At 43.1% G+C, this 55,451-nt stretch overlaps 1 protein-coding gene across 16 annotated transcripts; it reads left to right on the forward strand.

Annotated features, from left to right (window-relative positions):
• The first annotated feature begins 10,224 nt into the window (after positions 1-10,224).
• LOC115131975 (target of Nesh-SH3-like) lies at positions 10,225-31,555 on the forward strand. 16 transcript variants are annotated; one of them, XM_065023689.1, is made up of 23 exons: positions 10,225-10,477; positions 12,349-12,417; positions 12,515-12,650; positions 13,642-13,832; positions 14,689-14,741; positions 16,291-16,330; positions 16,706-16,783; positions 16,967-17,041; positions 18,103-18,309; positions 18,673-18,750; positions 19,837-20,040; positions 20,709-20,774; positions 21,572-21,658; positions 24,590-24,652; positions 24,950-25,072; positions 25,209-25,298; positions 25,416-25,625; positions 26,882-26,987; positions 27,816-27,895; positions 28,756-28,785; positions 29,214-29,372; positions 29,483-29,605; positions 29,764-31,555. In XM_065023689.1, exons 1-23 carry the CDS (start codon positions 10,225-10,227, stop codon positions 29,877-29,879), a joined length of 2,637 nt encoding a protein of 878 aa, XP_064879761.1. In that variant the 3' UTR covers positions 29,880-31,555. The 16 variants fall into 16 exon arrangements, with proteins under 16 accessions (XP_064879761.1, XP_064879763.1, XP_064879764.1 ...); XM_065023691.1 differs by lacking the exon at positions 21,572-21,658; XM_065023693.1 differs by lacking the exon at positions 18,673-18,750 and having other exon boundaries at positions 10,302-10,477.
• The last annotated feature ends 23,896 nt before the right edge of the window (positions 31,556-55,451 follow it).

The following is a 55,451-nucleotide window of genomic DNA, read 5'->3' on the forward strand; positions in this document are numbered from 1 at the left end:
TTGGACAGGTTCCCATGATTAAAATAAAGTGAATCTGTGTGAACGCCACTCTGTTTGTTGACTAGAAATCTTATCCTAATGATAATTTTGCTGCTGTCCAGTGGACTTCCCAGAGGATGTATGTTTGTGTTTGCGGTGTCTATCAATGATACTCTAACACAGCTGGGAGGGGTTTGGTTTGGTTAGGTTTGGGTTTGGGATTGGGCCAACATCTCCCCTCTGCACACTCCACAATGTCAGGCAGAGAAGCTTCTTGTTAAACAATACATGTTGTAGAAGATTCAAGTGTCCGCTTTGCTTTCCGTGCGGCGGTGTCTCCTTTCTGCACATGGTTGAGGTGTTACGTGTATATGCGGCGGTGTCTCCTTTCTGCACATGGTTGAGGTGTTACGTGTATATGCGGCGGTGTCTCCTTTCTGCACATGGTTGAGGTGTTACGTGTATATGCGGCGGTGTCTCCTTTCTGCACATGGTTGAGGTGTTACGTGTATATGCGGCGGTGTCTACTTTCTGCACATGGTTGAGGTGTTACGTGTATATGCGGCGGTGTCTCCTTTCTGCACATGGTTGAGGTGTTACGTGTATATGCGGCGGTGTCTCCTTTCTGCACATGGTTGAGGTGTTACGTGTATATGCGGCGGTGTCTACTTTCTGCACATGGTTGAAGTGTTACGTGTATATGCGGGGGTGTCTCCTTTCTGCACATGGTTGAGGTGTTACGTGTATATGCGGGGGTGTCTCCTTTCTGCACATGGTTGAAGTGTTACGTGTATATGCGGGGGTGTCTCCTTTCTGCACATGGTTGAAGTGTTACGTGTATATGCGGGGGTGTCTCCTTTCTGCACATGGTTGAGGTGTTACGTGTATATGCGGGGGTGTCTCCTTTCTGCACATGGTTGAAGTGTTACGTGTATATGCGGGGGTGTCTCCTTTCTGCACATGGTTGAGGTGTTACGTGTATATGCGGGGGTGTCTCCTTTCTGCACATGGTTGAGGTGTTACGTGTATATGCGGGGGTGTCTCCTTTCTGCACATGGTTGAAGTGTTACGTGTATATGCGGGGGTGTCTCCTTTCTGCACATGGTTGAGGTGTTACGTGTATATGCGGCGGTGTCTCCTTTCTGCACATGGTTGAGGTGTTACGTGTATATGCGGGGGTGTCTCCTTTCTGCACATGGTTGAGGTGTTACGTGTATATGCATTTACATACATTTACATTTAAGTCATTTAGCAGACGCTCTTATCCAGAGCGACTTACAAATTGGTGCGTTCACCTTATGACCTCCAGTGGAACAGCCACTTTATATGCGACGGTGTCTCCTTTCTGCACATGGTTGAGGTGTTACGTGTATATGCGGGGGTGGTGGGGGTACATTGTAAACGGGTAACATGTGTGTACCTGAGTATCTGAGCTCGGAGTATGTTGAAGCTGTGGTTGTGCAGGCAGCTGGAGACGTGGTTGTGCCCCCAGCTCTTCACGCATGGTCAAACTTCATTAGAGGAGATGAAAGAGTGACGACTCAGTCTCACACCAAGCCACTCATCAGTTGTGCTATAGTGCTCGGTGCAAATATACCCTGCCTTCACGCTGTTTAACTACCATCTCTTTGGTGAGGATGGGAGCGGAGAGGCGGGGGCTGTTGTGCCCCACTACTGTGGCATGATGAGGTGGGATGGGAAGCTCTACGAATGAAAGGGTGAAGTTGGACTCATGCCAGATAGACACAGTCAAAGAGAATACAGTAGGAGTGCACGTGTGTTTTTTTCAACATGTGTCCATGCATGTGCTTATACAGTATGTGCTGCCAGTGAACGCCCCTGCAGTTATGGAGTGAATCAACAGCTGTAGAGCGTTGAGATCAAGTCCATCTAAATGTGACTGGACAATATATGCTATATGAACCCAGAGAAGCTATGAGGGACGATTTATGTTCCATATAGCCATGAGGTAAAATGCTCCTGGAGAGTCAATTTAGAAAAGTAGTGTCTGGAGATTTAAGGGACTTTTGTTACAGATGTGTCATTTTAATTAAGAAGGTACAGGTATGCTCAATTTGGGAGAAATGGAAGGACCATGTTCCACAACAGAATGTACTGTAAGTGTTTCAAGGTTTGGTTTGAGTGAAGTTTGTTAGTTCCTTATTCAATATACAAAACAAACAAACACAACGATTTGGGATATTGCTGGAAGAGAAGTTGTTTCTGACTAACATATCTCAAAGTCTGCCAAAGGATTAGACGCTAGCTAGACTTTTTCCCTCAGCGCAATACCCTGAAGGCTGGCTGTTATTCACTTTAAGGGTCATGTAACCAAACCAACTGTTTTCACTTGTGATCAGCCTCACACCGAGTTCTGCTCTTGGGTCAATCAGCTGCATTTGGAATGCCTTCAACTATGAAACACCACATCCGTGCCAAGAAACCACCATGCATGATTACACATGTCTTAAGTGTCAAACTTCCATGCTTTCCCACCATTTGAGAAGGCAACAGGATGCCAATGCCAATCTGTAGAACAAACAACCCAAAGATAGCTTAAGAGACTGAAGACGGACACTGATGATCACACACAATCTGTCTCCTGAGGATTCACAGCCAAATCAAACATGCCTGTTGCTAATGCTTAAAAATCTATTTTTTTTCTATACAACTTTGTTACTGGGAATTCTTAATATCAACGATGCCTCTCTATCATACGAACTCAATGCATTTTATGCACACTTTGACAACAACAACATCGTGCCGGGCGTGAGGGCCATCACCGTCTCAGAGGATTGGGTGATCTCGCTCTCTGAGGCCGATGTAAGAAAGGTCTTTAATCAGATCAATACCCGAAAGGCCGCGGGGACGGTATTCCAGGGCGCGTTCTCAGAGCATGCGCAGAACAGCTGGCATATTCACTGTAATTTTCAACATCTCCTTGTCCCAGTCTGTAATCCCCACATTTTTTAAGATGACTAATCAAATCAAAGAATACAACAGGTGTGAAATGCTTACTTACAGGCTCTAACCAATGGTGCGAAAGAAAAATATATGTGTGTGTGTGTGTGTGTGTGTGTGTGTGTGTGTGTGTGTGTGTGTGTGTGTGTGTGTGTGTGTAGGTAAGTAAAGAAATAAAACAACAGTAAAAAGACATTTGAAAAAAGAGTAGCAAGGCTATATACAGACACCTGTTAGTCAGGCTTATTGAGGTAGTATGTACATGTTGGTATCGTTAAAGTGACTGTGCATATATGATGAACAGAGAGTAGCAGTAGCATAAAAAGAGGGGTTGGTGGGTGGTGGGACACAATGCAGATAGCCCGGTTAGACATGTGCGGGAGCACTGGTTGGTCGGGCCAATTTAGGTAGTATGTACATGAATGTATAGTTAAAGTGACTATGCATATAAAATAAACAGAGAGTAGCAGCAGCATAAAGAGGGGTTGGGGGGAGGCACACAATGCAAATAGTCCGGGTAACCATTTGGAGTCTTATGGCTTGGGTGTAAAAACTGTTGAGAAGCCTTTTTGTCCTAGACTTGGCACTCCGGTACCGCTTGCCATGCGGTAGTAGAGAGAACAGTCTATGACTGGGGTGGCTGGGGTCTTTGACAATTCTTAGGGCCTTCCTCTGACACCGCCTGGTGTAGAGGTCCTGGATGGCAGGCAGCTTTGCCCCAGTGATGTACTGGGCCGTACACACTACTGTCTGAAGTGCCTTGCGGTCGGAGGCCGAGCAATTGCCGTACCAGGCAGTGATGCAACCGGTCAGGATGCTCTCAATGTTGCATTCCTGTTCTCAAGAACGCTAAGGCTTCATGCCACAATGACTACCACCCTGTAGAACTCCCTTCTGTAATCTTGAAGTGCTTTGAGAGGCTGGTTATGACACACATTAACTCCACCATCCCAGACACCCTAGACATACTCCAATTTGCATACCACCCCAACAGATCCATAGATGACGCAATCTCAATTGCTCTCCACACTGCCCTCACCCACCTAGACAAGAGGAATACCTGTGTGTGAATGCTGTTCATTGACTACAGCTCAGTGTTCAACACCATTGTCCCCTCTAAGCTCGTCTCCATACTTAGGACTCTGGGTCTGAACTTCTCCCTCTGCAACTGGATGCTGGACTTCCTGACGGGACAACCCCAGGTGGTGAGGGTAGGCAACATCACCTCCGTCATGCTGACCCTCAACACGAGGGCCCCACATGGGTGTGTGCTTAGTCCCCTCCTTTACTCCCGGTTCACCCACGACTGAGTGGCCACACACAACTCCAACACCATCATCAAGTTTGCTGATGAGACATCTGTGGTAGACCTGATCACCGGCGACAATGAGTCCGCCTACAGGTAGGAGGTCAGTGACCTGGCAGTGTGGTGCCAGAGCAACAACCCCTCCCTCAAGACCAAGGAGCTGATAGTGGACTACAGGAAATGGAGGGGGCGAGTACACCACCATCCACTTCGATGGGGCTGCAGTGGAGCAGGTCGAGAGCTTCAAGTTCCTCTGTGTCCAAATCATTAAAGACTTCAAATGGGCCAAAGACATGCGCACAGCCGTGAAGAAGGCGCGACAGCACCTCATCCCCCTCAGGAGTTTGAAAACGTTTGGCATGGGCACTCAAATCATCTGTACCGTTGAGAGCATCTTGACTGGCTGCATCACTGCCTGGTATGGCAGTAGCACCGCCCTCAATCGCATAGCGCTACAGAGGGTGGTGCGGGCAGCCCAGTACCTCACTGGGACCAAGCTCTCTGCCATACAGGACATCTATATCAGGCGGTGTGAAAGGAAGGTCCGGAAAATCATTAAAGACTCCAACCACCCAAGCCATTGACCATCCTCTCTGCTTCTGCAAGGCAAGCGGTAGCGGTGCATTAAGTCTGACACCAACAGGATCTTGAACAGCTTCTATCCCCTAACCAAATAGCTACAATGACTGTCTGAGTTAACCTTGTATCTTTACTGACCTTTTGTCTCTATGCATACTCACACACCCATTCACTCCATAATCTGCTCACTCACGTATAATATGCACTCTACACGCACAAGCTGTTGCTACTCTGTTTATTATATATCCTAATGCTTAGTCACCATACCCCTGTACATATCTACCTCCATCACACCAGTATCCCTGCACATTGTAAATACAGTACGGTACTGGAACTGACCCTGTATGTAAGTATGCTTACTTACTTATTGTGTTCTTCATATTTATTGTGTGCTTTTTCTAGTATTACATTGTTATTGATTATTGCATATTTGTTTGCAAGCAAGGCATTTCACTGTTCTTGTGCATGTGACATTAAAAACGTAAAACTTGAAACATTACTCAAGAGCAGGATAACTTTATTGACAACCGAACACAACATAGCTAACAAGCTTTCCAGCATGAAGGGGCTATTTTTTATGCAGGTTGGGATTTATTGGTATGACTCATGTAATGGAGGCAGCTCTGCAGTGTGGTCACTACACTCACACTCTTAGAAAAAAGGAGAACCCTTTTTGGTTCCAGATATATCCCTTTTGGGAATGTAGAACCCTCTGTAGAAAGGGTTCTACATAGAACCCAAAAGGGTTCTAACTGGAAGCAAACAGGGTTATTCAAAGGGTTCTCCTGTGGGTACAGCCGAAGAACCCTTAAAGGTTCTAGATAGAAAAAAGGTGCTAAGAGTGTAGCCGAGCTGCTAAGAGTGTATGATTTGAAACCTTACCCTAACATGAACCCTAACCTTAACCACACTTCTACAGTGGTTGCTCAAGTAAAAGTTTTGAGATTATGCTGCGGGACATATAGGTAATTTGTGGTTTAGTACGGTACCCTTACGCCTAACCCTAACCTTAAACTAAGACCCCCAAAAATAATCACATTTCCCCCATTAATTATTTACAATATAGCCAAATTATGACTTTGCAGCTGCACTCTTAGGAACAAAATCTAGAACCCAAAAGGGTTCTTCGACTGTCACCATAGGAGAACCCTTGGAAGAACCATTTTTTGTTCCATGTAGAACCCTTTTGGTTCCAGGTAGAACCTTTCGGAGTTCCATGTAGAACCATTTCCGCAGAGAGATCTACATGGAACCCAAAAGAGCTACATAGAACCAAAAAGGGCTCTCCTATGGGGACAGCCAAATCATCCTTTTGGAACCCTTTTTTCTAAGGGTGTGGCGGAAATCTCTCAGTTCTGCCTCCAGGGAAAGATGGATGACAATACACGTCAACCTGCGTTTTTGATGAGTAAGCCTTTCCACAAGCTTTAGTATACATTTATTGGTATTATGTAACATAATAATGTCTTCCACATTCTCCCCCTGTAGCTAGAATCATTCTTCATCTGTATGTCTCCACAAGGGGTGAAGTGGTCATCTGGTCCTCTGTAAACACAGGAAAACACATTACAGTCCTTGTAAGTCTAGGGTCTCTTTAATAAAACCTTATGGATTTGCAGCTATAAAGCCAGAGACTGAAAACATCCTTCTTGTTAAATTAAAGGGAGTCAGCAATAACATGACAGGAGTCTTGAGGTAAGCAGAGGTTATGTCATGTTGCCGGGGGAGATACCTTTATTAATGACAGTTAGAATCAAAGGCGCCACTAGAAATATGATCTTCGAAAGCAGAAACATGACAAGCAAAACATCCTTTCCCCCCTCCAATTATATTCCAAACAATTCAAGATTACTCTTTGGGGTTAAGCGGAGAAGAGAAATTAATTCAAGATTACTCTTTGGAGTTAAGCGGAGAAGAGAAATTAATTCAAGATTACTCTTTGGGGTTAAGCGGAGAAGAGAAATTAATTCAAGATTACTCTTTGGAGTTAAGCGGAGAAGAGAAATTAATTCAAGATTACTCTTTGGAGTTAAGCGGAGAAGATAAATAAATTCAAGATTACTCTTTGGGGTTAAGTGGAGAAGAGAAATTAATTCAAGATTACTCTTTGGGGTTAAGCGGAGAAGAGAAATTAATTCAAGATTACTCTTTGGGGTTAAGCGGAGAAGAGAAATGGACACTAGTATCCATGTAAACAGTTAATTCACCCACACTGTAAAAAAAGTTGCAGAATGTTGTTCTGATTCAGCAAACCCAGTGGGCTTTTAAATTCTTCCAAACCAAAAGTTCCTGGCAACTTCTGCAAAACCACCACACAAATATGGTTGTTTGTTTGTTTTACACTTCCTCATGTGGTTCTACAGCTGCACCATCAAGAGCATCCTGACCGGTTGCATCACCGCCTGGTTTGGCAACTGCTCGGCATCTGACGGCAAGGCGCTACAGAGGGTAGTGCGACCGGCCCAGTACATCACTGGGGCCAAGCTTCCTGCCATCCAGGACCTATATAATAGGTGGTGTCAGAGGAAAGCCCATAAAATTGTCAGAGACTCCAATCACCCAAGTTATAGACTGTTTTCTCTGCTACTGCACAGCAAGCTGTCCCGGAGTGCCAAGTCTAGGACCAAAAGGCTCCTCAACAGCTTCTACCCCCAAGCCATAAGACTGCTGAACAATTCATAAAATCACCACCGGACAATTTACATTGATCCCCCCCTTTTTGTACACTGCTGCTACTCGCTGTTTGTTTGTTACCAGTGCATATTCACTTCGCCCCCACCTACATGTGCAGATTACCTCAACTACCATGCACACTGACTTGGTACCAGTGCCACCTGTATATGGCCTCGTTATTGTTATTCTTATTGTGTTACTTTTTATTATTACTTTTTATTTTAGTCTATCCCTGTAAATATGTTCTTCTTCTTGAACTGCACTGTTGGTTAAAACTTCTTAGGGCTGAGATCCTGCTAACGGGATCGATATGACAACAGCCAGTGAAAGTGCAGGGCGCAAAATTCAAAACAACAGAAATCTCATAATTAAAATTCCTCAAACATACAAGTATTTCACACCATTTTAAAGATACACTTCTTGTTAATCTCACCACAGTGTCTGATTTCAAATAGGCTTTATGGTCGAAAGCACCACAAACGATTATGTTAGGTCAGAGCCAAGTCACAGAAAAACAGCTATTTTTCCAGCCAAAGAGAGGAGTAAAAAAAAATCAGAAATAGAGATAGAATTAATCACTAACCTTGATGATCTTCATCAGATGACACTCATAGGACTTCATCTTACACAATACATGTATGTTTTGTTCGATAAAGTTCATATTAAAAAAATCTCAGTATACATTGGCGCGTTATGTTCAGTAGTTCCAAAAACATCCGGTGATTTTGCAGAGAGCCACATCAATTTACAGAAATACTCATCATAAATGTTGATGAAAATACAAGTGTTATACATGCAATGTTAGATGCACTTCTCCTTAAAACAACCGCTGTGTCAGGTTTCAAAAAAGCTTTACGGAAAAAGCAAACCATGCAATAATCTGAGTACGGCACTCAGAGACCAAACAAGCCAAAAAGATATCCGCCATATTGTGCAGTCAACAGAAGTCAGAAATAACATTATAAATATTCACCTACCTTTGATCTTCATCAGAATGCACTCCCAGGAATCCCAGTTCCACAATAAATGTTTGTTTTTGATAATGTCCATCATTTATGTCCAAATTCCTCCTTGTTGTTAGCGCGTTCAGCCCAGTAATCCAAATTCATGACGCACGAGCAGACAAAATGTCAAAACGTTCCATTACAGTCCGTAGAAACATGTCAAACGATATATAGAATCAATCTTTAGGATGTTTTTAACATAAATCTTCAATGATGTTCCAACCGGAGAATTCCTTTGTCTGTAGAATTGCGATGGAACAGAGATCGCTCTCACATGAATGAGCGTCACGAGCTCAAGGAATTCTGGCAGATCTCTGACTCATTCCCCTCTCATTCGCCCCCACTTTACAGTAGAAGCATCAAACAAGGTTCTAAAGACTGTTGACATCTAGTGGAAGCCTTAGGAAGTGCAACATGACCAATATCCTACTGTATCTTCAATAGGGAATGAGTTGAAAGATGACCAACCTCAGATTTCCCACTTCCTGGTTGGATTTTTTCTCAGGTTTTTGCCTGCCATATGAGTTGTGTTATACTCACAGACATCATTCAAACAGTTGTAGAAACTTCAGAGTGTTTTCTATCAAAATATACTAATATGCATATATTGGCAACTGGGACTGAGTAGCAGGCAGTTTACTCTGGGCACCTTATTCATCCAAGCTACTCAATAATGCCCCAGCCATAAGAAGTTAAGTAAGCATTTTACGGTAAAGTCTACACTTGTTCTATTCGGCGCATGTGACAAATAAAGTTTGATTTGATTGAAGAGGTTCGTGGGTCATCGATAATGAAGGCACCAATATTATATCCAAGGTTCATCCCAAGTTTGCTCTGTGAATGGGAGTGATTAGGCTATCGTTAAAACCTAATTAATTCTCTGAGTGATGATTGGGGTTAGCTGGAGTGCCAGAACGCTCGCCTTGCCTCTTGCCTGTGTGGGCATTAAAAGGGCGGGCTGTTGACTGATGTGTGTGACGACAAAAAACTGCCACAACATCCTTTTCCGAACACCATCTTGATCCCCTTTATGTGGCATTTTAAGCCTGCTTTTCATTAGCATTTAACAGCCTCTTTAACCCAGCAGCTGAATCAGTCCAGTTCCTGCATGGTGGGAAATGGGAACCTGGTGGACAAGGGAAACGCTTTTCCGAAGCTAAAGAGCCTTATTACCAGGTTCAAATTAGCTAAATTACTCATGTTTAGGACATTTCCCAGACAGCTATTTAGCCTCTGTTCTTTAATAATGACTTTTCTGAACTCTTTGGAGCTCAACCTTCAAGAGTTACATCCTCCATTGCATTTCACCTTCTAATTTGACCTCTCCTGTGCTGACGCACTCCCTCAAGCCTGACAATATCAGTGGGTTTCAAGTCCTTTGGGTTTATCCTAATAGTCCAATTTTATGACTGATGAAAGGAATCAAGTATCCCATCTCCTGTATGCGTTCAGGGTAATATTGGCTGCAGTTGAAGAGTACTGCAGTCTGTTTCCTGAAAACCACAAACACAATCCTGTTTGATTAATCCCTTGGGTACCTAGGGAGAGGCAGCTGTTTATCTTGCAATTACCCCTAAATTAATCTGTGTCCAGAAGTTTTTCTAAATGCAGCACTTATAGATGCAATTCACAAATGCTCTGCACAGAATTTGCAATCTGCTCATGTTCATGTGAGGTGCTGAAGGTTAGCTGTGATGGAATGCACTAGCATCTTTAGGTACAATGCACCACAGTTCAACTAATCATATCCACAATGCAATTCAACTGTATTATTCTACTTGTTGCCCTTTAACAGTGAGAAGACAGAACATGAAGGTTCGCATCAACGCTACGGGCGACACCATCGTGATGAAGTTTGTCCGTCCCAACCCTGACACCAAGCTGGAGGGCTACATCCTGGGCTACGGCAGCAGCATGTTCTCTAAACAGTTCATTCAGCTGCCTGAGAATGGAGAGCCCTACGAGACTGAGATAGGTAAGACCAGTCTATGGTAAGACCACGCACACACACGCACACACTAACCTATTGACTCTCAGGGATTCATCAGATAGTCATAACATAACAGTGTGTATTGTGACTCCAACATACGTCAGTATGGGTGAGAAACCGTTCCTCTGACAAACCTAGCAACTTGTCTTTGTAGAGCACAGAGATTCTCCAAACAGGGTGAAAAGGGCAGGAGTTACACTAAGCATTCCACAGTGTTGACTTTCCTCTTTAAAACCCTTTCCTGCAGCTCAATGGGTTCCATTCATCATCAACCACAGCCTCTCATGAGATACATCCCAGCATCCCAGCCCACTACGGCACCTTAGCAGGGCAGCACAGGGCCAGTGGAAGATTACTTTATAGCTTGTGTAGATCATCTATTGAGTGTGAAACCACATAGAATTCGAATGATACGCTGTTGCTTATTTTTCTTGATACTCCCACTCACTAAAATCACTTGAGTTAAAGTGAACATCGGAGTGTTTTCATAATTAAATCAAACAAATACGGTTCCTTTATTGCTGTTTTGTGTTGATCTGTTCGGATTTATGATAGGCACGAAATGAGAGCAGGTCAGGAACAGGTTTCCTCTTGTTGTATGAAAAGGTCTCAATGGCCACTGGCTATGAAGTGTTAGAGTAGAAAGGAACCAGAGACTAAAGAGAATGGAACAACTCCCTTGGCTGGCTCCCCAATCAGTGAAAGGAGCACTGTTTGTTCAATGCGGAATTGATTTTTAGTCACTTTTCCTTGAGCCCTTTCACCTGTGTGAGAGAACAGAAGTGATCAAACATCATTTCTCACTGGTACAAACTGTGACCTTCCATGTACAAAAACAATGACGACAAAGAGCTGAGTTAAATTGGTCTCAGGTGCCCCTTCAGAACACCTGAGAGAGCCCAGAGGGATCCAAAGAGAGGGTAGACAGAACCTTCTCAGCAACAATGACACACGTAGTAGTCCAATAGGATATGGTTGTGTTACTGTGACTCTCTGGGATCCTCTTCTGTGCTGACTTTTAACTTATTTAAAGTGTTTCCCCACACCCAACAGTTTGCTTTATTTTAAGCAACCAAGTGACTATCATTTGTCCAATGCCCCACCCATAACATTGTGCCAGCTTCGATCCATGCCAGCCTGCTCCTGCTCCTGGCATGCCAGCTCAAGTGCTCTGGCTGTATGTTAATCCATTGAACACCAGGACCTAGTCAGGCCCTTAGTGCTCCACCCTTCACATCCTGTCTATTTTGTTCTGTATAGTTATTCATTAATGAGCTCACCATTCTCATGCAATAGAAACACAATATTTTTGGATCACTGTTTTTATAGCACATTGAATCCAAGCGGCCAGATGTGTCTTAACTGTGTTCCAGATCCATACCCATATTTCACCCCTCCTAGCTAGCCTCAGACACTGTTTGCATTTGGGCAAGTATTATAACAATAGACAACTGTTAGATTGTGGGAGGATAATATAAACCCCTTAGAGAATTTACTGTACGTATTAAAGTCTCTGCAGGTTGGACAACGTTCCATTGTTCCGAGGAGTTCAAGCAACTCAACTGCATTTCAATTTACCATCCGAACGACTGTTTGTTTTCATCTGTTGTGCTTAAAGTCAAGCTCTTTCATCTGTGTATCTGCTCTGTTTCTGTTTACAGCGGATTTGAATAGTTTCAGCCCATCTCCTTAACACCAGAGACCTGGCTGGGTAGTGACTCACCAGGCGTCAGCAGGACTCTTTCTTCCCAAACCCTTCTTTCACTGCCCAGGACAATATTTCCCCCCTTCTGGTATTTTCCTTTTTCCATGACAGAGAAATCAATGTGACAACGTTTTATTTTTTAACCTGTCAGACGCTGAACCCAAGTATCTTGTTGCTGTCCAGCCAATCCCGAGCAACGACGTAAAGAAACAATGCACAGGTACCTGCGGCAGTTTGTCTACGCATCTAAAAGGTTCAATCAGGTCATCAAATCTGTTGCAAATATAATGTATGACCCTTGACCTTTGTCCTCACAGGAAAGGTCAACCTGGAGAAGCCACTCCACCTGGTTATTGGCTCCGTCACCCCAACCTCTGTGCTGCTGTCCTGGGGAACCTTCCTGAAGACGCCCTACGAAGCAGGCAACATCATGAACGACTGTTTGGAAGACGGGTGAGTTATAACCTACCGCACCGCCAGCCAGGCATCTGGTTCCAGTTCCATGTTGCATTTTTCAGGCCAAAGCTTCCACAGAAACAGCCTCACTCAGCTCAAAATGGATGACAGGTGAATGCAGTTACACACTGTTAAGGCATTCAGACTATCTGCTTTTCACAAAAGAGAAGGATCTAGTTGAAATCAGGTGCACACACTGAGATCTGAATACCAGGCTGTTATTGCTAGCTATATATAAAGATGACATACTGTATGGATGCTTTACTAGATTTAAACTCATACCCTGCATTCAATGTACTGTGCCGTCGAACCTTGGAGGATTTATGACGCATAACAGTTCTGTAGAGAAACGTTGAGAAAGTGTGCCATTTATTTTCTATGGAAAATGGAGCATGGGAATGGACCGAGGTCTTTTCCAATGCAGGTGTGTGCAGGAGTTGACTGAGAATACATGGACTGTACTGCTGGGACACAAACACACTTTTCCATCACTCGATTTATGCTCCACCTTAAATACATTCTAGAATTTCCCCCATTCCGTAAGTTGGAGGAGTCGTTGGAAATCTCGACCTAAGTTACAGCTGAGAGTTCCCCCTTCTATCTGGTGGCTTATTAAAAGCTAATATCAGTTCCTTCTGTTTACTGCTTGGCTACTGCCGGCAGCGCTACCCAGAAAGACAATCCCCGAGGGCATGAAAAGGGATCGGTTGACACTGACGAGATGACCTGAGATATCGGAGCCAGAATTAACAATAGCTACCGGAGGAAGCTTGTTTAACATATTAGTCACGATGGTTCATCAGACCACAGCCGTAGAGCTGGAATAGCCACCCATACTGTATGATGTGGAGCACGCCTGCTGTGCTTTCCTGGTCGATGAGAAAAGAGGCAGAATTTTCCAAAGGTTAGAGTTTGCCATAAAGATGCACAGCTACTGTACATGAATCAGCATGTTGTTTACTGTGCCTTGTTTGTCCCTCCCATGCAGACACTACACTGTCCGCTACAGGGAGAGGAACAGGATGTGGATCTACCAGACCTGCCCCACCAGCGACACTGTGGTTGACAACCTGAAGCCCGACACCCCATATGAGTTTGGGGTCCGCTCCAACAAAGACGAACGCAGCGGAATCTGGAGCAAGCCTGTCATTCACAAAACCAACATGGGCTCAGGGTTGGGTAGGTTACTTTCTACATGTAATAGTTACTAGTTACCTGTCCAAAATTGTAATCAGTAATGTAACTTTTGAATTACCCAAACTCAGTAACGTAATCTGATTACTTTCAGTTACTTTTGGATTACTTCCCCTTAAGAGGCATTAGAAGTTTTGGCCTTTCTAGGGAGTTTTTCCTAGCCACCGTGCTTCTACACCTGCATTGCTTGCTGTTTGGGGTTTTAGGCTGGGTTTCTGTACAGCACTTTGAGATATCAGCTGATGTACGAAGGGCTATATAAATAAAAAAATATTTTTTTTAATTTTATTTTTATTTTTTTATTAGAAGAAGACAAAAAGGATCCATCAAACACATTTGTTGTGTCATCAAAGTGGTCTCTGACTTGTGGTCAGACTTGCTCAAGTGGAACAAACGTAAACTTACCAGCTTCTTTTCAATGCTGAATTGAATGCCGTTGAGAAAACAGAAAGGTGTCATAATGTATTTATTTTTTGAGCAAACATCCTTTCCGAATTTAAAAATGATCCAAGAAGTAGTCATCTACTTTTTAAAACGTATCTGTAATCTGATTACAATATTTCAGCTGGAAATGTATCTGATTACATTGACAGTTACTTCCCAACCCTGCATGGGCCGTATGTACATCATACTTAGGAAAATGAAAATCAGAGAGTTCAGGCAGTACCTCCTCGTTTTATTTTTGAAGAAGTCGGTAAGAAATCTTTGTGTCTCAAGAACAAAAAATAAAACATCCATATCATGTGAGCCATTTTGTGCTTTGTTCCTACTTGCCAGACTTTCAAAAGATGACCTACCGACACATAGCAATTGTTTACATCTTCTTCTCCATGTTTTGCAGATAAAAGCGTCCAGAAACCCTACAAGCACCGGACCCCTATTGTGAAGCCAATGGTATGTGCTATGTTTGTTGGCCATGCAGCATAAGAACCTATGACCTACGGGACTCTCAGTCTCTGTATTACATTCCACAGGCATACGTATTCTCACACTACAACTTTACCCTACCACTCATTATTATTTCTTCAAGAAAATATTTTTTAATTTCCTGCTGTCACTGTGGAGGGAGAATATACAAAGGTGGTGAGAGAGGGTGAGAAGCAGAGCATAGCTGAGCTGTATAAGACCAGAGTAGAGTCGATCAACTGCTGTCTGCTTCCCCTGTCTGACCCCAGCACCCGGCCTGAGAGACTCTTTAACGTGGGTTTAAGAGGGTCACCCTCACAGCCCTGCTGTGACAGGCAGAACATCGCAAATCAACACATGACGCGCTCGCGCTGACATAGTCTTTCTGCCTACTCACAATCAATCAATCAATCAGATGTATTTATTTCTAAAGCCCTTTTTACATCAGCAGATGTCACAAAGAGCTATACAGAAACCCAGCCTAATCCTTTTTCCAATCTCTTTCGTGGTGGCTATTTTGATTTTGTAGCTTATATGCAAGTGTGACTGACATATGACCCTTGATCTCTCGTGTGTGTGTGAGTGAGTGAGTGAGTGAGTGTGTGAGTGAGTGAGTGAGTGAGTGAGTGAGTGAGTGAGTGAGTGAGTGAGTGAGTGAGTGAGTGAGTGAGTGAGTGAGTGAGTGAGTGAGTGAGTGAGTGAGTGTGTGAGTGAGTGAGTGAGTCTAAGTCAGGTACCAGTAGGTGAAGTGTAGACAGCAGACCATAAATGTTTTCTGGTGAAAGGGCTTTTCCAGGCAGAAGTCAGGAGTGATGTATGTGCCGTTAAGGGATGTTGAAGGGCACGTTAGGTACGCTAGATGTCTCAAGGGAGACTCTCAGTAATGTATGTGTCGTTAAGGGAGGCTGAAGGGCACGTTAGGTACGCTAGATGTCTCAAGGGAGACTCTCAGTGATGTATGTGCCGTTAAGGGATGTTGAAGGGCACGTTAGATGTCTCAAGGGAGACTCTCAGTGATCTATGTGCCGTTAAGGGATGTTGAAGGGCACGTTAGGTACGCTAGATGTCTCAAGGGAGACTCTCAGTGATGTATGTGCCGTTAAGGGAGGCTGAAGGGCACGTTAGGTACGCTAGATGTCTCAAGGGGGACTCTCAGTGATGTATGTGCTGTTAAGGGATGTTGAAGGGCACGTTAGGTACGCTAGATGTCTCAAGGGAGACTCTCAGTGATGTATGTGCCGTTAAGGGATGTTGAAGGGCATGTTAGGTACGCTAGATGTCTCAAGGGAGACTCTCAGTGATGTATGTGCCGTTAAGGGAGGCTGAAGGGCACGTTAGGTACGCTAGATGTCTCAAGGGAGACTCTCAGTGATGTAGCACTCAAGGGAAGACAGCACAAAGCACAACGCTATCCTCACCATAAAACGAAAACATGACTTTAGCACGGGTAGCGTATTAGCGTTGACATATGAACTGTGGCTGTGGATCTGGTGGCAATAAAACCGTCCACCAACTGTAGATTGTTTTTGTTTCTCAGAAACCACCCATGTCCCGTGCACTTTTCCCACCTCGTCCAGGTAAGCCATTTCCGTGTAATCACTTGAAACCAGAACTTTTATATTGCATCCAAATGAAACAGCGAGTAATGCTACATGTCCATATGCATGTCCAGGCAACACCGTTACCTAAGCTTTATTCCAATGTACAGGAATGTAGATGTCATGATATTGTTCCAGGTGTATAAGTCCAGACAGCTAAATGCTACTTACCCTTGTTACACCTGCTTTCTGAGGATATAGATGCATATTACACTGTTTTACACTGTTTTAATATGGTATAATGCCTATGTAATGTAAAGTGTTGGTTTACAGCATCACTACTTTAGACATAGGGAGTATGTTGCAGCTACTTGAAATCCTACCTATCTCCTCTTGATTCCCTTTCTCTCCCAGCTATTCACAATAAGACTCAGCCTAGACTCCCTCTGACCAAAAACCAAGGTTTCCCAGGAGCTCCCAAGACATCTTTTGGTGATTACTCTCTCTCTCATTCTAACTTTTCACATTGTTTTTTTTTATTGTTGCCAAAACACTACTATTTTCACTGTCTTTAAAGACCTTCTGTGGTCAAACACATTTCCTGCCCAACACCTTCGCTACCTTTGCACTTTGTTCCTATTCATACTTTATGAAACGTGATATTATTTTCTACAGCACCACCAGAGAGACACCTGGAAGCTGGACCTGACCCCCGCTCCAATGAGCCTCAATGGCCACAGTTCCCACTGGGTAAACAGCGACTGACATTTTGAATCATATCAAGCTTTATTCGCAGTCAGTCATCGCTTGGCTATGTCCACTACGCTGCTGCGAGGGGAGGGGTGGGCTGGGGTGGGGGGTGAGAACCGCAGCTGTTCGTTGTGATTGGCTGCATGCTGGCATGCCTTGAGTCCACTGAGAGGTAGAAAGTCCCTGGATCGTGGAGATGGTGGTGGCACAGGACGGTGCCTCCACAGAGTTGGAAGTCTGCGCATACGTTTCTGCCAGAGCAAATGCGAAGGGCACGCATGACGGTGATTTTGTTTTGCTTAGACCTCAGGCGCTGTGAGAGGATTGGCTGCTTGTTTTGCTCAGTTTCCCTCCATACTGTATCAGTCCAACTCTGCACTTTACCTTTACCCCTCTCTCTCTTCCACTCTTTCTTTCTTTCACCCATAGCTCATCCATTGATCTATTCATCCATCCTTTTTCAATTGTTCTGCTGTTTGTTCTTCCCATGTTTATACCCACAACCTCTGTGACTCTCTCTCTCTACAGCAGTGTCCATCAAAATCCATCATTTCATATGTTTGTGTCCACACACCATGACGTCTTTCTTGACATCAGCCATCTCAATCATCTCTCTCCATGTTTCATCCCTGTCATCTCATTGGTTTACAGAGTTGTTGCACTTAAAGCCAGTGGCAATGCTGGGTTTAAACAGTCTGCATGACAACACTGCATGCAAAAAACGTGCTTCAAATACTTTCTGTCCCTCTAAATACTTCTGTCCCTTCTGTCCCTCTAAATATAAAGACTTTGTGTGTATTTCAATGAGGTACAACTACATTATGTGACAAAGTTAAATCAACCTGAATCCACTATTTAAAAAAGATAAATAACTACAATCTTATACAGTCAATGAAAGGCATCTCAGAGCCAAAGAGATGGATTTGAATGCCTGTCTATGAACTGTTGATATTGATCTCAACAATTGGGCATCAAAATGTTCCATAAGGTATGTCCTTATGTGACTCCACAGATTCCAGTCCCCATAATCAAAGTTGACCTCCCTCTTCCCTCTCACCCAGACGGAGGAAACAGTATTAGAAATGCTTCCTCTCCTCTCGTGGACCTCCCTCCTGCCCCCCCCCAACTCCTTCCCACCAAAACCCCCAGTACCTCCTCTGCCACCCCTGTCCTTAACAACCCCTCTCCACCCGGTGAAAAGCAACAGGGAAAGACCCAACCCAGGGGACCTACTAGCGCCACAGTGAAGCCACATAACCCTTCCTCTGGTAATTTCCACCTTTCAACTCTCTTTTACCTTCTTCTTCTTTTAAATAGTCTGTAATGTCATGTTAAGGGCATCAGAGTATACTCTGGTACCCCTCAAAAAAGTTATCTAAAATGCCTAACTCTCTTTGTAGAAAACGCCTAGATGTTTACTGAAACAGAAAGACGTACTGGTATCTAAAGCTATTAGGGACATTTGAACTTTTTATGAAGTGAGGCAGGAATCCTTTGCTTTCCTTTACCTCAATGGGTAGTCTTTGAGAGTGCTGCCCGAGTAACAGATAGAGCTTCCTTGCCTATCTTGAATTTCTCTACAGACCACTGTAACCCAACCCTCCAGATAAAACCATTTTTTCCCCACACAGCTCTCAGCGAATCACAGAAAGGAGCAGCACTGCTAACCCCCGCCCTGGGCAGTGAGAAAGCCAATAATAACAACTTGGGTAACGATGACCTCATCGTATGAATGCCCTCACTGTGTTTTGCCTCAGCTGGTCTACGTACACTCCGCTGTCTGTCTGCTGTCCACGGTGTCAACGTCATCTCAGACCACAGCTTCAGTGTTGTTGTCCAGCTTTAATGCACACTCATTGGTCCACAGCTTCAGTGTTGTTGTCCAGCTTTAATGTACACTCATTGGTCCACAGCTTCAGTGTTGTTGTCCAGCTTTAATGTACACTCATTGGTCCACAGCTTCAGTGTTGTTGTCCAGCTTTAATGTACACTCATTGGTCCACAGCTTCAGTGTTGTTGTCCAGCTTTAATGTACACTCATTGGTCCACAGCTTCAGTGTTGTTGTCCAGCTTTAATGTACACTCATTGGTCCACAGCTTCAGTGTTGTTGTCCAGCTTTAATGCACACTCATTGGTCCACAGCTTCAGTGTTGTTGTCCAGCTTTAATGCACACTCATTGGTCCACAGCTTCAGTGTTGTTGTCCAGCTTTAATGCACACTCATTGGTCCACAGCTTCAGTGTTGTTGTCCAGCTTTAATGCACACTCACTGGTCCACAGGTCATGATCAGGAGTTGGACTGAATGCCCGTTATTGCACCATCCACCACATTATCAACCACATTACTGCATTATCCATATCTGCATGGCATACACAATCTGACAGTCATGGTTACGCTGCACTGCTTAGCCCCAACAGCATCTATGACTCTATTCCTCAAGATTGTGGAAGCTTTAGGATGAAAAATGCTTGAAAGATCCTACAGTAAATATTGTTTTCGTCACAAAATTAATTAAAAGTACACAAAAAAAAACATGCAACACTTATAACAACAAGGCTAACATGAGTTAAGAGCTCATGTTAGGGAACTACAGTAGATGCCTTCAATCAAACTACACTATTGAATGCTGCAGATCTATTTGAGAGATCATTGATTGAATCATCCTCACTAACCCCACTATTCCACTCCTAAGGGCCGTGGCTCCCAGCATACCTGAATGGCACAACAGCATTGTCTTTAACATTGAGACTACACATTGTAACAGGTTCTACAATTGTTTTTGTGGTTTTCTAGGTCAAGGCAGCCAGAGAAATTTGAAACCCCATGGCCCGGCCATCACACTGATAGGCAGGACCATGAAGTCTCCTGCTGCCACAAACCCTCTCTTTCCCTTCACTGATGGCTCAAGACAAGATACCCCATCCTCCTCCTCTTCCTCTTCCTCATCCCTTCTTCGTAGGGCTAATAACTCATCACAGACCTCCAGGACACCAGGGGGTAATGGAATCTCTCTCTCCCCTTTTCTTATCCTCCACTTCCTCTTCCTCCTCCTCCTCATCTTCCTCCTACTATGTCATCTCCTTGTGGTTTTCTTGAAATCCCCTCTACCCCCACAAACCCTGTGTAACAAGTGTGCAAGACTTCCTCCAAACCAACCACAAATGTTGTCATATCTGGGAAGAGATTGAGGTCAGGCAAAGATTACAGAGTTGGTTCGGCATCAAGTGCCTAATTTCACCCTGCACAACATGTGGAGAGCGTGACTGATCAGTCACGCTTCGACGTAGCTTGTCATCTTCGCGGTCAAGATTTGTCCTGGCTGTCCAATCTATCCATCTCTCGACTCTCGCACCATCTGAAGAAGTCACTGCTACTTTTAGAAAGATCTGTCAGATACGGTCAGCATGTCGTAGATTCTGGTTGCAGCACGGGTCAGCCATGTTAAGACAGAGCTTTCCACTGTCTTTGGGGAAACACGTTGTTCACTTGAGGCTGAAGCTCTGACAGGCATCTCCGCTGGTCCATCACCTCCTTTTCCTATTTATTTTCCTCCTCACAAGGCCTGTTGGGAGATTCATCTTTAATCTCTTTTTTTCCTGAAGAATTAAGTCTGAGCTAACAATACTAGCTGCTTTTTCCATAACAGTCACTCTTCTTCTCCACAGCCAATGGTAAGCATCACAAAGGAACCGGCCTCCCCAAACCAGTCGTTTGGAACAGACTGAGAATGGGTAAAAAGAGCTGATATTTCTCCTCTGTGTCTCTCATCCATTAACCCATACAGTTTGTTGGCGTTGTGGGGGCATCATCAACCAATATCGGTGTCGTTCACCCATTCATTTTGTTTGTCAATAATGTGTCTGTCTAACCATCCATCCATCCATTCATCAGCCCGTCAGTCTGTCTATCCATACGTTGTCCAAGGGTCTTGGTGTTCTTGGTTTTAATGCAAGCTTCTGCAGATTCAATGCTGTTGCAGGCTTCAAAAGCTCATGACAACGAGTAATCAAAGGGGTATTAAGTAATCACTGCTCTTTTTAGGGAGGTAAGTCTGTGTTAGTACCCATTTGTGGTGGTGGGGAAACTCAGTTCATGAAACTGAAGCAGTTTCAGAGGTCTTCAAAGATCAGGGTCTTTGTATGCCGAGCTACATAACCGATGCTGTTTCTCTGTCACAAACTGGCAAACTGGAAGTCAAATCAATGTTGAGCTGCTTATGGTTGGGGTTCACCCTGTGCATGATTGTATGCATGTCAGTCCTGTACTGTCCTCATTGAGCATGAGATGTGGTTGGGTTGTCTATCATCATCATTCACTCTATGTTTGTGCTCTGTTTCATGTTATGGTCAATCGGTTGTGTCTTTACTGATAATGCAAAACAGTGGAATACTCAAGGAGGATTCTTTGAAAGATCTTAATTGATATGTTCAGATACCATCGATGTCTTCAAGTGTCTGGACACGCCACATTTCCCTCAAAGACACAATAGGTTTGGGAATAGGTTTTAATCTTAGTACTTTTCCTGCAGCAAACACAAACAACTCGCTGTTGGAGGACATAAACCCTGATGTTTTGGGCCGTTCAGGCTTTTCTTCCATTGAGGACCAGTTCTATGGTAAAATGGCATGAATCCAGTCTTATCTGCACCCTGCGCAAAGCTAGCCCTGCCCACACTGACACACGCTAGCTTCCACCGCCATCATTTCCGCCCAGACTGCATGAGTCGGCCATGTTGGATGTAAAATACGTCTTGTTTTGATCAAAACACTGGACGACCATCACTAAAAATTCGACCAAAGGCTTCAGTTCAGACGAGCCTTTGGAAAATACTTTCCTTTTTTGGAAAGTATGACGTCTGAGGGTCATTAGCTTATTTTTAAGAACCTTATTTTGGCGTGTTTCTCACCAAGCTTTGCACTTTCTCTTACCACATGTTAAGAAATAAAGTGTTCTATAATAGCCCTGCCGCCGTGTAATGAACTTGACATTTTGTTTGGAGGGTGGCTCAAATGTTATTTTCATCTATTTTCCTGGGTAGGTTCCACATGCTTCTGGCCTGATTGCTATTTTCATCTATTTTCCTGGGTAGGTTCCACATGCTTCTGGCCTGATTGTTATTTTCATCTATTTTCCTGGGTAGGTTCCACATGCTTCTGGCCTGATTGTTATTTTCATCTATTTTCCTGGGTAGGTTCCACATGCTTCTGGCCTGATTGTTATTTTCATCTATTTTCCTGGGTAGGTTCCACATGCTTCTGGCCTGATTGTTATTTTCATCTATTTTCCTGGGTAGGTTCCACATGCTTCTGGCCTGATTGTTATTTTCATCTATTTTCCTGGGTAGGTTCCACATGCTTCTGGCCTGATTGTTATTTTCATCTATTTTCCTGGGTAGGTTCCACATGCTTCTGGCCTGATTGTTATTTTCATCTATTTTCCTGGGTAGGTTCCACATGCTTCTGTCGCGATTGTTATTTTCATCTATTTTCCTGGGTAGGTTCCACATGCTTCTGGCCTGATTGTTATTTTCATCTATTTTCCTGGGTAGGTTCCACATGCTTCTGGCCTGATTGTTATTTTCATCTATTTTCCTGGGTAGGTTCCACATGCTTCTGGCGCGATTGTTATTTTCATCTATTTTCCTGGGTAGGTTCCACATGTTTCTGGCCTGATTGTTATTTTCATCTATTTTCCTGGGTAGGTTCCACATGCTTCTGGCCTGATTGTTATTTTCATCTATTTTCCTGGGTAGGTTCCACATGCTTCTGGCCTGATTGTTATTTTCATCTATTTTCCTGGGTAGGTTCCACATGCTTCTGGCCTGATTGTTATTTTCATCTATTTTCCTGGGTAGGTTCCACATGCTTCTGTCGCGATTGTTATTTTCATCTATTTTCCTGGGTAGGTTCCACATGCTTCTGGCCTGATTGTTATTTTCATCTATTTTCCTGGGTAGGTTCCACATGCTTCTGTCGCGATTGTTATTTTCATCTATTTTCCTGGGTAGGTTCCACATGCTTCTGGCCTGATTGTTATTTTCATCTATTTTCCTGTGTAGGTTCCACATGCTTCTGGCGCGATTGTTATTTTCATCTATTTTCCTGGGTAGGTTCCACATGTTTCTGGCCTGATTGCAAGTATTGACTTAAGAAGAACAATACTCTTCCCAGGCTAGTGCATCACTGTGGAGGTGCCAATGTTTAGAGTACCCATCATGCAATCAGGAGAGCATGCATCAGCTTTTCATCAGCTACAGGAATTCAATGTTTGCATTTGGTTACAGATTTGTGTCTGTATGAACTAGACTTAGTGGACTAATATGTTTGCATGAGTAGACAGGTCACAGTGCAAAGGCAGAAAAAGTCAGCAGTCAATAATGATTGTGTTTGGTGGCTTGTCACTTGATTATGCAGTCACCTATGATCAAGGTTCACTGCATGTTCTGTACAATGTGAAACATTTGTAATCTTTATTTATGCTGGTTCCATGTGGCTCGAAAAATGCACTGTTTTACGATTACATAGAACACTGTCATTGCAGAGAAATATCTATTCTTACTCCGATTTCAGTAGACTCACAGTTTTATAAATGTATAACATATGCTATCCTGAATGACAGCATGAAAAAAGTTTGGGAAAGCTTTTCTTTTTAAGTAGAACCATGTTTTCTAGAAACTGTAGAGTTGGATAAAGCAGTGCTAACTGCAAACTGGCAGTATTTCAAACATGGATATTTACATGTAATTGATGGAAAGTAATGGACCCATATTGTTTTATATTACCAGCTAAAATGTTTCAGAGCTACACCAGCTTTTATGTACTGGGGCTTTGCATTTAGCATATTTTCTTATGGATTAGGACCAATTCCTTGATTGTGAAGAATTTGGCCTCAATGCAACAGAGCGCTAATTGGCAACAGGTTAAGCATTTAGTTCTGGGTAACTTTCAGAACATGTGTAAAACCTCAAGGAATTACAAAGGATTGTTCATGTTTTAAGGTTCATTGGGCGTAGGGTATGAGGTTTTACCATCCATTTATTTATACAGTCCATATAGAGTTCCTCCCAGGCATAAAGATGCCCAAATAATTTTCCACAGCTCATGGTCATCAGTATGGTATGCTATCTAGAACCTAAAAGGGTTCTTCTGCTGTCCTCGTAGGAGAACCCTTTTTGGTTCCTTTACACAAAGGGTTCTACATGGAACTCAAAAGAGTTCTACCTGGAAGCAAAAAGGGTTCTCCTATGGGGACAGCAGAAGAACCCTTTTTGGAAAGCTTTTCTCTAACAGTGTATGACAGATGGTGCATGTCAGATACGTGATGAAATCCTGATGTTTTCTCTAGATATTGCCGATTGTGTCAACAATGGTCAAGTTATTTGGGTTATTCTACAAGTGGCGGTGAAAGAGTGTTCCACTGTTTTTCATTTAAGATGACCTCTTCAAGGCAAATAATACCAGAGAGACGAATGAATGGTTCTCGCATAAATTGTAATGTTTAGTGGTTATGTGATTGACTGTTGTTTCCTTTGATTTCTATTTTTCAGGATCTCGTCCGTCCATTCCTGTCAACAAAAAGACCAACCTGGTTGGCAAACCTGGTGATATGAGTAAGGTTTAGTTGGATGTAATAATAACACATAATTGAATATTGAGCAGTTTTCTATACATCATCCACTACCTGAAATGGGGGGGTGTACACACCAGTTCCCAAACTCCATTATAAACCAGCTGTTAGTGAAAGAGTATTTTGTCATCATGAAGTTTGTCATTTGGCTGAGCTTATGTTTACAACCTCAAAGGCACTTTTCCTCTAAGCAAATATAGAAATATTGAGAAAGCCAAGAAAAACGACAAACTTTTTTGTTGTTGTAAACAACGTGCTTTCCAAACTCTGTTCTTTACAGACAAGCTGAATGTCTTGAAGCAAACGGACAAGGCCTCCATTTTGAAGAAGTTTCCATCAGTGACGACTAAACCTGCCAAGCAAGACCGCAGACACACAACAACGACTGCACCATCAGCCAACGGTATAACCGATCACATTTCAGGGCTAAATTATGTCCTAAGTAGACCTACATTACTGGTGCCCCATGTGAGGACAATCCTTAAATGTGTTTTGTGGAGCTCTAAAGCATATCCTTGTCCTTTCTCATCCTCTCACAGACATCTGGTTTGAAACCTGGGAGAACTCCTCATTATTCAGCTCCCTACCAGCCTCTGACGTGGACGCATTGGGAAAGAAACGTTTCGTTGGTAAGTATAAAAAAAACTTATTGTAACTATCATGTACTTCTATTGTCCCTGGCAGAAAATGACTACATGGTCGATTTGAACCAGTAGATCCTTTAAATGTGATCTCTGTTCCCTAAGCACCCCATGTAGTCTACAAGACGGACAAGAAACCAGACGAGCCTTGTTCCATCACCACCTCTCTCAGCTACTTCCCAGAGGAGGAGGGCGGGGAGACAAATGTGACAGCCCCACCCAAGTCTCCGCCCTCCAACCTCACCGTGGTAACGGTGGAGGGATGCCCCTCCTTCATCATTCTAGACTGGGAAAAGACCGACAACGACACCACAGGTGGGGAGAGTGGGACACTGTACCTGTCTATGTACTCCAACTACAATGCAAATGCATAGCAACATACACCACCGTTCAAAAGTTTGGGGAAACGTAGAAATGTAATTGTTTTTCAAAGAAACACAAAAAAAATCCATTAAAATAACTTCAAATTGATCAGAAATACAATGTAGACATTGTTAATGTTGTAAATGACTATTGTATTTGGAAACGGCTGATTTTATATGGAATATCTACATAGGCGTACAGAGGCCCATTATCAGCAACCATCACTCCTGTGTTCCAATGGCACGTTGTGTTAGCTAATCCAAGTTTATCATTTTAAAATGATCTTTAGAAAAACCCTTTTCAAATTATGTTAGCACAGCTAAAAACTGTTGTCCTGATAAATACAGCAAGAGCAGGAGGACAAGTACATTAGAGTGTCTAGTTTGAGAAGGCCAGCATCCCGGAGTCGCCTCTTCACTGTTGACGTTGAGACTGGTGTTTTGCAGGCACTATTTAATGAAGCTGCCAGTTGAGGACTTGTGAGGCATCTGTTTCTCAAACTAGACACTCTAATGCACTTGTCCTCTTGCTCAGTTGTGCACCGGGGCCTCCCATTCCTCTTTCTATTCTGGTTAGAACCAGTTTGCGCTGTTCTGTGAAGGGAGTAGTACACAGCATTGTACGAGATCTTCCGTTTCATGGCAATTTATCGCATGGAATAGCCTTCATTTCTCAGAATAAGAATAGACTGATGAGTCTCAGAAGAAAGTCCTTTGTTTCTGGCCATTTTGAGCCTGTAATCGAACCCACAAATGCTCATGCTCCAGATACTCAACTAGTCTAAAGAAGGCCAGTTTTATTGCTTCTTTAATCAGTACAACAGTTTTCAGCTGTGCTAACATAATTGCAAAAGGGTATTCTTATGATCAATCAAAAGTGTATAATTTTACAAGGCTAACACAACGTGCTATTGGAACACAGGAGTGATGGTTGATGATAATGGGCCTTTGTACGCCTATGTAGATATTCCATTAAAAAATCTGCCATTTCCAGCTACAATAATAATTTTCAACATTAGCAATGTCTACACTGTATTTCTGATCAATTTGATGTTATTTTAATGGACAGAAATGTGCTTTGAAAAACATGGACTTTTCTAAGTGACCCCAAACTTTTTAACGGTAGTGTACATTGGAAAGTGTGACTCTGAATATTGGGATACTTGGTGAATTCTTGAATTCAACAGTGATTTCCTGGTTGTTGTGTAGAATATGAGGTCATCTCTACAACGAAGGGACCAGATGGTACTCAGGTGTCCATCCTGACCACCAACCAGACTCACACTGCAGTGGAGAACCTCAAACCCGAGAGCAGGTATATAACATAACATCTTTGTGCCTGTGTTTCAGATTGATACAACACATTGTATTCTCTCGGTATGCTCTCTCTCAGTCCTCAGACGGTAGCTTTTTTCAGAGCTTTGAAAAAGTCTGAAAATGCATGCACTCGCTACCGGAAGTCTGCTAAATAACTCAAATGTAAATGCTTGTGAAGCTTAAACTTTCTGAAAGGCTTTCGTTCATGGAAATAATACAGAATTGAATTATTCATTGTATTATTACTACTTTTGTCAGAAGGATTAGCTAGCTAGCTATGTCTGGTTAAGATCAGGACCTGCACTTCTCTCTGGCGTAGTTGGAGAAGAAAGGTTCTTCACGTGTGGAGAGCAGAGGAGGGCCGCCACGCTCCCTAGGTTTTTAATGAAACCTGAATATGGGACTATTTGACATTAAAGAAGTGATAGAATATAAACCAGGGCTTCCTGTGAGCTGAGCCTGCTGAGGCTGCTGGCACGTGGTGGACCAATCGCTGTGTCTGAACATCTCATATGGAGGAGACATTAGCGACTCTTTGGCTCTCCTGGCTCTCTGGACTGCACTGTCTAGAGAAGAGATAAATAGGGAGGCAATACTAGAGCCTCATTTTTCCTTGCTGTAACAACAAGGCCGAACAAGAATACACTACGTTTCCATCAAAATACTGTGTCCACTTTAAACGCTGTGAGGATTAGAGGAAAATGTGATTCTGTGGAAATGATTGCTTGCAATTGGAAATGGAGCGGAAATTGGAATCTGGAGCGAGTCGGTAGGATAATCGCTGTGAGACCTTCTGATAGTGACACTTCCTGCTCTTACCTCACAGCTACGAGTTCAAGGTGAAACCCAAGAACGAGCTTGGAGAGGGGCCACCCAGTGAGCCTGTGTCCTTCAACACTGAATCAGGTACAGTATGGGCCACGTTGTTTTCTAGGCCAGCACTAATAGGCCTCATTAAATGACACAAGAACTTGGTGATTGGTTGTTTTGTTGAATCACCATTACCTATTCAGGAGTCAGTTAAAAGTTCAAGAGCCACATCTGGCCTTTTGCGTAGGCCATATGTTGACAAGATCAGGCATTTGGCGTTAAACAAACAAACAAGCATCCACTAAAATACGCACGTACAAACGTACTAACGCACAGCCTCGTCAGCCAGCTCCAGTCATGTCTGGCGGTCCACCACTTACCGGTGTAGGGGTCTGTAATTAACTAGCTGTTATTAACCTAATGATTTCAGCATGGCCCCTCCATTTCCATAACATTGGCTGTTGCCTCTCCATGTAAACTGCCTCCAAACCCAGGAGTGCTGTCGGCTGCCAGCTCTCCCTCATCCTGCATTGCAGCTCACAACACACTCAATCAAACTCACTAATACAACAGCGTATCATAAATGAATGGCAAGTAGGGAATCAGGTCATATTTATGTTTCTGGGAGGACCTCACCACTGGGCCTCATTGGCTCACAGAGGCTTACCCTCTATGTGAGAGATGAGGATGAGTTTGAAGGCAGATGATTTGTCCTGGAGTCTCCTGGAGTCCCACACTACCATATCAGACTGTCTCTTCAGTGCCAAAGTGGACTAATTTGCTACAAGACGTGTGGTTTTGTGGTCTTTTATTTAGGAGAATCACCAACTTATTTCAAAATCTTTTGGAACCATTTGTACAGTCTATTCTGAGAAGAAGACATTTGAAAGCACCTACTAACTCACATTTCTCTCTCTGCCTCTTTTTCTTCATCTCTCCATCCCTCCGTCCTGCAGCGGACCCACGTGTGAGTGAGAATGTCTCAGGTAAGCCCCTCAGTCTGTGGTCTGTCCTGAGCACCGGTCCCAGGTGACACATTCCACCAGGCTGAATGAATGGATGATCTAAGGAAGGTCTGGCCTGGCACAGTGAGAGTCTGTGGAGACTCAGGCCACCGTGCCCCAGTGCAGCAGTACACTGCTCTCCATCCAATATCTATGAGCTCACTTCTTCCACACCCAACTCACAGCCAGACCAAACATTTACACAGCTAAATGAATGGAGACATTTTTATTTTCCCTTTCATTTCATCAGTAGTAAAAGGCTGTGATACACTAAAAAGACAACTCTGATTGGGAATGCAAATATACATTTGGGCTTCTACTCATCTCTATTTTCTTAATTATTATCTTTGTTTCATGATTCATGCCTTTGATATTCCACGTTCTAATATTTTGTTAATTATTTTCTGTAGGAAAAGATGCCATCTGGACCCAGTTCCCCTTCAAGACAGACTCATACTCAGAGTGCAATGGCAAGCAGTATGTGAAGAGGACCTGGTACCGCAAGTTTGTGGGCATCCAGCTCTGCAACTCCCTCCGATACAAGATATATCTGAGTGATTCTCTCAACGGTCAGTTCTGCTTCCGGCGCTCAGTGTCTATAGTACAGTACAGAACAGTACTGTAGATCAGTTTAAATGGCCATCCCTTTCGAAAACTTTTTCCCCTAATAACTTTACAGGTAAATTTTACAACATTGGGGACCAGACTGGCCATGGTGAGGACCACTGTCAGTTTGTAGACTCGTTCCTGGATGGGAGGACAGGAAACCAAGTCAGGGCTGACCAGCTGCCAGCAAGAGAAGGTACAAGCTACAGCACTGACACATCTATCTTTCAATTGTTGAAATGAGAACCTGTTAAGAATATGCTTAATATCCATGCCTGAAAACAACTACATTTTCACAATGTCTAAAACGACTCAAAGTTCAGCCCCTCACTTCATTTTGTCTGTTACATACAGGGTATTACAGGGCTATGAGACAAGAGCCGGTCAACTTTGGTCAGATAGGAGGGAACTCTCACGTCACCTACGTGTCATGGTACGAGTGTGGAACGGCCATTCCTGGCAAATGGTAGGACCCCCCAAAGCTGTCTGTGGAGAAGCCCGAAGGATATACAGTACATATCAAACCGTCTGGGAAGGTGGCAGGAGGGGTCCTTCTACACATCCAATCAGTCTCTGGATGCTACATATCCCCATCCAGCCACCTCCGAACCCCCAGCCATGTAAAAACCTGTACAGGATCTCCGGGTCAGGTTAATATAATGTCCATATGTAATAGCCTTATCTTATTTATCAAACATGACAAAAAGTAAAAATAACATAGTATGAGATAGATGGAGAAACTTCTAACTAACAGTGTGAGGTAACAAACATACAGTAGATATCTTTTTTACATTTTTATAATGGGAAGCTGGCTCCCTGAAACTTATTTTGATAACGTGTATAATATTATTTATCAAAGTGTTTGATGCCATGTTCCGAGTTCTAGGAAATGGGTTATAATGCAACGCTTTTGCTGTACAGTACAAGTTGTAGAGTTTCAGACAACCTGCCGGAATTTCATGGTTTCATTCAGTGACCGATTCATGGTGCAAGAATTGTTCCATAAATTGGTCAGTCTTAGGGCTCTATTCAATCCGTATCGCTGAAGCTCAGCATTGCGGCACGATTGAAATTTAAAGGCAATATTCCCGAGTTAGCGGAGACTGCATTCATGGTAAACGCTGCATATGTCGGCTCAATGGGAAATGACCTTCACATTTCCATCACGCAATCTGTAACGCTTCAGCCAAACAAATTGAATCCAGCCCTAGTTCAATATACACCTTCAGAGAAGATAATGCTGTAAATATTAACATGAAGTCCACTCTCACACATATCCAATAACCAGTGGAGGCTGCTGAGGGGAGGACGGCTCATAATAATGGCTGGAACGGAGTGAATGGAATGGCATGAAACATATGGAAACCATGTATTTGCTGTATTTGAAAACATTCCACTAATTCCCCTCCAGTCATTACCACGAGCCCGTCCTCCCCAATTAAGGTGCCACCAACCTCCTGTGCCAGTAGTTCATTGTATGAATGTTGACCGAGCAAAGTCACCTAAAACCAAAAACAAGCATTGGAAAATAAGCACAGAGGACGTCTCGTACCAAACCAATATTTCTCCTTCATTAGCCCTGATATATGGGGTGGCTATGCATGGGAGGTCTTTACACTTGTAATTTGCACAGCATAAATGTATTTATATGTATATGGAGAGAAAGTATTTTTTCAACTAACTTTTTCAAAAGACACGTCCCTTAAAGCGAACGCTCATACTTCACAGTGTTCCACTGGCAACATTTTACATCCTCTGATACAACACGTTGTATATATATCATGTTGGAAAATAAGAGGGATATCTTATCTTCTTAGTAGCCTTGATAAATGGTACAGAGAGGAGTCCTGTTGAATCATTTCTTAGTTTTGTACAAAAATACACTTTTGGCTCAATGCGCTTGCAGATCAGTGTTTTTATACTTATTTTTTATGGAGAATGTTTGTCATATGGAACTGTACTCTTGTTTTTTTAAACATACTTTCATTTCTGTATCTATTTTCAATAATAAAAACAGAAGTTCTGTTACTTTTTTATTTAAAAAAATATGTCCTTGCCATTTTTCACTTTGGGTAACTAGAGTGATAGTGTTTTCCAGTTGAAGGAGCGTAAAGGTGGAACTTGAAAAATAAACTGCCTTCCTTAACTGGGCTGCTCTGTTTCATCCATAGAATTTCTATTAGGTCTAAAAGAAAATGTAGTGGTTTTTATGGTCTGTCTATGTTGACATGAGATGTTGACCACCACTGAGCCGATCCCCTTACAGCTCATACATCCTGGTGTACTTTCCCCATGTCAGAGTAGAACCACATCGCCAATTAGAAAGATCAACAGACATCCATGGATTACCACGCTTTTCCAGAGAGAGCCCAACGAAGGCCAAATTCAACACAGGGACATTCTTCCAAATCGCAGGGGCAAGGGGAAAAAAGGCTCTCATTGTCTGTATTAGCTTTCCAAGAGAAAGTTATAGTCTGGGCATAACAGCTCATGTCACATCAAGGTGGAGTGTTCCCTCAAATAGGACAGTAGTCTGATCCCAGGAACCTGACTGCATCTCCCACAGCTGACCTACATACACTTTTAGAAGCCGTCTTTCAAAAGGAAGTTCAAGTTATGTCACTCTCATACAAAACCAACAGGCTAAATACTGCTAAAATAAACACTATACAAAACCAGCAGGCTAAATACTGCTAAAATAAACACTATACAAAACCAGCAGGCTAAATACTGCTAAAATAACCACTCTCATACAAAACCAGCAGGCTAAATACTGCTAAAATAACCACTCTCATACAAAACCAGCAGGCTAAATACTGCTAAAATAACCACTCTCATACAAAACCAGCAGGCTAAATACTGCTAAAATAACCACTCTCATACAAAACCAGCAGGCTAAATACTGCTAAAATAACCACTCTCATACAAAACCAGCAGGCTAAATACTGCTAAAATAACCACTCTCATACAAAACCAGCAGGCTAAATACTGCTAAAAATAAACACTATACAAAACCGACAGGTTAAATACTGCTAAAATAAACACTATACAAAACCAACAGGTTAAATACTGCTAAAATAACCACTTCATACAAAACCAACAGGTTAAATACTGCTAAAATAAACACCTTATACAAAACCAACAGGTTAAATACTGCTAAAATAACCACTTCATACAAAACCAACAGGTTAAATACTGCTAAAATAACCACTTCATACAAAACCAACAGGTTAAATACTGCTAAAATAACCACTTCATACAAAACCAACAGGTTAAATACTGCTAAAATAAACACTTTATACAAAACCAACAGGTTAAATACTGCTAAAATAACCACTTCATACAAAACCAACAGGTTAAATACTGCTAAAATAACCACTATAGAAAACCAGCAGGCTAAATACTGCTAAAATAAACACTATACAAAACCGACAGGTTAAATACTGCTAAAATAACCACTTCATACAAAACCAACAGGTTAAATACTGCTAAACTAACCACTTCATACAACACCCGACAGGTTAAATACTGCTAAAATAAACACCTTATACAAAACCAGCAGGCCAAATACTGCTAAAATAACCACTTCATACAAAACCAACTAGCTAAATACTGCTAAACTAACTAGAGGTCGACCGATTATCATCTTTCAATGCCGATACCGATACCGATCATTGGGGGGCCAAAAAAACGGATACCGATTAATCGGCCACTTTTTAAAATGTATTTGTAATAATCACAATTACAACAATACTGAATGAACACTTATTTGAATATAATACATCAATAAAATCAATTTAGCCTCAAATAAATAATGAAACCTGTTCAATTTGGTTTAAATAATGCAAAAACAAAGTGTTGGAGAAGAAAGTAAAAGTGCAATATGTGCCATGTAAGAAAGCTAACGTTTAAGTTCCTTGCTCAGAACATGAGAACATATGAAAGCTGGTGGTTCCTTTTAACATGAGTCTTCAATATTCCCAGGTAAGAAGTTTTAGGTTGTAGTTATTATAGGAATTATAGGACTATTTCTCTCTATACCATTTGTATTTCATTAACCTTTGACTATTGGATGTTCTTATAGGCACTTTAGTATTGCCAGTGTAACAGTATAGCTTCCGTCCCTCTCCTCGCTCCTACCTGGGCTCGAACCAGGAACACAACGACAACAGCCACCCTCGAAGCATCGTTACCCATGCAGAGCAAGGGGAACAACCACTCCAAGTCTTAGAGCGAGTGACGTTTGAAACACTATTAGCGCGCACCCCGCTAACTAGCTAGCCATTTCACATCGATTACATCAGCCTAATCTCGGGAGTTGATAGGCTTGAAGTCATAAACAGCTGCTGGCAAACGCACAAAAGTGCTGTTTGAATGAATGCTTACGAGCCTGCTGCTGCCTACCATTGCTCAATCAGACTGCTCTATCAAATCATAGACTTAGTTATAACATGATAACACACAGAAATACGAGCCTTAGGTCATTAATATGGCCGAATCCGGAAACTATCATCTCGAAAGCAAGACGTTTATTCTTTCAGTGAAATACGGAACCGTTCCGTATTTTATCTAATGGGTTGCATCCATAAGTCTAAATATTCCTGTTACATTGCACAACCTTCAATGTTATGTCATAATTACGTAAAATTCTGGCAAATTAGGTGGCCCAAACTGTTGCATATACACTGACTCTGCGTGCAATGAACGCAAGAGAAGTGACACAATTTCACCTTGTTAATATTGCCTGCTATGCAGGTTTAAAAATATATACTTCTGTGTATTGATTTTAAGAAAGGCATTGAAGTTTATGGTTAGGTACACATTGGAGCAACGATACGCATCGATTATATGCAACGCTGGACACACTAGATAAACTAGTAATATCATCAACCATGTGTTGTTAACTAGTGATTATGATTGATTGACTGATTGTTGCTGTCTCTGCCTGGCCGGTTTGATTTTGATTTGATAGTTTTTTATAAGATAGGTTTAATGCTAGCTAGCAACTTACCTTGGCTTACTGCATTCTCGTAACAGGCAGTCTCCTCGTGGAGTGCAATGTAATCAGGTGGTTAGAGCGTTGGACTAGTTAACTGTAAGGTTGCAAGTTTGAATCCCCCGAGCTGACAAGGTAAAAATCTGTCGTTTTGCCCCTGTACGAGGCACGTAACCCACCATTCCTAGGCCGTCATTGAAAGTAGGAATGTGTTCTTAACTAACTTGCCTAGTTAAATAAAGATTAAATAAAAGGTGTGAAAATAAATAAATACATTTAAGAATCGGCCAAATCGGTGTCCAAAATTACCGATTTCCGATTGTTATGAAAACTTGAAATCGGCCATTCCGATTAATCGGTCGACCCCTAAAACTAACCACTTCATACAAAATCAACAGGCTAAATACTGCTAAAATATCCACTTCATACAAAACCAACAGGCTAAATACTGCTAAACTAACCACTTCATACAAAACCAACTGGCTAAATATTGCTAAAATAACCACTTCATACAAAACCAACAGGCTAAATACTACAAAACTAACCAATTTATACAAAACCAACAGGCTAAATACTGCTCAACTAACCACTTCACCCTTGCTGCTTTAGTAATAATAACACTGCTCTGCATTAAGAAGGATGGACCAGTCTGTGCAGGCAATGAGACATTACCAGCTGAACAATAAGATTTGCAGAATGATAAAGATAAGCTTCAGCTAACCAGTGCCATCAGGGACACTGCCAGGCTTGATGCCAAGCTGATCCATGGGGAACAACTCAGCGGTATGACTTACAGAATGGGAATGTTATACAGATATAGGATCTTCATTTGAGCCAGTTTGCTACAGCAGGATAATAATCCTGCAGCAACAGGACATGTGATTTGTTATGTGGATTATAATTCATGGCAATTTTTGTAGGTGTTGATCCTTTTTTTTGTAAGTGAAAATCAAATCTGAAATTTCAAAGTGGATATTGCAAACTTCAAAATCCCTTTTAAACCACAAATACACTACAAATAGCTCACAGTACATTCGAAAAATATTCAGACCCCTTGACTTTATCCACATTTTGTTATGTTACTGCCTTATTCTAAAATGTATTAAATTGTGTTTTTTCCTCATCAATCTACAGACACAATACCCCATAATGACAAAGCTTAAAACAGTGCAGACATTTTTGCTGAGAAAAAAATATTTAAAAAAAATGAAATATCACAATTACATAATGTGTTCAGACCCTTTACTCATTACTTTGTTGAAGCACCTTTGGCAGCGATTACAGCCTCAAGCCTTCTTGGGTATGACGTTACAAGCTTGGCACACCTGTATTTGGGGAGTTTATCTGAATCTTCTCTGCAGATCCTCTTAAGCTCTGTCAGGTTGGATGGGGAGCATTGCTGCACAGCTATTTTCAGGTAAGATGGGGTTAAAGTCTGAGCTCTGGCTTGGCCACTCAAGGACATTCAGAGACTTGTTCTGAAACCACTCCTGGGTTGTCTTGGCTGTGTGCTTAGTGTCGTTGTCCTGTTGGAAGGTGAACCTTTGCCCCAGTCTGAGGTCCTGAGCGCTCTGTAGCAGGATTTCATCAAGGATCTCTCTGCTCTGTACTTTGCTCTGTTCATTTTCCCCTCAATTCTGACTAGTCTCCCAGTCCCTACCACTGAAAAACAACCCCACAGTATGATGCTGCCACCACCATGCTTCACCGTAGGCATGGTGCCAGGTTTGTGCCAGATGTGACGCTTGGCATTCAGGCCAAATAATTCAATCTTGGTTCCATCAGACCAGATAATCTTGTTTCTCATTGTCTGAGTCCTTTAGGTGCCCAAGCAGGCCGTCATGTGCCTTTTACTGAGGAGTGGCTTCCGTCTGGCCACTCTACCATAAAGGCCTGATTGGTGGAGTGCTGCAGAGATGGTTGTCCTTCTAGAAGGTTCTCTCATCTTCACAGAGGAACTCTGGAGCTCTGCCAGAGTGACCATCGGGTTCTTGGTAACCTCCCTGACTAAGGCCCTTCTCCCCCGATTGCTCAGTTTGGCCGGGTGGCCAGTTCTTGGTGGTTCCAAACTGTGTTCTTGGGGAACTTCAATGCTGCAGACATTTTTTGGTACTCTTCCCCAAATCTATACCTAGACACAATCCTGTCTCGGAGCTCTCTGACAAATCCTTTGACCTCATTTTTATTTATTTACTTTATTTTACCTTTATTTAACCAGGTAGGCAAGTTGAGAACAAGTTCTCATTTACAATTGCGACCTGGCCAAGATAAAGCAAAGCAGTTTGACAGATACAACGACACAGAGTTACACATGGAGTAAAACAAACATACAGTCAATAATACAGTATAAACAAGTCTATATACAATGTGAGCAATGAGGTGAGAAGGGAGGTAAAGGCAAAAAAGGCCATGGTGGCAAAGTAAATACAATATAGCAAGTAAAACACTGGAATGGTAGTTTTGCAATGGAAGAATGTGCAAAGTAGAAATAAAAATAATGGGGTGCAAAGGAGCAAAATAAATAAATAATTTAAATACAGTTGGGAAAGAGGTAGTTGTTTGGGCTAAATTATAGGTGGGCTATGTACAGGTGCAGTAATCTGTGAGCTGCTCTGACAATTGGTGCTTAAAGCTAGTGAGGGAGATAAGTGTTTCCAGTTTCAGAGATTTTTGTAGTTCGTTCCAGTCATTGGCAGCAGAGAACTGGAAGGAGAGGCGGCCGAAGAAAGAATTGGTTTTAGCTGTGACATGCACTGTCAACTTTTGGACCTTATATAGACAGGTGTGTGCCTTTCCAAATCATGTCCAATCAATTGAATTTACCACAGGTGGACTCCAATCAAGTTGTAGAAACATCACAAGGATGATCAATGGAAACCAGATGCACCTGAGCTCAATTTTGAGTCTCATAGCAAAGGGTCTGAATACCTATGTAAATATGGTATTTCTAAAAAATGTAAAAAATGTTTTCGCTTTGTCATTATGGGTTATTGTTTGTAGATTGATGAGGATTTTTAAAAATGTAATACATTTTAGAATAAGGCTGTAACTTAACAATGTGTAAAAGGTCAAGGGGTCTGAATACTTTTCGAATGCATTGTAACAGTACATAGAGGCTTCTGCCCAAGTATGCTGGCTAGACAGACAACATACAACAATGTCAGCAGAGAGTATAGTGTAAGTGGCCATGTCTCACTACACCACTACACCGCCCACCCACGCCGCTTTACACAAGGGAACCACAAATCCCACGCAGCTGTTTCAACAGCAGGGCATTCACTGTATATAGGAACAGTTTCACAGTATGGCCTTTATAGCTAGCTGATTTCTCATGTTAACAGGGGTAGAACTGCAGGGCTTGGCTGTTAATCAAATATACTGTACTAATTAACGATCACAAGCAGAATTCAGCCTCAACAGTTGATAAATAAGCTCTGTGGAGTGTAAGGCCAAAATGCCAGTGGTGGAATCATTATGCAGGGACATTACATCATTGGGTGGCGATTCCTCATAATTTCAGGCATTAGACAATGCATGTGTTAAAACAACTGTAGGGATTCTGTTTATTTTAGGAGTTAGACTTAAGGTTAAGACTGAAGGTATAGGGGCAAGTCATTTGGGGTTGAATCCTAACTAATATATTGATAAAGCCTCTTTCACACAACATTGTGAAGCCCAAAGTGTATACAGAGACAGAAATATAGGAGCATGTCAAAACAACTGAGTGTCATAGAAAAACAACGGAGCCCGATAACAGTCTGTATGTTGTGACGGCCCCGAATTTTTCTGAACCGTCTCAGTGCAGCTCCTTCCAATAGGGCGCTTTCCCTTTAATTCCCAATTAAATAGCCAGCATCAGCTGCGCAAAAGTGGGGTTGTGATGGAGACGTGACTGAGGATGTGTTCAACCCTCAGTTCCGAAGCTTCTCTATTCCGTTTGTTTTGTAGCCTAAGAGAGTTTACCCAGGATCGGATCCACTCTTTGCGTCCCTGGACTACACCTCTCCATCCTTCGTGGCCTTTCTCCGCTGGAGATCTATTGGCGGATTGGATTGTCTGACTGACTGACTACCACCTTTTTGTACACGGTATTTCATTTGTTTGGATGTGATGTATACTGTGATTTATGTAGTTAAGGACTTAGTAAGAGTTGATACGCTTTATTAAAGTTCTGTGGTAAAATAATTGTTATATTGATGGTATGTTTAATACTGGGTTTACGCTACACTGAATGAATGGACAAACATTGCGTGACAAAAGTTACTTGAGTTCACTGAACTCCTTTACCGGGCCTGGACTCTTTTTAGGCCCGAGGTACAGGACATTTCTGGAGGAACCAGAACTCATTGTGTTATATTATTATATGTGTGTGTAATCATTGATGTTGTTAATACAACCCACGCAAAAGAATATAGTTGTTTTGGAAGTTCTTTCCAATGTTTTAAGGGTTTATGAAAAGTTTATTTCCATCCTGACTTTTACATAAGTCCTTTGTATTGGTGTAGACTTGACGGACCAGATGGGACTCGTTCCCTCCCAAACCAAAAGGAGAAACCAATGTTTTCTCTGGTAGGCACAACCTACCTGGCACCCCTATAAATAATAACCTCAAGTCAAAACCGTTACAATGTGTTGTACTGAAATCAGTTCTCAAATCATGGAAATGTGCACCAGACACCAGTCCACAGATCTCCATTCAACGGTCAGTCAACCACTGTCTGATGCTGTTATCAAACAAATGTCTTGATCGAAAAACCAAGAAAATCGAAGCGTCCCATTTATATTTGAATTGTATTGAATTGAGTTCCATGTGTCATAAACCGTCTCGAAACCCGTAACAAAAAGGTACATGGAGATAAGGAAAAACTAAATATATTTATTAACTAAAGTAAACTAAATACAATTAGCAATTGTGTGTGTAGTCAGTAATCAGTAGTGTAAGTAAGTGATTGCATGCATAGTGGTTGCACGCTGCTCTGGCCCCCCAATGGTGGAACAAACTCCCTCACGACGCCAGGACAGCGGAGTCAATCACCACCTTCCGGAGACACCTGAAACCCCACCTCTTTAAGGAATACCTAGGATAGGATAAAGTAATCCTTCTCACCCCCCCCCCTCCCCCCCCTTAAAAGACCTAGATGCACTATTGTAAAGTGGCTGTTCCACTGGATGTCATAAGGTGAAAGCACCAATTTGTAAGTCGCTCTGGATAAGAGCGTCTGCTAAATGACTTAAATGTAATGTAAATGTAAATAAATGTGATAATGAGGGGTGTTGAAAGGTGCCAATGCAAACAAACAAAAACAGCCACAAAAATGCCACAACCAAAATCAATAAGTGTCAGCATGGAGAGAGTCTCCTCAATGAATGGGGAAGAGGTGCATTTATCCTGGGACACAACTGAGCCCAGGTGTGAGTGCAGACATGCGTGTGTGTGCTCAGATCTCTGTCAACCCTAACAGAGTAAAGGATCGGGGACCGCATGAAAAGTCACTCAACAGCCTTGGGAAAGTATTTTCATGTGATTATTGGTAGCCTAGTGGTTGGAGTGTTGGGCCAGTAACCGACAGGTTGCTAGATTGAATCCTGAGCTAACAAGGTAAAAATCTGTCGTTCTGACCCTGAACAAGGCAGTTAACCCACTGTTCCTAGGCCGTCATTGTAGATAAGAATTTGTTCTTAACTGACTTGCCTAGTTAAATAAAGGTTAAATGAAAGAAGAAATGAGCTAATCAATGACTTGGACTTGAATGGGATCTGACTGTCAGTAACCAGGAAGTGTTCAGCACTCTGTGAACAGCACATGCTGGTACTGTAACCAATCCTCTAGTTTTCAGGGGATGTGATAAAAGTCCACTTCCTGGTTACTGACAGTGAGGACATGGCCCTGGGGAGTTTAGACAGCAGGCCTCTGGGAGGGTCTGTTCTGCAGCCAGCTGGAAATGTTCAGTTTCTTTCTCTAGGGGCGCATCCAAGATGGCACCCTATTCACTATATAGGCCTAGCACACTACTTTTGGCCAGGGTCCATAGGTGGTTCGACCAGGGCCCATAGGTAGTGTACTATATAGGGAGTAGGGTGCCATTTCAGATGCAACCGTAGTGTGTTCTGCAGCCAGCTGGAAGTTCTCTCTCTCTCTCTGAGAAGGCATGTGTGTACTGGGGTCCCTCATCACATCCACATCCAGCTGTTTCACAATCACATCTCTAAACTATGGGTCGGGACTCGAAGCGGGCCCTGGGCATGTGAGATGTGGGTCACAAGTTATGATAATACATCTATAATCACATACTATTTCTTCTTCATTTGGGTCTTGAACTGAAAAAGTTGAAGAATCCCTGCTGTAGAGGACTGCTGGCAAAAATACCATTTGATTGAAGCTGACTTTAGGGGCTTCTCTTCTCTGTGATTTGTCTCAGTAGCAATCACTGACTATTGAGAAATAAAACAGGGATAGTGCAGGGTTAAACTCAGTACTGACTGTCGTACTCCTCACCACAGTCACTCAGCCACAAAGTACATTGTGTGAAGGAGGTTCTGATAGTAAGTAAACATTTTGGGACAAAAGCAATTAAACAGCATGGATGACATTTACAGAGGAGTTGTGAAGAATGACTGTTCCCTTTCAAGGACATACATAGCAGAATACACTGAAATGATGAAAAAAGAGAGCTGTCCAGGCACTCAGTATTCAGTCAACCGAAAACACATGTTGAATGTGTTTGCTTTCTTTTGTCAACTTCCCTCAATGCAAAGGTGAGACGCTTTGTACCAGATGTATAAAAGCATATCCCCAGTGTCCCCCCTATAATCACTACCAACATGGGTAGTGTTAAAACAAAAGCACGGCGTAGCAGTCGGACGTGTGTTTTGTCTTGTCCCGTCCTGTATAGTGTAAATATAGTTTTTCCTCGTTTTTTTTCTGTATATATTTCGTAAATATTTTAATCTCACTTTCCAACTACAGGCTGAATATACTCTCCTGCAACCCGCATCACCCAATGTGGTACGGATCTGCTTTTTCTATACTTTAGAATCGGAACCCTCATCAGAAGCTAGCCAGCTAACTAGCTACTAGCTAGTAGCTAGCCACTGCTAGCGGTCTTCAACGCTAACTAGGACACCAGCGCCACATCTACCCAAAGCATATCAGACTGCTTTTTCTCTACTACATCTCCGGATTCCTACCGCAAGCTCTGGACCTTTACACTGGATCATCGCAACTAGCTAGCTGCAATCCGAGTGGCTACTCCTGGCTAACGTCTCTGTCCCAGAGCAAGCACCAGTTAGCCTGGAGCTAGCCTCGAGCTAAGCCCATCTCCCGACTAGCCGAAGAGGTCCAACAATACCTATTTTGCCAATTGGCCTGGACCCTCTACTGCCGACTCGGAGCCCCGCCGATCCATCACGACTGGTCCGCCGACATAATCGCCCGAGGGGGTTTCAACAGGCTTTTCCGCTGCGACATCGCCAAAGATCCATCTGCTGGCCAAGGCCCGCGAGCTTTCTGAATCGCTGTATCTCCAGCTCACCGCATGAAGAGGAATAAACAGACTCACCCCATCGCGACGTCCCCCAAACGTTAACTCTCTAGCCCTCGCTATCTCCCTGCTTGCTAATTCGGCCTGCTAACGGCTAGCTTGTCAAGCTCCGGTCCGCTAACTGCTACCTTGTCTAGCTCGGGCCTACGAACTGTTAGCTTGTTAGCACAGGCCTGCTAACCGTCTGAACCACCGCGTCCCAATCACTCTCTGACCCCCATTTACTTTCTATCTCTTTTTGATTTTTAATTTGTTCATACCTTCCGGAAACCTGCCTCACCCAATGTGATACGGAATCGCTATTACTTTTACTCTTATTTTTATTTTTATGACACACTCAAGAACCTCCAGACGCTAACCAGCTAACTAGCTACAAGCTATTTAGTCATTGTTAGTTTTTTAAAAACCTGGATAACACTCGCCAGCCCAGCCTCCCTGCCCATCCACCGCTGCCCCCTGGACACTGATCTCTTGGCTACATAGCTGACGCACGCTGGACTGTCCATTAATCACGGTACTCCTTTCTGCTTGTTTGTCTTACCTGTCGGCCCCGTTGCCTAGTCAACGCCATTTTACCTGCTGTTTGTTGTGCTAGTGGATTAGCCTCGCCTACTGTTTTTAGCTAGCTTTCCAAATTCAACACCTGTGATTACTGTATGCCTCGCTGTATGTCTCCCTCAGATGTCAATATGCCTTGTATACTGTTGTTCAGGTTAGTTATCATTGTTTTAGTTCACAATGGAGCCCCTAGACCCACTCTGCATACCCCTGTTACCTCCTTTGTCCCACCTCCCACACATGCGGTGACCTCACCCATTACAACCAGCATGTCCAGAGATACAACCTCTCTCATCATCACCCAGTGCCTGGGCCTACCTCCGCTGTACCCGCACCCCACCATACCCCTGTCTGCGCATTATGCCCTGAATATATTCTACCATGCCCAGAAACCTGCTCCTCTTATCCTCTGCCCCCAACGCTCTAGGCGACCAGTTTTGATAGCCTTTAGCCGCACCCTCATACTACTCCTTCTCTGTTCTGCGGGTGATGTGGAGGTAAACCCAGGCCCTGCATGTCCCCAGGTACCCTCATTTGTTGACTTCTGTGATCGAAAAAGCCTTGGTTTTATGCATGTCAACATCAGAAGCCTCCTCCCCAAGTTTGTTTTACTCACTGCTTTAGCACACTCTGCTAACCCTGATGTCCTTGCCGTGTCTGAATCCTGGCTCAGGAAGGCCACCAAAAATTCAGAGATTTCCATACCCAACTATAACATCTTCCGTCAAGATAGAACTGCCAAAGGGGGCGGAGTTGCAGTCTACTGCAGAGATAGCCTGCAAAGTAATGTCATACTTTCCAGGTCCATACCCAAACAGTTCGAACTACTAATTTTGAAAATTACCCTCTCCAGAAATAAGTCTCTCACTGTTGCCGCCTGCTACCGACCACCCTCAGCTCCCAGCTGTGCCCTGGACACCATTTGTGAATTGATCGCCCCCAATCTAGCTTCAGAGTTTGTTCTGTTAGGTGACCTAAACTGGGATATGCTTAACACCGCGGCAGTCCTACAATGTAAGCTAGATGCCCTCAATCTCACTCAAATCATCAAGGAACCCACCAGGTACAACCCTAACTCTGTAAACAAGGGCACCCTCATAGACGTCATCCTGACCAACTGGCCCTCCAAATACACCTCCGCTGTCTTCAACCAGGATCTCAGCGATCACTGCCTCATTGCCTGTATCCGCCACGGAGCCGCAGTCAAACGACCACCCCTCATCACTGTCAAACGCTCCCTAAAACACTTCTGTGAGCAGGCCTTTCTAATCGACCTGGCCCGGGTATCCTGGAAGGACATTGACCTCATCCCGTCAGTTGAGGATGCCTGGTCATTCTTTAAAAGTAACTTCCTCACCATTTTAGATAAGCATGCTCCGTTCAAAAATGCAGAACCAAGAACAGATACAGCCCTTGGTTCACTCCAGACCTGACTGCCCTCGACCAGCACAAAAACATCCTGTGGCGGACTGCAATAGCATCGAATAGCCCCGTGATATGCAACTGTTCAGGGAAGTCAGGAACCAATACACGCAGTCAGTCAGGAAAGCTAAGGCCAGCTTCTTCAGGCAGAAGTTTGCATCCTGTAGCTCCAACTCCAAAAAGTTCTGGGACACTGTGAAGTCCATGGAGAACAAGAGCACCTCCTCCCAGCTGCCCACTGCACTGAGGCTAGGTAACACGGTCTCCACCGATAAATCCACGATTATCGAAAGCTTCAATAAGCACTTCTCAACGGCTGGCCATGCCTTCCGCCTGGCTACTCCAACCTCGGCCAACAGCTCCCCCCCCGCAGCTCCTCGCCCAAGCCTCTCCAGGTTCTCCTTTACCCAAATCCAGATAGCAGATGTTCTGAAAGAGCTGCAAAACCTAGACCCGTACAAATCAGCTGGGCTTGACAATCTGGACCCTCTATTTCTGAAACTATCTGCCGCCATTGTCGCAACCCCTATTACCAGCCTGTTCAACCTCTCTTTCATATCGTCTGAGATCCCCAAGGATTGGAAAGCTGGCGCAGTCATCCCCCTCTTCAAAGGGGGAGACACCCTGGACCCAAACTGCTATAGACCTATATCCATCCTGCCCTGCCTATCTAAGGTCTTCGAAAGCCAAGTCAACAAACAGGTCACTGATCATCTCGAATCCCACCGTACCTTCTCCGCTGTGCAATCTGGTTTCCGAGCCGGTCACGGGTGCACCTCAGCCACGCTCAAAGTACTAAACGATATCATAACCGCCATCGATAAAAGACAGTACTGTGCAGCCGTCTTCATCGACCTCGCCAAGGCTTTCGACTCTGTCAATCACCATATTCTTATCGGCAGACTCAATAGCCTCGGTTTCTCGGATGACTGCCTTGCCTGGTTCACCAATTACTTTGCAGACAGAGTTCAGTGTGTCAAATCGGAGGGCATGCTGTCCGGTCCTCTGGCAGTCTCTATGGGGGTGCCACAGGGTTCAATTCTCGGGCCGACTCTTTTCTCTGTATATATCAATGATGTTGCTCTTGCTGCGGGCGATTCCCTGATCCACCTCTACGCAGACGACACCATTCTATATACTTTCGGCCCGTCATTGGACACTGTGCTATCTAACCTCCAAGACTGCATCCAGTTTGCTGGGTAGAGTGTATCACAGTGCCATCCGTTTTGTCACCAAAGCACCTTATACCACCCACCACTGCGATTTGTATGCTCTAGTTGGCTGGCCCTCGCTACATATTCGTCGCCAGACCCACTGGCTCCAGGTCATCTACAAGTCCATGCTAGGTAAAGCTCCGCCTTATCTCAGTTCACTGGTCACGATGGCAACACCCATCCGTAGCACGCGCTCCAGCAGGTGTATCTCACTGATCATCCCTAAAGCCAACACCTCATTTGGCCGCCTTTCGTTCCAGTACTCTGCTGCCTGTGACTGGAACGAACTGCAAAAATCGCTGAAGTTGGAGACTTTTATCTCCCTCACCAACTTCAAACATCAGCTATCCGAGCAGCTAACCGATCGCTGCAGCTGTACATAGTCTATTGGTAAATAGCCCACCCATTTTCACCTACCTCATTCCCATACTGTTTTTATACTTTAATTTTTTTTTATTATTATTACTTTTCTGCTCTTTTGCACACCAATATCTCTACCTGTACATGACCATCTGATCATTTATCACTCCAGTGTTAATCTGCAAAATTGTATTATTCGCCTACCTCCTCATGCCTTTTGCACACATTGTATATAGACTGCCCATTTTTTTTCTACTGTGTTATTGACTTGTTAATTGTTTACTCCATGTGTAACTCTGTGTTGTCTGTTCACACTGCTATGCTTTATCTTGGCCAGGTCGCAGTTGCAAATGAGAACTTGTTCTCAACTAGCCTACCTGGTTAAATAAAGGTGAAATTAAAAAAATAAAACTCCTAAAATGAAAAGACATAAAAGTGTTTTACTAGCATTACAAATACGGGTTAAAGCTTGTGTGGTCCATTTTCTGTTTTTCTGTTATGAGCTATAACGCTTCACGTCAGTACTAAATAGACAGAGGCCCAATAACCAACCTGAATCACGGAGAAACATGTTAGCACAGTCCTGCAGTGGACAGAAGAGGGCTGTGAAAACAATCACAACACTAATCCCTATGCAGGGATCTCATGCTTGTATGAGGTAGTCATCACAGAGCAATACCACATTAATCTCCCTGCCCCTCTTCACTGTCATCCACCTTCCCCTGAGCCAAGCACCCTTCATCCTCCGCTCTCCTTCCATCCTCCTTCCATCTCTCCATTCATCCCTCAAAAAAAATGTTTTTCCTTATACAGGGAATCCCTGCCCAGATAGGATTAGGGAATTTCCCTTGGACCACAACTCATCTATCAAGGAAGCCCTTGAGAGAAACATGACAGGGAGAAAGAAAAGCGGAGGGTTGAGAGTCCTAATCCGACGCAGTGTTTTCCTTCTACACACTCCATTCCCCTCAGCTGGGATGCTCTCACACACGCATACGTACACACACACACACACACGTACACTAGAGCACACACACGTACACTAGAGCACACACACACACACACACGGTTTTCCTACAAAGAAGCCAGCCTGTTTTCCTTCTACACACTCCATTCCCCTCGGCTGGGATGCTCTCACACACGCATACGTACACTAGCACACACACACACACACGTACACGTACACTAGAGCACACACACACACACACGGTTTTCCTGCAAACAAGCCAGCCTGTGAAGTTCAGAGAACAAAAGCTCAGGCATCTTAATGGAGAATTGATGTTGAAAAAATGTGGGACATTCCAACTGTACTGACTAAGGACCACAAGTTAATAGTCCTGAACCTCTTTAATGACCACCATTAATTAAAGAGGATTAGCAAGTGTGAGGAAAACAGAGGAGAGGTCTAAAACGACAGGGAATCGATGGGGAGAGAGCAAACACCATTGTAAATACAACCCATACTCATGTTTATTTATTTTCCATTTTGTACTTTAACTATTTGCACATCGTTACAACACTGTAAATCGACATAATGACATTTGAAATGTCTCTATTCTTTTGGAACTTGTGTGAGTGTAATATTTACTGTTCACTTCTATTGTTTATTTCACTTTTGTTTATCCATTTCACTTGATTTGGCAATGTCAACACATGTTTCCCATGACAATAGAGCCCATTGAATTGAACTGAGAGGGAGAAAAACAGAAAGTGAGAGAGGAAGAGATACAGAGAGTGAGAGAGAGAGAGAAAGAAAGACAGAGAGACCGAGCAACAAGGTGCATTTCTAGAGAAAGTGAGAGAAGAGGGTGTTGCTGAGACAGACTCGCACAGAGAAGCCATAGTCTCCACGATGATAAATGAGAGAGTGTGTTATTATAGGTTGGCAGAGCATTACTACATCACAGAGAGTGTGTTATGCCAGAGGTTGGCAGAGCATTACTACATCACAGAGAGTGCGTTATGCCAGAGGTGGGCAGAGCATTACTACATCACAGAGAGTGCGTTATGCCAGAGGTTGGCAAAGCATTACTACATCACAGAGAGTGCGTTATGCCAGAGGTGGGCAGAGCATTACTACATCACACAGAGAGTGTTATGCCAGAGGTGGGCAGAGCATTACTACATCACAGAGAGTGTGTTATGCCAGAGGTTGGCAGAGCATTACTACATCACAGAGAGTGTCTTATGCCAGAGCTGGGCAGAGCATTACTACATCACAGAGAGTGTGTTATGCCAGAGGTTGGCAAAGCATTACTACATCAGAGAGTGTGTTATGCCAGAGGTGGGCAGAGCATTACTACATCACAGAGAGTGTGTTATGCCAGAGGTGAGCAGAGCATTACTACATCACAGAGAGTGTGTTATGCCAGAGGTGGGCAGAGCATTACTACATCACAGAGAGTGTGTTATGCCAGAGGTTGGCAGATCATTACTACATCACAGAGAGTGTGTTATGCCAGAGGTGGGCAGAGCATTACTACATCACAGAGAGTGTGTTATGCCAGAGGTGGGCAGAGCATTACTACATCACAGAGAGTGTGTTATGCCAGAGGTGGGCAGAGCATTACTACATCACAGAGAGTGTGTTATGCCAGAGGTGGGCAGAGCATTACTACATCACAGAGAGTGTGTTATGCCAGAGGTTGGCAGAGCATTACTACATCACAGAGAGTGTGAGCAAATTCCAGACAACATGGAAACTTTTGGGCAACCAGGACTCAAATGTTTTGGCCGAGTTTTGCCATTTTAAGCTCCTAATGCGCACATCAAATCACTGGCATGTCAAAGTAGGGCATAAACCTAAAAATAAAAACACAGTAAAACAATGAGCAAAAGCAGTAGAAACGTTTTATTTACCATCAAAAATAAATGGTCTTTCCATGCTTTGAGCGACTGTGGATGCATGCAACGGTTTTCCTGACTGAGCGAGGCTCTGTTCTCATTTTCTCACGGGGAGTTGAGTTGACTCATATTATGGGTCTAAATAGAGAGACAAAGTGGATTATGGGTGTTTGGCGATAGTGTTACAGTGGCAGAAGTTCAGACTAACATTCTGTTGGTGTTGAGATGATGATTTAGGGCTGAGAAGGTTATTTGGGGCCATAAATAAAATAACAAACACAGATTGGTATTAGTCCCAAATGCCGCCCTATTCCCTACATAGTGCACTACTTTTGCTACTGCACGATATATATATAGGGATTACAGTGCCATTTGGGACGTAGCCCTAAATCCTCTTGAACCTACCCATAAGGCCATGGTTAGTTACTAGCAGAAAGTAGCGATAAAGTGGTGACACTGCTGTCTCAACATCTCTGATATAATGAGTTTAGGGTTGGTTGGGTGTCCTGATATAATAAGGTTAAGGTTGGTTGGGTGTTCTGATACAATGAGTTTAGGGTTGGTTGGGCGTTCTGATACAATGAGTTTAGGGTTGGTTGGGCATCTGATATGAGGAGGTTATGGTTGATTGGGGATCTGTATAATGAAGTTAGGGTTGGTTGGGTGTTCTGATACAATGACCAAAGGTTAGGGCTAGTTGGGGATTGGGCATCAGAAGCAGATGGAAAGTAAAAACGACATAATATAAATACGGTTCTGCCGGGGAGTATCCATTGCAACTAAAACCAAATGCATTAGACTCAAGTGTCAAAACACAACAACCATTGGGCTGTTTCATCCAATGACATACCTAACCTCTTTGAGAGACTCTGAAGGCACCATGACCATGCCAACGACCGGACGGTTGAGAAAAAAACCTGTAAGTGCGTGCGGTTGGCGTGGTCAGCGCACCTCAACGTGACACATGTCAAAGTACTCGTAGCCTTGAACTCTGAGTACCTGTAAGGGATCCTGTGTGTGTGTGTGTGTGTTTAAAATCCACTTGGCTGACTCTACTACTCCGTGGCCTGTTACCCATCAACTCTGTTACATAACTCAAGACAGGAGTCCAGTCTCCCCAGTCACTTTTGTCAAGGCTCATTGCAATAAGAAGTTCATGTCTTTTCAACAGAAGGATGATAGAGGAGCAATGACAAGGGAGCTTTTCCTTCAATCACTCCTATTATCCAGACACTATCTACCCTTATTAGGTAAATAAGGTAAATTATTTAGGTAAATTCTCCAGCTGTTGATTGAGTTGTGACAAGAGGCTTTGACAGTACTGAGGTCAGACGGAGACATTCCAGAATACATTCCTTGGGTAGTAATCTGCATGGCCTTGTCAGTGAATGAGCTTGACCTCATTTATTACTGTAAACCCCATAGCATTCAAAACACCTGTTCGCCAAACGTCTCCATTGAAGATAACTCATTTCTTTCGAAAACATACATTCGCAAATTTGCCACTGCTGTCATGAATGGACTCATTTCTTTCATCCATTCTCTTCTCTTCCTCCAAAAATGCATGTAAAAATTATGAAATACAGTCTGAAACAATTCATTATTTTGTTCCTGGGAGGAATTTCCTGATTGACTCTAGCAACTCTTTCTTCATCCGGTTTTGATCAGAACCTCTCTTCACCTTTAATTTATTTTTCAGAGTTAATCTTACAAAGCTGGCTTTAAAAAATATATATATATAGAAACATGCTTCTCCACCTGTCCTCCATCCTACAGTAGGTTTGATTCTCAGAAGAATCAAACCTCTCACAACTCTGAAAAGTCACTGAGCGGTTAAAGTTTGAACCTGTACAATTGTTCCAAAAGGGTTATTCGGCTGTCCTCATAGGATATCCCTTTTTGGTTTTTAGGTAGAACCCTTTTTGGTTTCCGGTATAACCATTTTGGGTTCCATGTAGAACCCTCTGTACAAAGGGTTCTACATGGAACCCAAAAGTGTTCAACCTGGAACGGAAAATGGTTATTTAAACGGATCTCCTATGGGAACAGCCAAAGAAGCTTTTAGGTTCTAGATAGCACCTTTTTTTCAAAGAGTGTACAAGAGTTGGGTCCAATGATGTTCATAGGATGTATTCCCTTAGTAGATATTATTTACTGTGAGAAACATCTAAAGCAGTGTTCACCAACCCTGTGAGAAACATCTAAAGCAGTGTTCACCAACCCTGTGAGAAACATCTAAAGCAGTGTTCACCAACCCTGTGAGAAACATCTAAAGCAGTGTTCACCAACCCTGTGAGAAACATCTAAACCAGTGTTCACCAACCCTGTGAGAAACATCTAAACCAGTGTTCACCAACCCTGTGAGAAACATCTAAAGCAGTGTTCACCAACCCTGTGAGAAACATCTAAACCAGTGTTCACCAACCCTGTGAGAAACATCTAAACCAGTGTTCACCAACCCTGTGAGAAACATCTAAACCAGTGTTCACCAACCCTGTGAGAAACATCTAAAGCAGTGTTCACCAACCCTGTGAGAAACATCTAAACCAGTGTTCACCAACCCTGTTCTTAGAGAGCTACCCTCCAGTAGGTAATCACTTCAAACCCAGTTGTAACTAACTTGATGCAGCTGATCAACCAGCTAATTATTAGAATGAGGTGAGCTAGGTAGGGTTGGAGTGAAAACCTACAGGACAGTAGCCCTCCAGGAACATGGTTGGAGAGCCCCGATCCAAACCATTTAACCTGTAGACTCTAGCGGATGGACTCCAACTGATCCGCCAGCAGCCGCTGACTAATAGCTGATAAATCAGTCGTGCTGTTTAATATGACACTAGAAAAGGGAAGCAGCACATCCCAGAATGTATTTATTTACATTACATGCTCTAGTAGTGCATGGTCTATCAGTCACCTTATGGAGATCTGAATAGCATACCATCCCTGTGTTCGATTTGGGGAGGGGAGAACGTGTTGCTACTCTGCCTGCGCACCATCTGTGCTCTCGTGGAGATTTTCCTTGGAGTTTCAAACAAAAGAAATAACTAAACTAATGGAGCTTCCAAAAGACATCAGTTAATCAACGCTGGACCCAGATCTTCCAGCCCCAGAGACTCTCTGTGCCTGCGCTGCCTGAGGTGGACCGCCAACTCACTGTCATGTCCAGGACTTGATTGTTCAAACAGACGAAAAGATTGAGGCGGACAAAATCGTCCAAATATCTGATTGTTTCTACAGAAATGAGAGAGGAGAGGCTCTGCACCGTGCCAGTGGAGAGACTGGCTGTCAGGAACGAGGGGGATGAATTCCCAGAAGAATGATTATAATCTGAAACGTTTGGCAGAGCCAGAGACGCTAGATTTATGTTTGAAATTACGATTGGACATCCACACAGAGAGTGGGAATGGTTTGTAGAATATTTTGTCTGGTGTAGGTTCCACAGGAGGTTGGTAGCACCTTAATTGTGGAGGTTGGGCTCATGGTAATGACTGGAGCGTATTCAGTGGAATGGTATCAACAAATCCAACACATGGTTTCCAGGTGTTTGACACCATTCCATGAACTCCGTTCCGGACATTATTATGATCAGTTCTCCCCTCAGCAGCCTCCACTGGTAGATTTCACTGCAGCATGCAATCCAGAGCATCTCTCGTTCCACGAACAATCCCTGCTTGTCCTTATTACCCATTTCTGAGAACTGGTATTTATTGAGGTCTATTTAAAAAGAGTTTATTTCCAAAATTGGTGTTTTTTTTTCATCATAAATTAATGGTTATAGGTATCTTCATGTGCATCTTCAAATGGCACGCTATTCCTTACCCTTCACCTCCACTGTGACCGTGGTGTCAATGGCTATTCCTTACCCTTCAGCCCCACTATCAGCTTGGTGTCAATGGCTATTCCTTACCCTTCAGCTCCGCTATCAGCTTGGTGTCAATGGCTATTCCTTACCCTTCAGCTCCGCTATCAGCTTGGTGTCAATGGCTATTCCTTACCCTTCAGCTCCACTATCAGCTTGGTGTCAATGGCTATTCCTTACCCTTCAGCTCCTCTATCAGCTTGGTGTCAATGGCTATTCCTTACCCTTCAGCTCCGCTATCAGCTTGGTGTCAATGGCTATTCCTTACCCTTCAGCTCCCCTATCAGCTTGGTGTCAATGGCTATTCCTTACCCTTCAGCTCTGCTATCAGCTTTGTGTCAATGGCTATTTCTTACCCTTCAGCTTCACTATCAGCTTGGTGTCAATGGCTATTCCTTACCCTTCAGCTCCGCTATCAGCTTGGTGTCAATGGCTATTCCTTACCCTTCAGCTCCTCTATCAGCTTGGTGTCAATGGCTATTCCTTACCCTTCAGCTCCGCTATCAGCTTGGTGTCAATGGCTATTCCTTATCCTTCAGCTCCGCTATCAGCTTGGTGTCAATGGCTATTCCTTACCCTTCAGCTCCGCTATCAGCTTGGTGTCAATGGCTATTCCTTACCCTTCAGCTCTGCTATCAGCTTGGTGTCAATGGCTATTCCTTACCCTTCAGCTCTGCTATCAGCTTTGTGTCAATGGCTATTCCTTACCCTTCAGCTCTGCTATCAGCTTTGTGTCAATGGCTATTCCTTACCCTTCAGCTCTGCTATCAGCTTGGTGTCAATGTGACTTTCTATCTGCTACACAGAGCTCATTGTGAGAGTGGAGAGCAACAGAGAACCGAGGGGAATGCAATCTTTATTCTATTTCCCCTATTATATTGTACCATATTCATCGATTACGCGTAAGTACAATAGTTTTGGTCCAGTTTTTGCAAGTACTCAAATTTTTTGCTAGTGCTTGTGCTAAATGATCCTCTAATTACACACGTTTCTTTTGTTTACATTGTGAACATAGTCAATGTAGCTAGCTAGAGTTTCTGCTAGCTAGAAGCTTCTTGACTTCATACTGTAAGGACTGACGCCGGAGATGAGAAGCAGGTTTCGGGAGGTCAACATTTAATCAGGAAACAGACAAAGACCAAGACAAGAACAAAGCTGTTCTGTCTGTTTCCTGATTAAATGCACACGGGTACAAAATGACAAACGACAATTAATGCTGTATTGATGTCACAAATGTATCATTCGTACCGGTTTTTATTAAAAATATTCTTATTTTTCACACCCCGCACGCAGTACTAGTTTTTTCTCTGAGTGAGGCAGATATATCTAGTTTTGCAATAAACATGTGATTGTTCGTCTCTCTGAAATGAAACTACCTAGTGATAGTATTCAAAGAAATACATGTCTGTCATTTACCAACCCTATGCCATGATTAGATTGGGAAAAAAACACACCAATCTCTTACATCATTTATAAAGATTTTAAAAAAGTGAATCTACCCATATTTTTGAAAATGTATATACTGTATAGCGTTTTGGAATGAAACTTAATTTCTACTTACAGGGAGATGCAGGATATGTGAGGTTATAGATGTGCTGTGTTGATCATATCTGCTTGAATGAGAGTCATTAACATGGAAGGAGGATGATGTCAAAGATGGCAGGTTATGGTTCTAAGACAGACTGTGAGTTCAACAAAATACAAAGCATTTTAGAAACGTGAACTACTTAAAAAGCCCAACGGATGGGGTAGAAAGAGATAGTCAAATGAAAAAAGCCCTGGAAGAACATACTGTATATTTGGCCTTTTATAAGCAGGGCGCAAGGTTTCACTTAGGAGCATATTAGCCTGTCCTCCCTGAGACCAGAATTGTTGACATCCAGAGCCATGACACACTGCACAACACAACACTGCAATCAATGCATGTTTCTAATTATCAGCAACTAATGATTACTTATGAACTGTCTTGTCTACAATCCTTCAACATCGGGACAGTAGTTACAGTAGTTAGTTATAGTCCTGCTTGTAATAATCTGGCATAACGTTTTTGCACTTAGCTGTGCTGATGACAACTGTGAATGATTTATCCAACTCTGGGAAAACGTGTGATTGCTAAAGTCCGTTCACTGTTATTGCAGGCCCCAAACGTATCACTTTATGACCAGTCGAATGAGAACAGAATGTTTTCATATGTCCGTCTTCATCTGAATGGAAGAATTGTCTCTGAAATGGGGAAGCTAAGAATTATACTGTATGACATATTTCCATCACATCTTGGCTTAAATGAGAATGTACTCAGTACAGTACAAGAACTTGTAATTGCTCAAATGTTCCACATAGGGGCCAATATAATAATGGTAACCAGTGACGTTCACCCATGGCAAAGCTCAAAAGCTTTTTGCAGTTTTTTTAAAATGTCATCATCAAAGCAAAGCAGGGGGACACAATGGTAACATAACGAGATCCCAGTTCATCTAGCATTATAAAAACACAACACCAAATGTCAGTCAATTCTAAACCATATCAATAGCTGGCACCAGGGACTTACTAATAACAGACTCAAGTCATACTTTACCAGACAATGGGCAACAAAAGTCTCCCAGTCAAACTTTGTCCGTTTACAGTCCATACAACAGGCCCACAAAGTTTTAAATGCAGAGTACAATTAGTCACACATCGTCTGCTCTGGCACAGAAACCATACCGTAGAAACAGACCGTAGAAACAGACCGTAGAAACAGACCGTAGAAACAGACTGTAAACAACATCACATTTCACAGCACTTGTGGTTATGGTTTAAGATCTGAAGACTCCTATACAGCTTGCCAGTTACAGCTCCTCTGTGGCTGCAGCTGACCTTAAGGTCAGGCCTACTGTACGCTCCACGTGTGACAGACACGTCCCGCTTCCAGCTGACATGACACATTTGGCTGGCGGTGGCGACGTTGTGTCATTGTCACTCAGGAAACCTCTGGCTGGGGACAAATGACCTTGTCCACCTAATAAAATACATCTGTAAGCGCCGACATCATGTCAAGACTGGAGCAAAAATAAATGGCGAAATCAAGAGTGAAATATCACTGGAGTCAGCATGAGCTTTTTAAATCATCCCATGATTAGCAGCTGAAGACAGGCGGACAGTCTCTAACGTGTTAAGTTAATGTGCATGTAGGGTTGTGTTGGCTTCCACAAAAGCTACCTGTCACTATGGCTGGATTTATGTTCAGTGCTCCTAAGTTACGCAATGCATGA

Source organism: Oncorhynchus nerka, linkage group LG2 (assembly GCF_034236695.1).
Source record: "Oncorhynchus nerka isolate Pitt River linkage group LG2, Oner_Uvic_2.0, whole genome shotgun sequence".
Classification (NCBI taxonomy): domain Eukaryota; kingdom Metazoa; phylum Chordata; class Actinopteri; order Salmoniformes; family Salmonidae; genus Oncorhynchus; species Oncorhynchus nerka.

Excerpts from the sequence above, each read along its gene's own strand:
- LOC115131975 (XM_065023689.1), top strand. The coding sequence starts at position 10,225 with ATGCACCACAGTTCAACTAATCATATCCACAATGCAATTCAACTGTAT. Across the intron at positions 10,478-12,348 it reads GCCCTACGAGACTGAGATAG|ACGCTGAACCCAAGTATCTT; the intron begins GTAAGACCAGTC and ends TTAACCTGTCAG. Across the intron at positions 21,659-24,589 it reads CATTGAGGACCAGTTCTATG|GATCTCGTCCGTCCATTCCT; the intron begins GTAAAATGGCAT and ends TCTATTTTTCAG.